At 46.1% G+C, this 72,089-nt stretch overlaps 2 long non-coding RNA genes and 1 pseudogene across 6 annotated transcripts; 1 reads left to right on the forward strand and 2 right to left on the reverse strand.

The window, feature by feature from the left end:
• Positions 1 to 21,050: 21,050 nt before the first annotated feature.
• Positions 21,051 to 25,749, reverse strand: LOC125551730. The gene is made up of 3 exons (XR_007303076.1): positions 25,231 to 25,749; positions 22,232 to 24,939; positions 21,051 to 21,373 (listed from the first exon to the last, which is right to left on the reverse strand). It is a non-coding gene; the product is annotated as an uncharacterized LOC125551730 (long non-coding RNA).
• Positions 25,750 to 27,182: 1,433 nt separating this feature from the next.
• LOC125551731 lies at positions 27,183 to 45,888 on the forward strand (annotated as a pseudogene).
• Positions 45,889 to 53,899: 8,011 nt separating this feature from the next.
• On the reverse strand, positions 53,900 to 57,652 carry LOC125551733. Of its 5 annotated transcripts, none has more exons than XR_007303080.1 (5): positions 57,376 to 57,652; positions 55,572 to 55,728; positions 55,386 to 55,481; positions 55,041 to 55,271; positions 53,900 to 54,356 (listed from the first exon to the last, which is right to left on the reverse strand). It is a non-coding gene; the product is annotated as an uncharacterized LOC125551733 (long non-coding RNA). The 5 variants fall into 5 exon arrangements; XR_007303079.1 differs by having other exon boundaries at positions 55,572 to 55,722; positions 57,332 to 57,652; XR_007303078.1 differs by having other exon boundaries at positions 57,332 to 57,652.
• Positions 57,653 to 72,089: the final 14,437 nt, after the last annotated feature.

The raw sequence follows: 72,089 nt of genomic DNA on the forward strand, positions 1-72,089 counted from the left end.
CCTCATATCTCCATGATCGTAGCTCCGTTTCATGCATACGATATATCCAAATGTTCATTGTGAGATGCTCTTCATTTCATTCCATTGTGGCATTCTTGTTTGAGTTCACCTTGATGCCCTAATAATTGATGCAAGAGTGCTATAAAATGTTTACTGCTGCTACTTATCAGTTTATGGTGATTTGTCATTTTTGTCACATTTGATGTGTGCTTCATATGAGCATGAGATCTACATGTGTTTTGATATACAACATGCCATCTTTACAGTGGAGTTTCTGTTGCATTTTTGTGATCTATGTGGTGACTAGCACAAGCATGCAAACTAGGCTTTGTGATATTGCTGTTTTCAGGGACTTAGGATTTTGCTGTCCTTTTCCTGTTGTTATTTTTATGCCATGTAAACTTGATTCTAAAGTGATATCCATGGTTATTTCGGGTTACTTCAGTAAGGATGTTTTGAACATGTGGTTTTGCTATATCCATCCATTCCCCTGTTTGCAATTATGGAGTGCCCTAGTATGTCTTATTCTTTCTCTACTTCTGCTATAAAATGTTCCTGGCAGAATGTTAACATGTTAATCAATTTTGACATGGTGGTTGCTAGTGATACATGCATGCTATGAACTTGATCTTGCCATGGTTAGCTTCATGAACATGTCATCTTGCTGTTAGTATGCTTATCTTGCCATGCAATACTTTGTGGTGAGTGGTTTGAGCTCGCAAAGTTGCTATCATAAGTCTGTTTATGCCATGCTCTATTTTTCTGCTAAGTCTGAAACTGTTAATAAAAGTTGCTATGTTTACATGGGTGCCATCATATCTTCTGTGCCTTTTTGGCTCATGTTCAGTGAGGGACTTTTGATCTATGCATTTATTAGAATCATGCCATGCCTTGTATTGCTATGATATGTTCTTGTAGCATGATGTTGGCTTGCTCTAAACATGGCTTCCTCATATTATTTTTGACATGTTAGTATTTCCACCAAGTCTGTGAAGCTGATATCTTTTACACTTTTTCCATGCATGTTTGAACCTGCTCTTGTGTGATTTAGCCATAGCTTAGTGTTCATGTTTTGTCAAGCATCTTCTGTACATCACTGCCATATGCTTTGTTGTTATGTTGGAGTTCAGTAGCTTAGTTTCTTGTTGCATTCTATATGGCATCATGATGTTAATCGCAGAATAACACCATTCTTGTTTTGCTTACCATTTGCAAACCGTGCCTCCATTTCCAGTGATCTTTATATCGATTTCGACCGAAATCACCTCATCTTTCCAGCTGCGCACTTGGTTTGCCAAGTTGATGCCTTGATCATTTTTTCTCTTCCGAAGCACACATATTCATTGCATATCATGTCTTGCATATCATGCCATGTATTGAATCATGTTGCTTGTGCATTTCACCATGATTGATTGTTGGTCCTTTTGCTTGTGTTCTCGCTTTGGGTAGAGCCGGGAGACGAGTGCGTGATCGAGGAACCTGTTGAGTATGCTAACGAGGATCAAGCTTTCGACAACTCTGAGAACTTTGCAGGCAAGATGACCATACCCTCGAAATCATTTCTATCTTTGCTTGCTAGTTGCTCGCTCTATTGCTATGTCGCGCTACCTACCACTTGCTATGTCATGCCTCCCATATTGCCATGTCAAGCCTCTAACCCACCTTTCCTAGCAAACTGTTGTTTGGCTATGTTACTGCTTTTGCTCAGCCCCTCTTATAGCGTTGCTAGTTGCAGGTGAAGTTGAAGCTTGTTCCATGTTGGAACATGGATATTGTTGGGATATCATTATTATATCTTATTTCCTTTAATGCATCTATATACTTGGTAAAGGGTGGAAGGCTCGGCCTTATGCCTGGTGTTTTGTTCCACTCTTGCCGCCCTAGTTTCCATCATACCGGTGTTATGTTCCTTGATTTTTCGTTCCTTACGCGGTTGGATGTTATGGGAACCCCTTGACAGTTCGCTTTGAATAAAACTACTCCGGCAAGGCCCAACCTTGGTTTTACCATTTGCCTACCTACCACCATATACCTTTCCCTTGAGTTCTGCAGACTCAAGGGTCATCTTTATTTTAAACCCCCCGGGCCAGTGCTCCTCTAAGTGTTGGTCCGAAACGGGCAGCCTGCGGGGCCACCTCAGGGCAACTTGAGGGTTGGTTTTACTTGTAGCTTGACCTATCTGGTGTGCCCTGAGAACGAGATACGTGGGACTCCTATCGGGATTTGTCGGCACATCGAGCGGCTTTGCTGGTCTTATTTTACCATTGTCGGAAATGTCTTGTAACCGGGATTCCGAGACTGATCGGGTCTTCCTGGGAGAAGTAATATCATTCGTTGACCGTGAGAGCTTGTGATGGGCTAAGTTGGGACACCCCTGCAGGGTATAAACTTTCGAGAGCCGTGCCCGCGGTTATGTGGCAGATGGGAATTTGTTAATATCCGGTTGTAGAGAACTTGACACTTAACTTAATTAAAATGAATCAACAGCGTGTGTAGCCATGATGGTCTCGGCTCGTGTTATGTTTGAACGTAAGTAGTTTTCAGGATCACTGCTTGATCACTATTAGCTTCTCGACCGTGCGTTGCTTCTCTTCTCGCTCTCTTTTGCATAAGTTAGCCACCATATATGCTTAGTGCTTTGTTGCAACTCCACCTCACTACCCTTTCCTACCCTTAAGCTTAAATAGTCTTGATCTCGCGGGTGTGAGATTGTTGAGTCCTCGTGACTCACGGTTACTTCCAAACAGATGCAGGTGCCGATGATGCCAGTGCAGGGGACGCTACCGAACTTAAGTGGGAGTTCGACGAGGATTCGGGACGTTATTATGTTTCCATTCCTGATGATCAGTAGTGGAGCCCAGTTGGGACGATCGGGGATATAGCATTTGGGGTTGTCTTTCTTTATTTTGGTTCCATAATCGGACCTTTGGTTGTACTTTGTATGATGTATGGATTATTAATGTATTGTGTGAAGTGGCGATTGTAAGCCGACTCTTTACCCCTTTCTTATTCAGTACATGGGTCGTGTAAAGATTACCCCTCTTGCGACAGACCTACCATGCGGCTATGCCTCTAAGTCGTGCCCCGACACGTGGGAGATATAGCCGCATTGTGGGTGTTACATTGATGCACTTGAGCATGTGCTTATAGTTCAAATTTGAATTATGCACATTAAATGCCTAGAAAAACAATTAATGCATAAAAATGCCAAACAAACCCGGAATAATTCAAAATTTAAGCACGAAACTCATGTAGTTGCATTTTCACTGTACATAAATGTTCTAGCAATTCAAACACCATCCTTTTCCTCCATAACACCATTTTGTCTTTCAAAACAGAATGAAAAAATCAGGTATACCACAAATAGTTTACTAGAAAGAATCTTGTGGGATGCGATACAAAATATCTTGGCGCACCGTCTTGTCTGGCTTACGTAGGAAGCTTCGTCGTCTACAGTCCACCACCCCCGCATGAACCACACTTGCGCGCCAGTTTCTTGTGGCACCGAGCGAAATTTTTCTGCCACCGTGAAAATATCTATCTCCCCGCCCCCCCCCTCCCCCGAAAAGCCACATTTCCATTGTTCCTCCTTGCTTTCCAGGTTCAAACCTTCACTGCGGCTTACTGGTAGCTCAGCCTCCTCGACGGCGACCCTTTTTCTTGCAGCGCCGCCACCTCGGCGGCTACCCTTCTTCTTGCAACGCCGCCTCCTCGTCGGTGACCCTTCTTCTTGCAGTGCCGCCTCCTCGTCGACGACCCTTCTTCTTGCTGGCGGCCTCCTCGCCACCGACCCTTCTTCTTGCAACGCCGCCTCCTCGTCGGCGACCCTTCTTCTTGCAGTGCCGCCTCCTCATCGACGACCCTTCTTCTTGATGCGTTGCCTCGTCGATATGGTCAGATAATCCAAACCCCACCCACACCATCCTTCGCCTTCCCCGTCCCACATGCCCTGACCGACAACGTGACACCTTCGCCGAAATCATTGTCCCCCTCCTCCAATTAAGCGTCGCTCACAGCCATTTTGCACACAGTATAACGTGGAGCACAATAGCATCTAGTAGCGGAGAAGCAAATCGCGGCCGCACGCACGGACGAGGTCGCTATGGCTGTCATGCGTGCCAACCGCCAGATCTTGGAGGAGCACCTCGTCTTCGAAGCCACCGTCGACACCGCCACGCGGTTGTCTACTTTAAAATATAGTTCGTGCTGTTTTCTCGAGGCCACCGCCAGTGCCTTCTAGTGATTTGTCCTCTGTAATATTAATATGCAATCTGATGTTTAGTTAATAGTTTGGTCCTCTGAAATGTAATGTTCAGTTAACAGTTTGGTCCAACAATTGCTACATTTCGTAGTATTGTTCTCAAGCATTCTTTGTTTTGTTAACTGTCTTATCTTCTAGTACATGTTTCTATTCTGCAATGCCGTGCTCAGTTAACTGTTTTGGTTCATTTGTACTGTTGTCCATTTAACTGTTTGGTTCAATACTGCAATTTGATTTTTATTTCTTTTGGGTACAATTTTGTATTGTTATGCATGTGAAATAAATCGAATTTGACTTTACTCAATACGTATTCTACTAATAGTATGGTGTAACGCCCTCGATGTGGCAATATCTCCTACGTGTCGAAGCACGACTTAGAGGCATAACCGCATTGAAAGCAATGTCGCAAGTAAGGTAATCTTCACAACAACCCATGTAAATATATATAAAAAGGGGAAAGGATACATAGTTGGCTTACACTCGCCACGTCACACAAATACATGAATAACATTACAATCATCCAATACACTCATGGTCCGACTACGGTACCAAAATAAAAGATCAACCCCAACATGCGACACGGTCCCCGATCGCCCCAACTGGGCACCACTACTGATCCTCTGGGAAAGACACATAGTAACAGCGAGAGTCTTCATCGAACTCCCACTTGAGCTCAAGCGCATCATCTGGAACGGTATCATCGGTCCCTGCATCTGATTTGGAAGTAATCTGTGAGTCACGGGGACTCGGCAATCTCGCACCCTCGCGATCAAGACTATTTAAGCTTATAGGTAAGGCAAGGTAATATGTGGAGCTGCAGCAAGCGACTAGCATATATGGTGGCCAACCTATTCGCAAAAGAGAGCGAGAAGAGAAGGCAAAAGCACGGTCGAACAACTATCATCAAGAAGTGATCCTAGAACAACCTACGTCAAGCATTACTCCAACACTGTGTTCACTTCCCGGACTCCGCCGAGAAGAGACCATCACGGTTACACACGCGGTTGATTCATTTTAATTAAGTTAAGTTTCATGTTATCTACAACCGGACAATAACAAATTCCCATCTGCCCATAACCGTGGGCACGGCTTTCAAAAGTTCAAATCCCTGCAGGGGAGTCCCAACTTAGCCCATCACAAGCTCTCACGGTCAACGAAGGATATTCCTCCTCCCGAGACATTCCGATCAGACTCGGCATCCCGGTTTTACAAGACATCCTCGACAATGGTAAAACAAGTCCAGCAACACCGCCCGAATGTGCCGACAAATCCCGATAGGAGCTGCACATATCTCATTCTCAGGGCACACTCGGATAAGCAATCCGTACAACTAAAACCAGCCCTCGAGTTTCCCCGAGGTGGCGCTGCAAAGGGCTCTAGTTTGGACCAACACTCAGAGGAGCACTGGCCCGGGGGGGTTTAAATAAGATGACCCTCGGACTCCGGAAACCCAAGGGGAAAAGAGGCTAGGTGGAAAATGCTAAAACCAAGGTTGGGCATTGCTGGAGGAGTTTTATTCAAGGCGAACTGTCAAGGGGTTCCCATTATCACCCAACCGCGTAAGGAACGCAAAATCCGGGAACATAACACTGATATGACGGAAACTAGGACGGCAAGAGTGAAACAAACCACTAGGCAAAAAGCCGAGCCTTCCACCCTTTACCAAGTATATAGATGCATTAAGATAACAAGATAATATGGTGATATCCCAACAATAAACAATGTTCCAACAAGGAACGATCTCCAATCTTCACCTGCAACTAGCAACGCTATAAGAGGGGCTGAGCAAAGCGGTAACATAGCCAATCAACGGTTTGCTAGGACATGGTGGGTTAGAGGTTTGACATGGCAATTTGGGAGGCATGATAAGCAAGTGGTAGGCATCGTAGCATAGGCATAGCAAAAGAGCGAGCATCTAGCAAGCAAAGATAGAAGTGATTTTGAGGGTATGATCATCTTGCCTGCAAAGTTGTCAGAGTTGACTTGATCCTCGTAAGCAAACTTAACGGGCTCCTCATTAGCGAACTCGTCTCCCGGCTCTACCCAAACAAGACAAACAAGCTAAAGGAACACAATCAACCACGTGCAATGCTCGAACAACATGATGCAAACATGGTATGCTATGCGGGATGCGATATGTGATGCATATGCGAGATTTGACAAGGAATGGTTGAACCTGGCCTCAAATTGGAAATCCAAGAGTGCCACTAGAAAGGTGAGGTGATTTTGGTTGAAATCGATATAAAGATCACCGGAATCGGATGCACGGTATGGAAATGGCAAGCAAAACAAATATGGCACCGGTCTGCGATAATCAGCAAGTAGCCATCTAAATGCATCAAGATAAATATGCTACAGCACTCAAACATGACAACAAAATACATGGCAGGGATCCACTCATGATGCTTGACAAAAGATGAACACTGAGCTACGGCTAATTCATCCATTAATAGGTTCAAACAAGCATGGCAAAAATGCAAACGATAACAGGTTTCAGACTAAGTGAAATTAACACAAGTCTGGAATTCAACATCAGGTAGCACACTTTAGAGCATGAAAACTATATGCTACAGGAACTTAACATGGCAAAGCAAGGCATGACATGAAGCTAATTTAAAAACTGGAGCATGCAAATCTGTTAACGAGTAGGCATGTTTACGAGCTCGATGCACTCACTACAGAGCAAGGCATGACAAACTAAGCATAGAACCATCAAGAACACATGGCATAGAAGCTAGATATGGCAATAACAACAACATAGCATGCACGGATCAATAACAACATCCTCGGCAAAATCGCTAACAAGTCAACAATCTGCCAGGAATCACGAAATAGCAAAAGTAGGGCTCGATTGACTCAAGCTAGGGTGCTCCATAAATTAAAACAAAGACATGGATGGATAGAGCACCACAATGTTAACAAATCATCCTTACTGATCATCCTCAAAAGAGGCACGGATCACTAGGAAACAACATGAACATATGGCATAATGACAAAATCAGGACAAGGACTTAGAGAAATTCTAAGTCCCTGAAATCAGCATTACCGAATACGCTACTTTGCAAGCTTGTGCCAGTCACCACACATATCACAAAAATACATTGTAAGAACCTCTGTAAAGATGGCATGGCATATAACAAAACACATGTAGAGCTCGGGAGCATATCACGCACACATTAATCATGGCAAAAATGACAAATATCTATTTGATGAAACAGAACTGACAATTTAACCACATAGCCCTCTTCCAACAGCATTTCGGGCATCAAGATGAGCTCAAATGAAAATGATGCACTGAGATGAAATGATGTACTCTCTGAGACGAACATTTTGATATGCTACACGCGCAAATCGGAGCCACGGTTGCGGAGATACGATGCGATGAAATATGCATAAAAACTAGGGTTAGGGCAAAAAGTCAACCGAGGTTAGGGTTCCAGATCTGGATCCGGATCGGGCACTGTAGCGGCGCGGAAAAACGATGATCGCCGGAGTTGGAGTCCGAGGTCGTCGGACTTGGAGACGCTCGCCGGCGCGAGGGGATGGCCGGAGCGGGTCGCCGGAGCGGCGAGGGGCGGCGCGGGCGGCGCGGCCGTGGTGGTGGTGCGGCGAAGAGGCGGCGGTGGTGCGGCGGCCGGAGCGGCCTGCGACGTCGATGGCAGGTGGCGGCGCCGGGCGGAGGCTCGCCGGCGCGGGGGAGGAGACGGGGCGGCGCGGTGAGGGGCGCCTCACCTGGGACGAGTGGCGGCGGAGGCGGGCCGCGGGGGCTCACCGCGGGTCGAGCGGGCCGCGTGGCTGCAGGTGGCGGCGCGCCATGTGGCGGCCTGTGGTTGGCGGCGGCGGGGATGTCCGGCGCGGCCCGGACGTTGTCCGGCGCGCAGAGAGGCGGGGAGCTAGGTTAGGGTAGGAAGAGACCCGTGATTTCGGAAGGGGGTCTATTTATAGGCATAGAGGGAGCTAGGAAGCTCCAAATGGAGTGCGGTTTGTGGTCACGCGATCGTGATCGAACGCTCTAGATGATGGAGTGGGTTTAGGTGGGTTTTGGGCCAAATTGGAAGGGTGTTGGGCTGCAACACAAACGAGGCTTTCTCGGTCCCTCGGTTAACCGTTGGAGTATCAAACGAAGTCCAAATGGCACGAAACTTGACAGGCGGTCTACCGGTAGTAAACCAAGGCCGCTTGACAAGTCTCGGTCCAATCTGGAAATGTTTAACTCCCACACACGAAAATAGGTAGAAAGGGGCACCGGAGGAGATAGGAGCGCCGGAATGCAAAACGGACAACGGGAAAAAAGCTCGGATGCATGAGACGAACACGTATGCACATGCAATGCACATGATGACATGATATGAGATGCATGACAAAGGCAACCACACACGGAGACAAAAACCCGAACCCGAGGAAATAAAATAACTTAGCGCCGGAAACGGCAAGAGTTGGGATACATATAAGGTAAATTACATCCGGGGTGTTACAACACTCCACCACTACAAAAGGATCTCGTCCCGAGATCTAGGACTGGAAAAACGCCGGGTACTCAGAACGGAGGTGATCCTCGCGTTCCCAGGTGGCTTCGCGGTCGGAATGGTGTGACCACTTGACTTTGAGGAATTTGATTGACTTATTGCGAGTCTTGCATTCAGTCTCTTCAAGAATAGCAACTGGGTGCTCACGATAAGAAAGGTCTTCTTGGAGATCAATGTCTTCGAAGTTGACGGTGCGGTCAGGGGTCTTGAAGCACTTGCGGAGCTGAGAGACATGGAACACGTCGTGCACATTTGCAAAGTTTTAAGGAAGCTCGATTTGATAAGCGAGATCACCTCTCTTGCTGATGATCTTGAAAGGACCCACGTATCTAGGGGCAAGCTTCCCTTTGATACCGAAGCGACGAGTACATTTCATTGGAGAGACGCGGAGGTAAACATGGTCTCCGATCTCGAAAGCCAAATCATGATGCTTACTATCATAGTAGCTCTTCTGACATGATTGCGCTGCTTTGAGGTTATCACGAATAACTTTGCACATTTCCTCTGCATCTATGATCAAGTCATTTCCAAGAAGTTGACGTTCACCGGTCTCGGACCAGTTAAGAGGAGTACGGCACTTCCTGCCATAGAGAATTTCAAATGGGGCCTTGCCCGAACTTGCTTGAAAATTGTTGTTGTAGGAGAACTCGGCATATGGAAGACAATCTTCCCACTTCATACCGAAAGAGATAACGCAAGCCCTGAGCATATCTTCGAGAATCTAATTGACACGCTCGACTTGGCCGCTAGTTTGAGGATGGAAAGTTGTGCTGAAGCGGATGTTGGTGCCCATGGCCTTCTGAAAAGAATCCCAAAACTTGGATGTAAAGATGCTGCCATGGTCTGAAGAGATCAACTGTGGAATGCCGTGCAGAGAGACAATCCGAGAGGTATACAGCTCCGCCAATTGAGCTGCAGTGATAGACTCTTTGATAGGCAGAAAGTGAGCCACTTTAGTGAGTTTGTCGATGACAACGAATATAGCATCATTGCCACGCTTGGACTTTGGAAACCCAGTCACGAAGTCCATCTCAATGTGGTCAAACTTCCATTCTAGAATGGCAAGAGGTTGGAGGAGACCAGTTGGTCGTTGGTGTTCTGCCTTCACTCTTCTGCAGACATCACATTCATTCACGAACTGAGCAATATCGCGCTTCATTCGAGTCCACCAATAAGCCTGCTTGAGGTCCTGGTACATCTTCATACTCCCAGGGTGGATGGAGAGGAGTGAATTGTGAGCCTCGTTCATAATGACTTTACGAAGGTCACCTTTAGGCACAACAATGCGATCCTCGAAGAAGAGAGTATCCTTGTCATCAAGGCGATAGCACTTGTACTTGGGTTGACTCTTGGCAATCCCAATCTTCACCTTCTTCACCATAGCATCAAGAAGTTGAGCCTCGCGAATCTGATCTTCCAAAGTAGGAGAGACTTGAAGGTTGGCGAGGGAACCTTGAGGAACAACTTGCAGATTGAGTTTGCGGAAAGCTTCACAAAGCTCGGGTTGGTAAGGCTTAAGAATCAGACTGTTGCAGTAAGCCTTCCTGCTCAATGCGTCAGCAATCACATTGGCCTTGCCTGGAGTATATTCGATACTCGGATTATACTCTTGAATCATTTCGACCCAACGAGTCTGCCTGAGGTTGAGATTAGGCTGAGTGAAGATGTACTTGAGACTCTTGTGGTCAGTGAAGATGTCCACTTTTCTTCCCAATAAGAGATGTCTCCAAGTCAAAAGAGCATGCACAACTGCCGCCAACTCAAGGTCATGAGTGGGGTAGTTCTTCTCGTTGGGCTTCAACTGGCGAGAGGTATAAGCCACAACTTTCTTCTCTTGCATCAATACTGCACCAAGACCTTGAAGAGAGGCATCGCAGAAGACCTCGAACGGTTTGGATTCATTAGGAGGAGTCAGAACTGGAGCACTGACTAATTTCTCTTTCAAAGTGTTGAAAGCGATGTCACATTCAGGAGACCAAACTTACTTGACGTGCTTCTGGAGAAGGTTTGAAAGAGGCTTCGCGATCTTTGAAAAGTTCTCAACGAACCTTCGACAGTAGCTTGCGAGACCAAGGAAGCTGCGGAGTTGCTCCACGTTCTGAGGTGGTTCCCCGTTCACAATTGCAGACACCTTCTCAGGATTCACCGGTATGCCCTTGGCAGAGATGATATGCCCAAGATAGAGAACCTCATCGAGCCAAAACTCGCACTTTGAGAACTTGGCGTAGAACTGATGTTCTCTGAGCTTATCCAGCACCAAACGCAAGTGCTTGGCATGATCTTCCTTGTTCTTCGAAAAGACCAGAATATCATCGAGGTAGACCAAGACGAAGTCATTTGTGTAGGCGTTGAAGATAAAGTTCATCATGCGAGAGAAAGTCGGAGGAGCGTTGACAAGGCCAAAAGACATGACATTGTATTCATATGAACCATAGCTTGTTCTGAAAGCTGTCTTGGGGATATCTTGCTCACGGATTCGAATCTGGTGATATCCCATATGGAGATCAAGCTTGGAGAATACTTGAGCACCTTTGAGTTGTTCAAACAGCTCGTTGATGTTGGGAAGTGGGTACTTGCTCTTTGTAGTATTCTTGTTCAATGGACGGTAGTCAACACAAAGTCGGTCCGTTCCATCCTTCTTCTTCACAAAAAGAACTCCACAACCCCATGGAGAAGAACTAGGTCAGATGAGACCCATTCGCTCTTGAATATCGAGTTTCTTCTTCAGCTCCTTCAACTCTTCAGGTCCAAGCTTGTAAGGACGTTTGCAAACCGGTTCCGTGCCAGGCTCAAGATCGATGACGAATTCAACTGGCCGGTGCGGAGGCATTCCTGGAAGCTCTTCTGGAAAGACGTCTTGATATTCGCAAATGACTGGAATTTGAGAGATGGCATCCAGTTCACCCTTCTAATTGAGAGAAAACTGACGGATGGTATTATCCCGAGCGGCAAAGACAATTACATCCTCAGACGAATGAGTCAATTGAATCTGCCTGGCAGCACAATCAAGCTGAGCCTTGTGCTTAGAAAGCCAATCCATTCCGAGAATAAGATCAATATCTGAGTCACCAAGAACATTTGGAGAGGACAAGAACTTATAGTCACCCAATGTGATTGAAACATCCGGAATGCATACTCGAGATGTCATTTGACGGGCCGGAGAGACAATAGCCAATGGTTTCGGCAACACTTGAGTAACAAAATCATGCTTAGATGCAAAAGGTCTCGAGATGAAACAATGCGATGCACCAGTGTTAAAAAGAACTCTTGCAGGAATATCGTTAACAGGAAGGTTACCCATGATGACATCTGACGAGTCCTCTGCCTGAGCTGCATTCACCATGTTGACCTTGGAGTACTTGGGGTTATGCTTGACCACAACTGTACTTGCCGATCTCACAGGAGGAGGAGGAGGGAGACGCCTCTGATTGAAACATTTGTTGGCATAGTGACCCTTCTGTTGGCACTTGTTGCACGTGACCTCTGAAAGCGGACGGTGATACGGAGCACTTGATCTTGGAGCTTGAGATGAAGTCTTGTTCTGAAAGCCAGGGTTGGGTGGGTGGGAAGATCCACTGCCACCTTTGCTCTTCTACTGATAAGGCTGACGGAACGGAGGAGGAGGAAGCCAATACTTCTGCTGCTTAGCCACTTGAGTTGAGGAAGAAGGAGTAGCATCTCTGACTCGCTTCTTTGAAGCATCGCACTTTAGTTGAGCAGTCTCTTGCTTCATTGCCATGTTGTAAAACTCATCGTACCTCTTGGGCTCAAAGAGAACGAGAGCTAGCTGGATTTCTTCTCTGAGACCACCCCTGAACTGGTATATCATGCTCTTCTCGTCAGGGACGTCCTGCTTAGCAAAACGGGCGAGCTTCTGAAACATCTTGTTGTACTCGTAGACAGACATAGAGCCTTGCTTCAGGTTGCGGAATTCCTCACGCTTGCTTTCAACCACGCTCTGAGGAATATGATGAGCTTTGAAGTCTTGACGGAATTCATCCCAGGTAATCACATGGCCTCCTCTGGAATCTTTGTACTGCTGAAACCATTCTGCAGCTTGGTCTTTGAGTTGGAAGGAAGCGAACTTGACAAAGTCCTCAGGCCTGACGTTACTGCACTCGAAATGCTTGCATATGTCCACGAGCCAATCATCAGCGTCTGTTGCCTCAACACAATTGCTGAAGGTCTTTGGCTGGTTAGCAAGGAACTGGTTGAGTGTAGCAAAGTGATTCTGATTGTTGCCTTGGCCTTGTTTTCCTTGATTGCGCTCTTGAAGAAGTTGCATGATCAGCTGCTGTTTGCATTGGTAGCGGCCATCACAGCTTGCCATGCCTCCGGAGGTGGAGGTGGTGGTGGCGGATCAGGATTCGGAGTCGTGCGCGTTGGAGGAGCCATCCTGAAGAGGTTGACATCCATTAGCACATTGACAGACAAATATTGAAGCTGAATCAAACGGGTTGAAATTGCAACATATAGTCTTCACATCCGAACAAAATGAACGAATGCATTCCAATGGAAATGGTCACATATCCATAAATTGAGAAACCAATTAGAATTGAGGTAGAAGAAAAACAACAAGGTACGGAACAAGAACGAATACTCGGTAAGGATCACCCAATCTCAAACCAAATATCCGTGGAAGAAGAACTAGAGCTACAAGAATTCCCACCTATGAAACTCCCGAACCTTTCCGGTTATGCAATCGGGTGTTGGGGATACAAGAGAAGCATAATATCCACCCAATTCTAGCAAATCCTACATCCAGCTGTATCCATCCTTCAACACATAACCGAGAAAAACTTCGGAAATCGTCTACCTCAACCTTCGAAAAGCATCCGTTATACAAGTTATGGCAATACTCCCGAACTCCCGCCCCAGTACTGGGTGGCGTTGAGGTTATCTCACCAACAACTGCATAAAAGAGATTTTCGATGTCGGCGAAACTAAACTCATGTATTCCAGAACTGCAACGATAAAATTGTGACGACAACACCTCGGAGCTCAACTCCCCGGGACACTGCCACAACCCCTAAATGACAGGAGGCACCAAGAACAATGTTCTCGTCACAAATCAATCGGAACAATTCCAAGATACCTGCGTGATCCTAAAAAAATTTAGTGAAATTTGAGAAGAGAAGAGTCAAAACTCTACGTCAGGATGCCTTACCAGAGCGATGAAGGGACTGGGGAGTAAAAAGAATTCCTAAACTCTCCGATATATAATTCCTAAATGACTCAAAACATTTTTCTAGACTCAACAACGCCAGCTATTCGATCAAGCAGGGGGGCTCCTAAGGTCGGGGAAGGCTCTGATTACCAACTTGTAACGCCCTTGATGCAGCTATATCTCCTACGTGTCAAAGCACGACTTAGAGGCATAACCGCATTAAAAGCAATGTCGCAAGTAAGGTAATCTTCACAACAACCCATGTAAATATATATAAAAAGGGGAAATGATACATAGTTGGCTTACACTCGCCACGTCACACAAATACATGAATAACACTACAATCATCCAATACACTCATGGTCCGACTACGGTACCAAAATAAAAGATCAACCCCAACATGCGACACGGTCCCCGATCACCCCAACTGGGCACCACTACTGATCCTCTGGGAAAGACACATAGTAACGGCGAGAGTCTTCATCGAACCCCCACTTGAGCTCAAGCGCATCATCTGGAACGGTATCATCGGTCCCTGCATCTGGTTTGGAAGTAATCTGTGAGTCACGGGGACTCAGCAATCTCGCACCCTCGCGATCAAGACAATTTAAGATTATAGGTAAGGCAAGGTAATATGTGGAGCTGCAGCAAGCGACTAGCATATATGGTGGCTAACCTGTTCGCAAAAGAGAGCGATAAGAGAAGGCAAAAGCATGGTCGAACAACTATGATCAAGAAGTGATCCTAGAACAACCTACGTCAAGCATTACTCCAACACCGTGTTCACTTCCCGGACTCCGCCGAGAAGATACCATCACGGTTACACACGCGGTTGATTCATTTTAATTAAGTTAAGTTTCATGTTATCTACAACTGGACATTAACAAATTCCCATCTGCCCATAACCGCGGGCACGGCTTTCGAAAGTTCAAATCCCTGCAGGGGAGTCCCAACTTAGCCCATCACAAGCTCTCACGGTCAACGAAGGATATTCCTCCCCCGAGACATTCCGATCAGACTCGGCATCCCGGTTTTACAAGACATCCTCGACAATGGTAAAACAAGTCCAGCAACACCGCCCGAATGTGCCAACAAATCCCGATAGGAGCTGCACATATCTCGTTCTCAGGGCACACTCGGATAAGCAATCCATACAACTAAAACCAGCCCTCGAGTTTCCCCGAGGTGGCGCTGCAAGGGGCTCTAGTTTGGACCAACACTCAGAGGAGCACTGGCCCGGGGGGTTTAAATAAGATGACCCTCGGACTCCGGAAACCCAAGGGGAAAAGAGGATAGGTGGAAAATGCTAAAACCAAGGTTGGGCATTGCTGGAGGAGTTTTATTCAAGGCGAACTGTCAAGGGGTTCCCATTATCACCCAACCGCGTAAGGAACGCAAAATCCGGGAACATAACACCGATATGACGGAAACTAGGGCGGCAAGAGTGAAACAAAACACTAGGCAAAAAGCCGAGCCTTCCACCCTTACCAAGTATATAGATGCATTAAGATAACAAGATAATATGGTGATATCCCAACAATAAACAATATTCCAACAAGGAACGATCTCCAATCTTCACCTGCAACTAGCAACGCTATAAGAGGGGCTGAGTAAAGCGGTAACATAGCCAATCAACGGTTTGCTAGGACATGGTGGGTTAGAGGTTTGACATGGCAATTCGGGAGGCATGATAAGCAAGTGGTAGGCATCGTAGCATAGGCATAGAAAAAGAGCGAGCATCTAGCAAGCAAAGATAGAAGTGATTTCGAGGGTATGATCATCTTGCCTGCAAAGTTGTCAGAGTTGACTTGATCCTCGTACGCAAATCAACGGGCTCCTCGTTAGCGAACTCGTCTCCCGGCTCTACCCAAACAAGACAAACAAGCTAAAGGAACACAATTAACCACGTGCAATGCTCGAACAACATGATGCAAACATGGTATGCTATGCGGGATGCGATATGTGATGCATATGCGAGATTTGACAAGGAATGATTGAACCTGGCCTCAACTTGGAAATCCAAGAGTGACACTGGAAAGGTGAGGTGATTTCGGTTGAAATCGATATAAAGATCACCGGAATCGGATGCACGGTTTGGAAATGGCAAGCAAAACAAATATGGCACCGGTCTACGATAATCAGCAAGTAGCCATCTAAATGCATCAAGATAAATATGCTACAGCACTCAAACATGACAACAAAATACATGGCAGGGATCCACTCATGATGCTTGACAAAAGATGAACACTGAGCTACGGCTAATTCATCCATTAATAGGTTCAAACAAGCATGGCAAAAATGCAAACGATAACAGGTTTCAGACTAAGTGAAATTAACACAAGTCTGGAATTCAACATCAGGTAGCACAATTTAGAGCATGAAAACTATATGCTACAGGAACTTAACATGGCAAAGCAAGGCATGACATGAAGCTACTAAAAGCACTTAACAAAAGTCCCTTAGTGACCTTGAGCCAAAAGGGATCAAAAAATACAATTGCAAGCATGCGAACATGGAAAAAACATAAACAGATCACAGACTTAGTTAAAAACTGGAGCGTGCAAATCTGTTAACGAGTAGGCATGTTTACGAGCTCGATGCACTCACTAAAGAGTAAGGCATGACAAACTAAGCATACACCCATCAAGAATAAATGGCATAGAAGCTAGACATGGCAAGAACAACAACATAGCATGCACGGATCAATAACAACATCCTCGGCAAAATCGCTAACAAGTCAACAATCTGCCAGGAATCACGAAATAGCAAAAGTAGAGCTCGATTGACTCAAGTTAGGGTGCTCCGTAAATGCAAACAAAGACATGTATGGATAGAACACCACAATGTTAACAAATCATCCTTACTGATCATCCTCAAAAGAGGCACGGATCACTAGGAAACAACATGAACATATGGCATAATGACAAAATCAGGACAAGGACTTAGAGAAATTCTAAGTCCCTGAAATCAGCATTACCGAATACGCTACTTTGCAAGCTTGTGCTAGTCACCACACATATCACAAAAATACATGGTAAGCACCTCTGTAAAGATGGCATGGCACATAACAAAACACATGTAGAGCTCGGGAGCATATCACGCACACATTAATCATGGCAAAAATGACAAATATCTATTTGATGAAACAGAACTGACAATTTAACCACATAGCCCTCTTCCAACAGCATTTCGGGCATCAAGATGAGCTCAAATGAAAATGATGCAGTGAGATGAAATGATGTACTCTCTGAGATGAACATTTTGATATGCTATACGCGCAAATTGGAGCCACGGTTGCGGAGATACGATGCGGTGAAATATGCATAAAAACTAGGGTTAGGGCAAAAAGTCAACCGAGGTTAGGGTTCCAGATCTGGATCCGGATCGGGCACTGTAGCGGCGCGGAAAAACGATGATCGCCGGAGTTGGAGTCCGAGGTCGTCGGACTTGGAGACGCTCGCCGGCGCGAGGGGATGGCCGGAGCGGGTCGTCGGAGCGGCGAGGGGCGGCGCGGACGGCGCGGCCGCTATGGTGGTGCGGCGAAGAGGCGGCGGTGGTGCGGCGGCCGGAGCGGCCTGCGACGTCGATGGCGGGCGGCGGCGCCGGGCGGAGGCTCGCCGGCGCGGGGGAGGAGACTGGGCGGCACGGTGAGGGGCGCCTTGCCCGGGGCGAGTGGCGGCGGAGGCGGGCCGCAGAGGCTCACCGCGGGCCGAGCGGGCCGCGTGGCTGCGGATGGCGGCGCGCCACATGGCGGTCTGTGGTTGGCGGCGGCGGGGATGTCCGGCGCGGCCCGGACATTGTCCGGCGCGCAGAGAGGCGGGGAGCTAGGTTAGGGTAGGAAGAGACCCGTGATTTCGGAAGGGGATCTATTTATAGGCATAGAGGGAGCTAGGAAGCTCCAAATGGAGTGCGGTTTGCGGCCACGCGATCATGATCGAACGCTCTAGATGATGGAGAGGGTTTAGGTGGGTTTTGGGCCAAATTGGAAGGGTATTGGGCTGCAACACAAACGAGGCTTTCTCGGTCCCTCGGTTAACCGTTGGAGTATCAAACGAAGTCCAAATGGCACGGAACTTGACAGGCGGTCTACCGGTAGTAAACCAAGGCCGCTTGACAAGTCTCGGTCCAATCTAGAAATGTTTAACCCCCACACACGAAAAGAGGTAGAAAGGGGCACCGGAGGAGATAGGAGCGCCGGAATGCAAAACGGACAACGGGAAAAAAGCTCGGATGCATGAGACGAACATGTATGCACATGCAATGCACATTATGACATGATATGAGATGCATGACAAAGGCAACAACACACGGAGACAAAAACCCGAACCCGAGGAAATAAAATAACTTAGCGCCGGAAACGGCAAGAGTTGGGATACATATAAGGTAAATTACATCCGGGGTGTTACATATGGCAACTCTCAGTTAACCTGATCAAGATCTTCCTTATGTGTGTTGTAGGGAAACAATGGGAGACACTGCGGTTTACCATCGAGGGTTGCTCATGCATGGTCCTTTCGCTAACAGCACATTATTATGCGGTTGCAGGAATCATTCTAATATTTAGGTTTCTTACAATTTGGTCTTGCACATGTAGGTCCTGCTGTCAAAGGCTTAGACCCACTGTTTGACCCATTTTGCATATGGGAAAATGAGATGTCCATGAATATCAGTCAAGTCAAGAAACTCAGGAAGATTGTTAGGATGAAGAAACTTGCGACGAATAACAGCAAAATCTTTGTTTGCACAATGAAGAAGACATCAGTCAACTATAGGATGGTACTCACTCTTTTACCTTGTTTTTACCCCTTGCGCCATTTCAAAATTTATAACAGCGATTTATGCATATCTTTGTTTTCAGTACTTTTCAAAGCAGTTCACCGATGATTACCTTTCAAACCACCTGCATGGTCAAGAGGTGAGGAAGGTATTCATTCAACACCCATGGCATAATATTGAAGTCTTCTTGAAGAGGACGAAGGTTGGGCTGGCAATTATCCATAGCCACTGGCCTAAATTTGCAAGGACATTCAACATCACTGAAGGCTCAATATTTGCCTTCCACTTCTGTAGTTTCCCAGATGGGATTCATCTGTCTATTTACCATGTATGATGCTACTTTCCAAAGGTTTTCGATGTTTCATGTGAAACTTGGTGCTATTGTGTAATGGCGTAACTGAGTGCCGAAGCTATCTGATGTAATTCGATTATGAAATCCTGGTTGCCGTTATACAGATATGAAATATCTGGTGTGTTTTATAAGAAATATCAATTTGATTAGTACATGAATTTTCAATAATAGGATAATTACCCTGGTTATTGGGGTTTTCTATTGCAGGCGGTTACTCAGACAGCATCGTGGGCAATGAACGCAAACAACCCACATGGCTTCTAGAAAGTAGGTGTGTTCGATCAACTAACAAACACACACGGTTTTCGGCAAAGAACGGTTTGCCTTAGGCCACCTTGCACAAATGTTTCCACACAAAAAATGTGTGATGTACATATGAACGAAAATGTTTTTCTAGGATTCGCCGTGTGGGATGTACATACGAACAGAAACGATTGGATTTTGATGCCTCGCCAGATCGCACACGAGCTCATTTTGCCCCAGCCTGTGTGCCAGGAGGGCCTATCCCTGACGGTTTCTGGGTCCTATGGGAAGGACCCCCTATCGCCCACACTCACTTGGCGACGGTTCCAAACGCCGTCGCGGAAAGGGGTTAAAAACTATTTGTATAGCAGGTCTCTGCACCAGTGTCTAGTAGAGGCTTACTAGGGACACGGTATTTGTTTATGTATTCACACATGTATTTAGGTTTCCGATCAATACAATTATAGCATGAATAATAAACCTTTATCATGAATAAGAAAATATAAAATAACAACTTTATTATTGCCTCTTGGACATATTTCCTTCAATTCCGATGGTCCTAGGGCACGGGGAAGGGCGCGTACGAGTGCGGTGTGGCACGACGAAGTTGCAGGTGTCGTCAGCGTGTGTCGAGGGTGATGGAGGCGACGACTGGGTGCTCGCCGAAGTACGCGTGCGATGGCGGGGCTTCGTGTGCAAACGAACGGCTCAAAATAGGCATCTATGGACGAAAAAAGGACATGGCCACGAGCTCGCTCACTCCCGGTGATCGCCGGTGTTCGTTGTCAGGCGATGGAACGGCTCCGCCTTTGTCGTTCTTAGGGTTCCGGAGGGCCGTGGGGATGCGATCGATGTCTTGGGGGGCTCCCCGTGACTCCGGGAAGGCGGGGGTCATGTCCACAATTTTGCCGAGCTCAGACTCATCTGCTCCCCATGAACATTGAATTTGAAAAAAAAATAGCAAAATCATTTCAAAAACACTGAATCTTTTGAGCATCCAAGATACTCAGATGCGCTAAGAGTGTGTAAATTTCCATGGTGAAATGACATTTAAAGAGCTCTAGACAAAAAGAAGCAATATCAGTCTCCAAAGTGCCTTTGCCTTTTAACAAAGTTTATTATTTGGGAGTTGATTATTATTATTTTTGTCCAAAGCTCCTCGAATGCCATTTCACCACGAAATTTATACGTTCCTGGCACATTCAAGCCTTTTGGATGTGAATTTTTTTCATATATTTTTGCTACTTTTGTTTGAATTCACTTTACATGGACGGGTGTACGATGAGCCGAGCTTCAGCCGCCCTCATTAGATCTAGATTATCCAATATGTGGGATGATGATGTTATGCCGGGCTTCATTTGATCATCAGCTATTGTAAACGATTTATTACTCACTAGCAAAAATGCCCGTGCGTTGCAACAGGAAAAGAAAAAAATATCACACACTCTCGTTCCCACCCTACTAATGGTGGTCGTGGTGTCCACTTGATCACAAACACATCCGAACGTGGGCAATCCAAAGACAATGAACCCATCCATAAAAATGTAAAGCTAATTTGTAATTCCATAGAGATGGCCCTTGTAGAATCCATACAAAACTCAATCCAACCGACCATTTTATAATGATATGTTCACAAACTTTGGTTGTGCTATTACTGACCATGTTTTGCTTCTATTCTTTCAGGACAGAACGATACAACAAAATGTTTTAGAACGCAAGGGGTCAAAATACTCTGAATCAGATTATACACTCTGAAATATAAATTCAGGCCATATACATTCCGCTTTTGCAGCTAACCTACCAAGTATTACACTTCTAGGACCAAAAAGTTGAAAGTGGAATATCACAACTTAAGTATTGAACTAACCTCTACTTGAAAGCATTGCACGCATTTGTGAATCCAAGCATAGTTATCTGGAGGAAATAATTCAGCAAATACAATATGCGTAGAAAATTCAGAGATCTCATGAGGGGTGAATTGATGCCCAATATATTGAGAAACAATACACATGTTTCAGCATGTAGTTCGATTAACTGAAGCAAATTATCTACAAAGAATAGAAAAGGAAATGAGTACATAATCCGGGGACCAAATTGGTAAACAATACCACAATCTTGAAAAGAAACATCAACATCAGTAAATTTTAGAACACCACAACTACAGTCTTGTGCCACTTGTGGTTGCACCCCATGACATGGCAAGAGAACCACATATAGTGGCGAGCAGTTGGCTTTGCTTGACTGAGCAGCGGCAAACAAAACTTGCAGAATATTTTGTAAGAATTTTGGTAATTTTACTACTCCCTCCGTCCGGAAATACTTGTCATCAAAATGGATGCATCTACAACTAAAATACATCTAGATACATCCATTTCAATGACAAGTATTTCGGACGGAGGGAGTACATAACAATTCTCCTAATTCCTAACAAAAAAAAAACATTACCCAAACAACTGCAGGATTTTTTTTGTCTAAAACCTAGACTTGCAAGAGAAACATCCACAGTTCTACACAAACCAATGCTGATATCATTTGCAGAATTTCCTGAGTTCGTTCTTGCTACTTCTTCACAAGGCAGCCAGTCAATTTGACAATTTTTTCAGTGCTCAAATATTGAAATATATGTTCTTATAGCGAGTATGTTCAGAGGACCGTAGAGAAAAACAGGTTTGTATTAATTGACTTGTTAATTGACTCTCTACAGCCCCTCACAAATTATACACAAACACAATCGTCAAAATCCGGAGCCGACCCTCAAGTAAGCTAGCTAGGTTCTGGGCTTAGTGCTGAAGTGCATAGTACAGTGCTACATCACATTACAGGGAGACGATCATACGACAATCTCAAGAAGAAAGGGAAGGGGGAATAGCAAGGCTGTTTCTGAGGGTGGTCGAGGCATCACATACCTCTGGTGTAGCCACCGTTGGCAATATTGGATGGCTCGACAAACGTTCTGCTACCTCCGGCGAACTCGGTGCTTCCCTAACTATTTTTCTTGGTTGGCTTGCATTGCTTGTCTATACTGTTAGATCAGCAAGTGACGAAGCTCTAACTGCCAGGAAGGCTATCCTTCCCTCTGGAATTCACAACCGAGATATAAATTGTGTGACTGCATATTATGTTATGAATAAAAGAGAAAACACATGATATACAATGTTACAAAAACCGTTTTGGACAATTCTAACTTGTAGATAGCTCAATATGATTTTGCTTTGAAATAAAACTTAAGCATAAATACCCAGAAAAATTAATGAACAAAGTAGCAGACTAAAATATTTACAATAAAAAGGATATATTTGATCATTAATCCTGCTACAAAACATAGATTTTTTTTGTAGCATCAGGCAAAGATTCTTAATGTGAGAAATTTAATCTACAGTAACGACCAGCCACTCAGTTCACACAATTGTACAGTCATTTTATTTAGGGAAACATATGTGTGGATACAAAATAGATAAATAAATGTGTTTAGAAACCTGGAAAATAATTATCCAAACAAACCTATTTTATTATTCTAATGATTCAAAATGAATGGCGTCAAAGATAAAACATATGCTCATGTACATCCAGCCACATCGTCGACCACTATTTATTCACCTTGCAACTAATGTTCATATCAACAAAATGGTTCGTATTTTCAGTTTCAGATGAAGGATATGGAAGAGAAAATGATGCATGTAACAAGCCTTTAGACGTTTCCGAAAACACAAAACTATATGCAAGGTTTTTGAGTCGCCGACTAATCGCCGACTAATCGCCAAGTTGTTGGAGCGAGGTTGGCTTGCGCAGGCGACTTGGCTTGAGGAGCGAGTCGCGCGACTGGTAGGCTAGTCGACGATTAGTCGACGACTAGTCGGGTGACTAGGACCTCAGAGCAGGGCGGCTTGCTTCAGCAAGGCCAAGGGAGGGAAGACTGGGAAGGTGAGGAGGCCAGAGTTCGAGGGAGGGGAGGAGGAGACGAAGCTGGAGAGTGCGCCGCCTGTACGAGGAGAAGCACGGAAGAGACGAAGGAGAAAGGCACATGGGAGCAGATGCACGGTTCAGATTAGAGCATATGGACGGTTGGGATTTTTATCTGGAAGCTAGGGTTACATAATGGGCCTATTGGGCCAGCTCTCTAGCACGAAACAGAGGAGGAGCAAGACACGTGCTCCCATCCCACATCAGAATCGCCGCCTCCATTGCTCCTACGAGCTGCTGCTGCCTTCTCCGAGCTGAATTATACTCCAAGCAGCTGCCTTCCCCCTCCTCCGCCTGCAACAACACCTCTTCCCCCCTCCTCCCCCTCCTCTTCCCCCTCCTCCTCCTCCTCTTAACACCTGGGGCGACTTGGGGCGATTAATCACGACGAGTCGCAGACTAATCGCAGCGAGCCACTAGTCGGAGGCATGGCGACTCGACTTGGCTAGGCGACTCAAAAACCTTGACTATATGTACAATACTTCTTTGTATATAGCTATGACTGAAAAATTAAATGGTCAATGAGAGGGCAAACAAATCACAGGATTTTCTTTTGCATATCATGTCAGTTAGAAATAAACAAAGAATTATAATCAGAAGAAATAAAGAAAGCGCAAAATTTCTCAAGAGCATATGACTACAAAACAATCTAATCCACTTCCACTAAAGTTTTTTTTGGTGCATTTCCTCATCAAAAATTGGCTTTACTAAACGACGGTGCCACCTAACTACCATGTCCATTGAAGGCCCAACTTCAACCAGCTCCATTCTAGGAATATATGGATTTTGTAGTTCTCAACTCCTGCTTCATAAGATCATATATGTGGTAATCATAAGCCCATCCAAAAGATTGTTGAGCCTCTTCTTTGAATGAGAGGCATACACTCCTACTGCAAACACCATTATAACAAAAGAATATGACATCTTTCAGCAGTTATAGCAGACAATAATATTCGCTGGTTAATATACAAAGGAAAATGAAACGATCATTGTAACAGGCACGCAGAAGGCTTCAGATAGGACCTATATTGTGCTACTCAAAGTCAATATCTAGCTCAAAAAGTCAATGCCGAGCTCAGAAAGTCATTTCATTTTTGAGAGCCTCACCGATTTAATCTTTATTTTCTCAAGTGAATAATAATTCCTCATTGTCACTAAGAATGCAATAAGATTTAGGGAGAACTCCAGGGACACCCCTTCTCTCAAATGGCCTGATGTTGTTGCTATTCATGGTGTAATTCACAGAATACTTCAAGGCAAAAAAGTTCTGCCATCACGAAGTTCAAACTGTACATTATTGCCATGCTCAACCTGGAACAAACATTAGAGCACTGGTCTAATGTGGGAGCCTGGGAAAATCACATACGTACTATTTCTAGTTGCTCCACATATATGGTTCGAAAGAAACAATCTTTTCCAATATCAACTAAATTAAGATTTACATGTGGTTATTTGTACAAACCATGGACTACCTTAAGAAGCAGCGCAGACAAAAATTGCAGTTCAGTCTCTATTAGAAAGGCAAGGTAAGCGTGCAGACCTCATGCCGAGACGAGCTGATGTTGCTGGCAGCGAGGAAGGCTCGGCGTCCTCTGACTATGGATGCACGCCGACCAGAATCACGTAGCCACGGCTCCGACCAGAATCACCGTGTCTGTCCCGGATTAGAGAGAGGGAACAACAAATTACAAGCATGGTTTTGGTACGGATTCACAGAAGACCCTAATCAAACATCACGACAGCATACTATTTGGAATTCAGAAATCCATTCAAGTCATGCACCCCAAAGGATGATCCATCAGTATATAGGATAAATCACCCAAGAATGATTACCAACTCAAGCATCATGTTCTAGAAAAAATATTCAGGCACACCATGGTTTCCAATTCAGAAGATGAAGCACAGCAAACAGGCTATTAAGCCCAATTCTAAAAATCAAACATACCTCTATTGAATCTCAGGCTAGCGTAATCCATAGCCTTGCCTGGCAAGCCCGCCGGCCGGTCGCCGGAGCTGCCACCGCTAGCGACCGCCTCCCTGACTCTGCGCCCCCTGCTCCTTCTCCTTTATTCCTTTCTCCCTCATGCCCTGTCTCTCTTTCTATGGATGAGCAGGACGCCGTCGCCACCGGAGCAAGCCGCCGCACCAGCAGCCAGATCGGTCGCTGCCGCCCCCGGATCCGCCCGTATTACTCGCGCCGGCGCCGTGGCCTCGCTTCACCCACCGGCCGCCTGCCCGTTCCGACGAACTCCAGCGCCGCCAACCTTTTCCCCTGCGTCGAGGAGTTGCTCGAACCGCTGCCGTCCGTTGCGTGGCCCGGCAGCCCAGCCAGATCGGCAGCTCGCCCGCGTGGGCTGCGCGGATGGACGGACAGGAAGACCATCCGCAGGTGGCGGCGGTGGCGTCCGTACCCCGGCTCTCCTTCGATGCATACGTGCCCGTGTGTCATGTGTTTTTTTCCAACCCTTGCGTTAGGCCGAATAAAAGTAAGGCCCAAGCCCAGAAACGAACGAAATGTTTTCTCACTTTAAAAGGACCGCGCGTTTAATACATGAAACTACAGGGTTTTTTATCGAAACCGTACTCAACGAAACGTTTTCTGACTTAAAAATGGACCACGGGTTGAATAACTAAAACATCAGGGACTTTTTTGCAAAAATACCAACTACGTACGACCACAGGCAACATCTAGTTTATTATTAAATTAAACTAGTAAAAAATCCCGTGCGTTGCAACGGAAGAGAAAACATAACGCACGCTCTTAACTCAACAACCATCACTCAAGACAACAATAGGTCTGTCTCCTTTATTTTTGCGAGATATCATATTTATGTTGCCGCTTATCCCCCTTCTCACCCTCGTCGGCGATGGCCTCGGTGTTCACACAAAACAACAAAAAACGTGTGTTGAATATGGTTAATCCTAAGACATCTCTCTCTCCCTCTCTCCTCCCCCCCTCTCTCGCTTTCTCTCACTCTCGTTTTCTCTCACTCTCGCAATGAGAAATCTGTTGTTTTTCCCTACGACATTTTTCAGAGGTATGCATGTGTAGTTATCGATATTTTTCTTTTCCTTATATGATTATAGTGGGGTGTTTATTTGCAATCTGGATCGCCGCCGGTATGAAAAAAGGATCTTGCGCTATAAATTATAAGTTTGCTTCCATAACAATATTTTAAAAATATTTAACAGGTAAAATTAACATCATACTTAGATTCCACACATTTTTCTAATAAAATTTCATATATAATATGTTAAAATCGAAGTTACGGTTTAAAAGATACAAATAATTTAGAAAATCATTTGGTATAAGTCAAATATATTCTAAAATAATATTTAAAAATACTTAATTGGTAAAAATAATCTCATATTCATATTCTACATATTTTTTAATCAAATTTCATATATAACGTGTTCAAATCGGAGTTACGGTTTATAAGATATGGATGATTTTAAAAAGCATTTGTTTGACTTAAATATGATCTGCGGATGAATTACCTAAAACATCAGGGGGGTTTTCAAAAAATGTAAAATAACGGTTTGGGTGTGACTTAAACCGGATGGCGGGTTGATTTCAAGAAAAGACGGAGACTTTTGTGTAAAATATAAAAATAACGATTCGTTTTCACTTAAAACAAGACTGCGGATTGAATTCTCTAAAATAGAAGGACTTTTCTAAAAAATACCATGATGGACGAAAGAAAACCAATTTGCTTTATTATTATAGGTAAAGATAAAGATTAGGGAAAGATTCATAAATAAAGTTCTAGTATCTATTTTTATTTTTATTTTGAGTGCATAAAAACAATCAGATGGCCCATCGCCGGCCCAGCCCGGCTAGCAATTTCCTCGTCTACCTTGTCCACACCACACCACCAATCTCCGTGTCGCTGTCGCCGTTCTGTTCTTTCTTTCTCTTGTTCGTGTCTTTAAAGCCCGACTCGCCTCTCTCTCTCCGTCTCTGCCTCCTCTCCGAACCACCACCGCGCCCAGACGGCAGGCCCTCACCGTACTCTACTCCCGGCGGCGTGCAGCTGCTCTCTGCTGGTCGCGCGCTCGGCTCCCGCAACCGCCGCTCAATCCCGAAGCGGCTCTTCCCGTGGGACCTGCAGATTCTGTTGTTTGTCTGGCCGGCGTCGTCCGTTTCCCGGGCGCGACAAGAGAATCGGAGGGCCCGCGTGCTCGGAGCTACGAAGGCTTCGCCACGAGCGCCGCGGCGGAGCCTCGCCTGCATGGAGATTAAGGTTTTCCTCGCTTCCCTGCTCCCTCCTCCAATCTTTACATTTCTTCTCCGCTTAGGATGAAGCCGTTGCTGTTTGGTGGCGCGTCTTGCGTCCTCGTTGCGGTGTCGTGCTTCGGCCGCGGGCGCTTCCCTTCCGTGATCGCAAAGATTTTTAGGTTTGCTTAGCGTGTGTCCGTGCGGACGCGCCTCGTTGGAGAGCTTGGATTTCAGGATTTGGTTAGCGCGGCCCGGGGTTCTCCGCTTCGCTGCTCCATGCCGGGGAGGCCCGTGGCTTTGCTCCCGGCCTTGTGCGGGAGGTTCCCCATGAGTTTGATGGGGTGGCTGGCAGTGTATGTTGGTACTGGGCATGAGATTTGAAGAACGCAAGTGTCGGGGTCTTGGAAGTACGGATTCGCTCGCCATGGTGGCCCAGATTTGGGTGCTGTAAGCCTGTGGCGAGCGATTGAGAGTTACACACCGCCTAGGTTGACGGTAGGTTGTTGTCATTGTTCCCTGCTTGATGCCCGATAAGTAATTGGCAGTGCTACTTATATTGGGTGGTTCAATCTGCGACGACTGCAGTTTTAGTTGGAGAGATTGTTTCTGTATTCACTGAATCAATAGAGTTACAATGTGTATATATATACCCCGCAGGGAGAGAGCAAGTGCTCCTGGAAAAGTGGCACGCATGCCATGAGCGTTGCTAGATCCTAATATCTAGGAGAAGACTCAGTTTACAGACTTAACGTTACACACATACAAGTGACCGTTTAACACACACACACACCCCCACCCCCCCCCTCAGCCGGAACTCCGTTGGGTAGGACGTTCAGGCTGGCACGGAACTCGTGAAACACTTGAGAGCCACACGATCCCGGACGAAATGGAGATCAATCTCAATGTGCTTCGTTCGTTGATGTTGAACTGGGTTGGAGGCGAGGTAGGTGGCGCTGACATTATCACAATAGACCATAGTTGCTCTTGTGGGGGGACACTTGAGATCATGCAAGAGTTGTCGTAGCCAGCAGGACTCAGCAACACAATTTGCGACACCCCTGTACTCAGCTTCGGCACTGGATCTTGAGACAGTGGGTTGGTGCTTCGAAGACCAAGAAATGATGTTGTTGCCAAGAAAAACGCAGAAACCAGAGGTGGACTTGCGAGTATCAGGGCACCCGGCCCAATCAGCGTCTGTATAGGCAATGAGATCATGTGCGGGTGACTTGTAGAGCTGAATACCGTAATGAGAGGTGCCTTGGAGATACCGCAGGATGCGTTTCACTAACTGCATATGAGTGTCGCGTGGCTCATGCATGAACAGGCAAACCTGTTGAACGGCATAGGAGATGTCTGGGCGAGTGAGGGTGAGGTATTGCAGTGCACCGGCCAAGCTGCGGTAGTATGTGGGGTTGGAAAGCGGTGTACCATCGTGGATGGATAATTTGGAGGAGGTGTCAATAGGTGTGGACACAGGTTTGCAATGTAGCATGTTGGCATGGTGAAGGACCTCAAGTGTATACTGTTGTTGGCAGAGGAACAAACCGGAGGAATTGGGAGTAACCTTGATGCCAAGGAAATGATGTAACTCACCAAGGTCCGACATGGAGAATTCCTTCTTGAGAGAGGCGATGATGGAGTGAAGGGTGGCGGCAGTGTTGGCGGTGAGGATGATATCATCCACATAAACCAGAAGGTATGCAATGGTGTGTCCATAGTGGCGGATGAATAACGACGAGTCACTCTTGGAAGCACAAAACCCAATAGACAACAAGAATGCCTTGAACCGAAAAAACCACGTCCGAGGGGCTTGTTTCAAGCCATAGAGAGACTTGTTGAGGAGGCACACATGATCCGGGTGAGAAGAATCAACAAAATCAGCCGGTTGGGAGCAGTAGACAGTCTCCTTTAGATCACCATGTAGAAATGCATTTTTGACGTCCAGTTGGTGAATTGGCCACGAGTGAGAGGTGGCAAGACTGAGTACCACACGGATAGTGGCCGGTTTGACGACCGGACTGAATGTCTCATCATAGTCCACGCCCTCTTGCTGAGTGAACCCCCGGACGGCCCACCGAGCTTTGTAACGAGCCAAAGATCCATCCGTGTGAAACTTATGGCGAAAAATCCACTTCCCTGTAACAATGTTGACACCTGCAGGCTTAGGCACCAAAGACCAAGTGAAGTTATTAATTAAAGCATGATACTCTTCTTGCATAGCTTGCCGCCAATTTGGGTCCTTGAGGGCTGATTTGTACGTTGGAGGGATAGGAGAGAGTGGTGTGGTAGATGCATCAGCAAGAAAGAGGCGGCGAGGCATGCAGTAGCCGCGTTTGGCCCGGGTTGTCATCGTATGGGAATTACTTGGGGGCTGAGCTGGTTGTGCATGGCGTGGTAGTCGTGGCGGAGGGGGAGTGGTTGTGCATGCCTCAGATCCCGAGGAAGGCTGTTGGGGAACGTTGCAGAAAACAAAAATTTTCCTACTCGTTTCACCAAGATCCATCTAGGAGTTCATCTAGCAACGAGCCATCGGATGCATCTACATACCTTTGTAGATGGCGTGCGGAAGCGTTCAAAGAACGGTGATGATGTAGTCGTACACGACGTGATCCAAATTACCGATGACCAAGCGCCGAACGGACGGCACCTCCGCGTTCAACACACGTACGGGGCGGGAGACGTCTCCTCCTTCTTGATCCAGCAAGGGAAGAGGAGAGGTTGATGAAGATCCAGCAGCACGACGGCGTGGTGGTGGATGCAGGGCGTCACAGTAGCAGGGCTTCGCCTATACTACGAGGGAGAGACGTAACGGGGAGAGAGGGAGGCGCCAGGGGCTAAGGTATAAAGTCCCTCCTCTCCCCCACTATATATAGGGGTGCCAGGGGGGCGCCGGCCCTAGTAGATGGATCTACTAGGGGGGCGGCGGCCTAGGGTGGGGGGCTTGCCCCCAAGCAAGGGGCGCCCCCTCTTTAGGGTTTCCCCCAACCCTAGCCGCATGGGCCCTTGGGGTGGCGCCCCAGCCCACTATGGGCTGGGTTCCCTCCCACTTCAGCCCATGGGGCCCCCCGGGATAGGTGGCCCCACCCGATGGACCCCGGGACCCCTTCCGGTGGTCCCGGTACAATACCGGTGACCCCGAAACTTGTCCCGATGGCCGAAAACAGCACTTCCTATATATAATTCTTTACCTCCGACCTAATTCTGGAACTCCTCGTGACGTCCGGGATCTCATCCGGGAGACTCCGAACAACATTCGGTTACTGCATATAACATATCTTCACAACCCTAGCGTCACCGAACCTTAAAGTGTGTAGACCCTACGGGTTCGGGAGACAAGCAGACATGACCGAGACGACTCTCCGGTCAATAACCAACAGCGGGATCTGGATACCCATGTTGGCTCCCACATGCTCCACGATGATCTCATCGGATGAACCACGATGTCGAGGATTCAATCAACCCCGTATGCAATTCCCTTTGTCAATCGATATGTTACTTGCCTGAGATTCGATCGTCGGTATCCCAATACCTCGTTCAATCTCGTTACCGGCAAGTCACTTTACTCGTACCGTAATGCATGATCTTGTGACCAGACACTTGGTCACTTTGAGCTCATTATGATGATGCATTACCGAGTGGGCCCAGTGATACCTCTCCGTCATACGAAGTGACAAATCCCAGTCTTGATCCATGTTAACCCAACAGACACTTTCGGAGATACCCGTAGTCTACCTTTATAGTCACCCAGTTACGTTGTGACGTTTGGTATACCCAAAGCACTCCTACGGTATCCGGGAGTTACACGATCTCATGGTCTAAGGAAAAGATACTTTGACATTGGAAAACTCTAGCAAATGAACTATACGATCTTGTGCTATGTTTAGGATTGGGTCTTGTCCATCACATCATTCTCCTAATGATGTGATCTCGTTATCAATGACATCCAATGTCCATAGTCAGGAAACCATGACTATCTGTTGATCAACGAGCTAGTCAACTAGAGGCTTACTAGGGACATGTTGGTGTCTGCTATTCACCCATGTATTACGATTTCCGGATAACACAATTATAGCATGAATAAAGACAATTATCATGAATAAGGAAATATAATAATAATGCTTTCATTATTGCCTCTAGGGCATATTTCCAACAGTCTCCCACTTGCACTAGAGTCAATAATCTAGTTACATTGTGATGAATCGAACACCCATGGAATTCTGGTGTTGATCATGTTTTGCCCTAGGGAGAGGTTTAGTCAACGGATCTGCTATATTCAGGTCCGTATGTACTTTACAAATCTCTATGTCTCCATCTTGAACATTTTCACGAATGGAGTTGAAGCGACGCTTGATGTGCCTTGTCTTCTTGTGAAACCTGGGCTCCTTGGCAAGTGCAATAGCTCCAGTGTTGTCACAAAAGAGTTTGATTGGCCCCGACGCATTGGGTATGACTCCTAGGTCGGTGATGAACTCCTTCACCCATATTGCTTCATGTGCTGCCTCCGAGGCTGCCATGTACTCCGCTTCACATGTAGATCCCGCCACGACGCTCTGCTTGCAGCTGCACCAGCTCACTGCTCCACCATTCAACATATACACGTATCCGGTTTGTGACTTAGAGTCATCCAGATCTGTGTCGAAGCTAGCGTCGACGTAACCCTTTACGACGAGCTCTTCGTCACCTCCATAAACGAGAAACATTTCCTTAGTCCTTTTCAGGTACTTCAGGATATTCTTGACCGCTGTCCAGTGTTCCTTGCCGGGATTACTTTGGTACCTTCCTACCAAACTTACGGCAAGGTTTACATCAGGTCTGGTACACAGCATGGCATACATAATAGAACCTATGGCTGAGGCATAGGGGATGACACTCATCTCTTGTATTTCTTCTGCCGTGGTCGGACATTGAGCTGAGCTCAATTTCACACCTTGTAATACAGGTAAGAACCCCTTCTTAGAATGATCCATATTGAACTTCTTCAATATCTTATCAAGGTATGTGCTTTGTGAAAGACCTATGAGGCGTCTTGATCTATCTCTATAGATTTTGATGCCTAATATATAAGCAGCTTCTCCAAGGTCCTTCATTGAAAAACTCTTATTCAAGTAGGCCTTGATGCTGTCCAAGAGTTCTATATCATTTCCCATCAATAGTATGTCATCTACATATAATATGAGAAATGCTACAGAGCTCCCACTCACTTTCTTGTAAACGCAGGCTTCTCCATAAGTCTGCGTAAACCCAAACGCTTTGATCATCTCATCAAAGCGAATGTTCCAACTCCGAGATGCTTGCACCAGCCCATAAATCGAGCGTTGGAGCTTGCACACCTTGTCAGCATTCTTAGGATCGACAAAACCTTCCGGCTGCATCATATACAATTCTTCCTTAAGGAAACCATTAAGGAATGTCGTTTTGACGTCCATTTGCCAAATTTCATAATCATAAAATGTGGCAAGTGCTAACATGATTCGGACGGACTTCAGCTTCGCTACCGGTGAGAAAGTCTCATCGTAGTCAACCCCTTGAACTTGTCGATAGCCCTTAGCGACAAGCCTAGCTTTATAGATGGTCACATTACCATCCGCGTCAGTCTTCCTCTTAAAGATCCATTTATTTTCTATGGCTCGCCGTTCAACGGGCAAGTCAGTCAAAGTCCATACTTCGTTTTCATACATGGATCCTATCTCGGATTTCATGGCTTCCAGCCATTTTTCGGAATCCGGGCCCGCTATCGCTTCTTCATAGTTCGAAGGTTCACCGTTGTCTAACAACATGATTTCCAAGACAGGGTTGCCGTACCACTCTGGTGCGGAACGTGTCCTTGTGGACCTTCGAATTTCAGTAGGAGCTTGATCAGAAGTATCTTGATCATTATTATTAACTTCCTCTCTAGTCGGTGCAGGCACCTCAGGAACATTTTCTTGAGTTGCGCCATTTACCGGTTCAAGAGGTAATACTTCATCAAGCTCTACTTTCCTCCCACTTACTTCTTTCGAGAGAAACTCTTTCTCTAGAAAGGATCCATTCTTGGCAACAAAGATCTTGCCTTCGGATCTGAGGTAGAAGGTGTACCCAATAGTTTCTTTTGGGTATCCTATGAAGACGCATTTTTCCGACTTGGGTTCGAGCTTCTCAGGTTGAAGTTTCTTCACATAAGCATCGCATCCCCAAACTTTTAGAAACGACAGCTTAGGTTTCTTCCCAAACCATAATTCATACGGTGTCGTCTCAACGGATTTCGACGGTGCCCTATTTAAAGTGAATGCGGCAGTCTCTAAAGCATAGCCCCAAAAAGATAGCGGTAAATCGGTAAGAGACATCATAGACCGCACCATATCCAATAGAGTGCGATTACGACGTTCGGACACACCGTTACGCTGAGGTGTTCCAGGCGGCGTGAGTTGTGAAACTATTCCACATTTTCTTAAGTGTGTGCCAAATTCGTGACTCAAGTATTCTCCTCCACGATCTGATCGTAGAAACTTGATTTTCCTGTCACGTTGATTCTCAACCTCACTCTGAAATTCCTTGAACTTTTCAAAGGTTTCAGACTTGTGTTTCATTAAGTAGACATACCCATATCTACTCAAGTCATCAGTGAGGGTGAGAACATAACGATAACCACCGCGAGCCTCAACACTCATTGGACCGCACACATCAGTATGTATGATCTCCAATAAGTTGGTTGCTCGCTCCATTGTTCCTGAGAACGGAGTCTTGGTCATTTTACCCATAAGGCATGGTTCGCATGTGTCAAATGATGCATAATCAAGAGACTCCAAAAGTCCATCTGTATGGAGCTTCTTCATGCGTTTGACACCTATGTGACCAAGGCGGCAGTGCCACAAGTATGTGGTACTATCATTATCAACCTTACATCTTTTGGTACTCACACTATGAATATGTGTAGCAATACGCTCGAGATTCATTAAGAATAAACCATTTACCATAGGAGCACGACCATAAAACATATCTCTCATATAAATGGAACAACCATTATTCTCAGATTTAAATGAGTAGCCATCTCGCATTAAACGAGATCCCGATACAATGTTCATGCTCAAAGCTGGCACTAAATAACAGTTATTAAGGTTTAAAACTAATCCCGTAGGTAAATGTAGAGGCAGCGTGCCGACGGCGATCACATCAACCTTGGAACCATTCCCGACGCGCATCGTCACCTCGTCCTTCGCCAGTCTCCGTTTATTCCGCAGCTCCTGCTGTGAGTTACAAATATGAGCAACGGCACCGGTATCAAATACCCAGGAGTCACTACGAGTACTGGTAAGGTACATATCAATTACATGTATATCACATATACCTTTCGTTTTGCCGGCCTTCTTGTCCGCTAAGTACTTGGGGCAGTTCCGTTTCCAGTGACCCTTCCCTTTGCAATAAAAGCACTCTGTCTCAGGCTTGGGTCCATTCTTTGGCTTCTTCCTGGCAGCTTGCTTGCCGGGCGCGGCAACTTCCTTGCCGTCCTTCTTGGAGTTCTTTTTACCCTTGCCTTTCTTGAACTTAGTGGTTTTATTGACCATCAACACTTGATGTTCCTTCTTGACTTCTACCTCCGCTGATTTCAGCATTGAGAACAATTCAGGAATGGTCTTTTGCATCCCCTGCATGTTGAAGTTCATCACAAAGCTCTTGTAGCTAGGTGGAAGCGACTGGAGGATTCTGTCAATGACCGCGTCATCCGGGAGATTAACTCCCAGCTGAGACAAGCGGTTATGTAACCCAGACATGGTGAGTATGTGCTCACTGACAGAACTATTTTCCTCCATCTTACAGCTGAAGAACTTATCGGAGACTTCATATCTCTCGATCCGGGCATGAGCTTGAAAAACCATTTTCAGCTCTTCGAACATCTCATATGCTCCATGTCTCTCAAAACGCTTTTGGAGCCCCGGCTCTAAGCTGTAAAGCATTCCGCACTGAACGAGGGAGTAGTCGTCAACACGTGTCTGCCAAGCGTTCATAACGTCTTGGTTCTGTGGGACGGGTGGATCACCTAGCGGTGCTTGTAGGACATAATCTTTCTTGGCAGCTATGAGGATGATCCTCAGGTTCCGGACCCAGTCCGTATAGTTGCTGCCATCGTCTTTCAGCTTGGTTTTCTCTAGGAACGCGTTGAAGTTGAGGACTACGTGGGCCATTTGATCTACAAGACATAGTGTAAAATATATTTAGACTAAGTTCATGATAATTAAGTTCATCTAATCAAATTATTAATGAACTCCCACTTATATTAGACATCCCTCTAGTCATCTAAGTATTACATGATCCGGGTTAACTAGACCGTATCCGATCATCACGTGAGACGGACTAGTCAATGTCGGTGAACATCTTCATGTTGATCGTATCTTCTATACGACTCATGCTCGACCTTTCGGTCTTCTGTGTTCCGAGGCCATGTCTGTACATGCTAGGCTCGTCAAGTTAACCCTAAGTGTTTTGCATGTGTTCCGAGGCCATGTCTGTACATGCTAGGCTCGTCAACACCCGTTGTATGTGAACGTAAGGATCCATCACACCCGATCATCACGGCGTGCTTAGAAACGACGAACTTTAGCAACGGTGCACAGTTAGGGGAGAACACTTCTTGAAATTGTTATGAGGGATCATCTTATTTACTACCGTCGTTCTAAGTAAACAAGATGCAAAAAACATGATAAACATCACATGCAATCAAATAATAGACGTGACATGATATGGCCAATATCACATAGCTCCTTTGATCTCCATCTTGGGGCTCCATGATCATCTTGTCACCGGCTTGACACCATGATCTCCATCATCATGATCTCCATCATCGTGTCTCCATGAAGTTGCTCGCCAACTATTACTTCTACTACTATGGCTAACGCGTTTAGCAATAAAGTAAAGTAATTTACATGGCGTTTCTCAATGACACGCAGGTCATATAAAAGAATAAAGACAACTCCTATGGCTCCTGCCGGTTGTCATACTCATCGACATGCAAGTCGTGAATCCTATTACAATAGCATGAACATTCTCATACATCACATATAGATCATTCATCATTCATCACAACTTTGGCCATATCATATCACAAACCACTTGCTGCAAAAACAAGTTAGACGTCCTCTAATTGTTGTTGCAAGTTTTACGTGGCTGAATTAGGGTTCTAGCAAGAACGTCTTCTTACCTACGTTAAAGCCACAACGTGATTTGTCAACTTCTATTTACCCTTCATAAGGACCCTGTTCATCGAATCCGCTCCAACTAAAGTGGGAGAGACAGACACCCGCCAGCCACCTTATGCAACTAGTGCATGTTAGTCGGTGGAACCGGTCTCACGTAAGCGTACGTGTAAGGTTGGTCCGGGCCGCTTCATCCCACAATACCGCTGAAGCAAGAAAAGACTAGTAACGGCAAGAAAGTTGACAAATCTACGCCCACAACAAATTGTGTTCTACTCGCGCAAGAAGAACTACGCATAGACCTAGCTCATGATGCCACTGTTGGGGAACGTTGCAGAAAACAAAAATTTCCTACTCGTTTCACCAAGATCCATCTAGGAGTTCATCTAGCAACGAGCATCGGATGCATCTACATACCTTTGTAGATGCGCACGGTGCGGAAGCGTTCAAAGAACGGTGATGATGTAGTTCGTACACGACGTGATCCAAATCACCGATGACCAAGCGCCGAACGGACGGCACCTCCGCGTTCAACACACGTACGGGACGGGAGACGTCTCCTCCTTCTTGATCCAGCAAGGGGGAAGGAGAGGTTGACGAAGATCCAGCAGCACGACGGCGTGGTGGTGGATGCAGGGCGTCACAGTAGCAGGGCTTCGCCTATACTACGAGGAGAGAGACGTAACGGGGAGAGAGGGAGGCGCCAGGGGCTGGTGTATGAAGTCCCTCCTCTCCCCCACTATATATAGGGGTGCCAGGGGGGGCGCCGGCCCTAGTAGATGGCATCTACTAGGGGGGCGGCGGCCTAGGGTGGGGGGGCTTGCCCCCCAAGCAAGGGGGCGCCCCTTAGGGTTTCCCCCAACCCTAGCCGCATGGGCCCTTGGGGTGGCGCCCCAGCCCACTATGGGCTGGGTTCCCTCCCACTTCAGCCCATGGGGCCCCCCCGGGATAGGTGGCCCCACCCGGTGGACCCCCGGGACCCTTCCGGTGGTCCCGGTACAATACCGGTGACCCCGAAACTTGTCCCGATGGCCGAAACAGCACTTCCTATATATAATTCTTTACCTCCGGACCATTCCGGAACTCCTCGTGACGTCCGGGATCTCATCCGGGACTCCGAACAACATTCGGGTTACTGCATATACATATCTTCACAACCCTAGCGTCACCGAACCTTAAGTGTGTAGACCCTACGGGTTCGGGAGACAAGCAGACATGACCGAGACGACTCTCCGGTCAATAACCAACAGCGGGATCTGGATACCCATGTTGGCTCCCACATGCTCCACGATGATCTCATCGGATGAACCACGATGTCGAGGATTCAATCAACCCCGTATACAATTCCCTTTGTCAATCGATATGTTACTTGCCCGAGATTCGATCGTCGGTATCCCAATACCTCGTTCAATCTCGTTACCGGCAAGTCACTTTACTCGTACCGTAATGCATGATCCCGTGACCAGACACTTGGTCACTTTGAGCTCATTATGATGATGCATTACCGAGTGGGCCCAGTGATACCTCTCCGTCATACGGAATGACAAATCCCAGTCTTGATCCATGTCAACCCAACAGACACTTTCGGAGATACCCGTAGTCTACCTTTATAGTCACCCAGTTACGTTGTGACGTTTGGTATACCCAAAGCACTCCTACGGTATCCGGGAGTTACACGATCTCATGGTCTAAGGAAAAGATACTTTGACATTGGAAAACTCTAGCAAACGAACTATACGATCTTGTGCTATGTTTAGGATTGGGTCTTGTCCATCACATCATTCTCCTAATGATGTGATCTCGTTATCAATGACATCCAATGTCCATAGTCAGGAAACCATGACTATCTGTTGATCAACGAGCTAGTCAACTAGAGGCTTACTAGGGACATGTTGGTGTCTGCTATTCACACATGTATTATGATTTCCAGATAACACAATTATAGCATGAATAAAGACAATTATCATGAATAAGGAAATATAATAATAATGCTTTTATTATTGCCTCTAGGGCATATTTCCAACAGATGCGGTGGGGCAGCCGACAGGCGTGGGCGACGAGGCGGCAGGTGAGGCAGAGCCGACAGGCACGGGGGGCGAGGTGGATGCGGCGTGGGTGGTTGGTGGGGAGGGGGCGCAGCAGGCGAGGCAGATCCGGACGAGGAGGTGCGCGCCGCGGAATGGGGAGTGGAGGTGGGGTCGGCAGTGGATTGGCCGCAGGTGGAAGCGGGGGCGCGCGGTTGGTGGGGTGGCGGGGGTGGTGGGGTGTGGGGCCCGTACGAGGTTGTTGGGGGCGGCGGATCCGAGAGATCTGCTAAGGATCGGGTGCAGGCGAGCGGATCGGGTGCGGACGGTGACTCTGGAGCCGGTGCTGTGGGCGGGGTATAAGGAAATGAGTGTTCATCAAAAATGACGTGCCTTGACACAATAATGCACCGTGTGGATAAGTCGTAGCACCTGTAGCCCTTGTGTTCGAGGGGATACCCTAAGAAGATGCACATGGAGTGTGCGCCGGGGTGCCCAAGTCGACGGTGCCACAGATCCGACGTGGAGATGGTGAATGCCGGCGGTGGAGCATGGTTATTGCCGTAGAATGGATATAGGTCACCGTTGCTAACGGAGATCATGAGAACCCTCCGAGTTCGAAGATCCTTCACAAGAAAACCGCAAGGGTAAAATTCAACTGAGCAAGAATTGTCTTTAGTAAAACGACGAACAGAAATTAAGCTAGTGACAACATGAGGAGAAACGAGAACGTCGGTAAGGCAAAAGTCATTGGGAGGAAGAGAGGTGGAGCCAGTAGCCGCGACAGGTAAGTGGTGCCCATTGCCAACCAAGATGCTAGAAGGAACGTGCTTTAAAGAATAACTAGACCGGGTGAGGTTACCTTTATTGCCGGTGACATGAGATGACGCGCCGCTGTCGAAGTACCACTCGGGCACGGGAGCGGAGGGGAAACCACCATTGCTGTAGGCGGCGTTGAGCATGGCCGCGTGTTCCCATGACGAGGGAGGGTGCTGGTGGAACGGAGCGGCGGGCGCCAGCGGGGCGGGGAGGAGCGGATAAGCCTGCGCGTGAGAGCCCGGGCGCGGGTAGGGGATCGCCATCCCGTAGGGCGCGAAGTAGCCGGTGAAGGGCGACGCCAGGGGAGGAGCGGCGTGGCCGCGTCCAGTGTTGTCGCCGCGCCCACGGCCACGGCCACGGCCACGGCCACCACGGTCACCACCGTCGCGGTCACCGCATCCACGGCCAGGGTGCGGGAGCGGCTGGGGAGGAGCGGCCGGAGCACTAGTGGAGGAGCGATCCGTACGATCCGTCGGGGCACGGCCGCTCGTGCTGGAGCCGGCAGCAGAGGCACTGCCACCCGTCAGTGCGAACGCGGAGGCGCTCTCTTCGGCCGCGCGATGCTCCTGGGATTCCTCGGCCAGGACGACCCGAGAGAGGACGGTGTCGAAGGGCAGGTCCTAGTCACCAAGGACTACCCTGATCGTGTCGAGCCGCTTGTCGAGGCCGTGGAGAAATTGGGTGGTGAGATCCACCTCGGTGACGGCGCGGTCGATGTCGGCGAGGGCGTCGGTGAGGAGCTTCATCCGGCGAGCGTACTCGGAGACGGACAGGTCGCCCTGCTTGAGGTTGCGGTACTTGCGGTTGAGGATCATGAAGCGAGCGGCGCGATTGGCAAGGAAGTAGTCGCGGATCTTGTTGCAGAGGGCGAAGGTGGTCGTGGTGCGGACGACGTGATCACACATGGTGTCCGAAAGGGTGGCGTAGATCCAGAGAACGACATGAGCATCGAGCTCGAGGTAGGTGGCGGAAGCATTTGGCGGCGGCGGATGTTCGATGAGGTAGGAGACGCCGTAGCGGACGAGAACCATGAGGAAGAAGGTCTTCCATTTGTGATAGTTGTGATCTGCGGGGTTGAGAAGAAACTTGGTGTGGTTGGTGATATGGTCCTGGAAGATGGGAAGGCGGGGAGCGGGCGCCGGAGGAGCAGGGGGAACGCCGGCGTTGAACAGAGGGGCAAACTGGGTGCCGGCTGCGGGAGTGGTGCCGTTGAGGAGAGAGGGGGAGGTGCCGAAAACGAACGGCGGGGAGGAAGCAGTGGAGGAGGCCGCGGCAGGCGCCGTGGAAGAGGACGAGAGATCGCCGGGGGAGGTGGCAGAGCTCGTGGCGGCGGCGGTGGAGGAGGAGGTCGCGGCCATGGGGCGCCTGGTAACTGATACCAAGTTGGAGAGATTGTTTCTGTATTCACTGAATCAATAGAGTTACAATGTGTATACATATACCCCGAAGGGCGAGAGCAAGTGCTCCTGGAAAAGTGGCACGCAGGCCATGAGCGTTGCTAGATCCTAATATCTAGGAGAAGACTCAGTTTACAGACTTAACGTTGCACACACACAAGTGACCGTTTAACAGTTTTGCTTTTTTTTTAAGCATTCTACAATTGTGAGTCATGTCCTCCTCAGCAGTGGTTATACAATATGATATGCATTGCCTTTATTTGCTTCCAACTTCGTGTTTACACTCTTTTTTTGCCATGTAAATTATAATTTGCTCGCTCACTAGGCTTTGTTGACTTTTGGAGCTTGGAAGGTCACAGTTTGATGGTCCATGTTGTCCTGCTTACAGTTGCATTTTATCTTTAATATCATCGCTGGGAGCTTGCCGTGAACTAGCATTTTGCAAATTATTTTGTGTACCTCTCAAAACTTAACCACTTTTGTGAAAGCATTTCGTCCTCAGTCTTGTGAGGTGGATTTGATGGACGTGGGTTACTTATGGGGCCTAAGTTGAACTCTGGACGTGTGTTACATATTTCCGCCAAAGTTGCTCATCCTGTATGTAGTAAACTATTTCTGCTCAATACTTTCCTGTTGAGTGTGGTGTTCTATCGCTGAAGGTATAATAGTGATGCATCACACGATTAAGCTAGTATACAAGAACTCTAATAGAAGTACCCAGGCCTCAAAAATTTCATGTGTTGAATTTCTTTTGAATAGCTGTTTTCTCTCACCAATGTCCTGAATGAGATCTGTTAACGACGTACCCTTCTGGCTCATATACTTAAAAACAAGCCATTGTAGTTACTAATGTTGATTATATACATGTTTTCTTAATCAATTTAAATATGTGATCTATCTCAACAAATTACTTTTTTTTCTTCTGATTTTGGTAGATGGAGTCACTTGAACTCAAAGACAATGGTGAAAACCAACCATCTTTAGAAGCTTCTATTGCTTCAGATGTGATATATGACAAAGCACCTGTATGTCCACACATTGGAAGTGAATACCAGGCAGAAATCCCCAATCTGTCCACAGAGGTTGAGCGCCATCGGCTCATGACCAGCACACCAGAAAGCATCGTACTTGGTTATGATTACCTTGGTATGATTGGGTTAGCTATACCAATCATGTGGGTACCAAGTGAAGTCCATAAGGAGGACGATTTGCGAAGGCAGCATTCTTCAGAATCCGAAGCAAGAGCTAGCGACCAAGGCGAGGATAGTCAGGTGACCTCAATTTACCCAATCAGAAATAATACAAATGCCCATGATTCAACATACCAGGATCAACATTCAATGCTGCCTGTTAATCAGATAGAATCTTGCATCAATCAAGCACATGATGAGAACTTGGCTCCATTCTCTACTCAAGAAGGTCCAGGTTTTATCAATAAGTCGTTGACCCAGCAAGGGGAAATCGAGCAATTTACTCCATTGCCTGGTTTGCCCAGTTCGCTTTGGAGTGGTACTGAGGCAGAATGTTTTATTCTCGGGCTCTACATTTTCGGCAAAAATCTAAGCCTGTTGAGCAGGTTTCTTGGTAATAAGACCGTTGGGGATGTACTCTCATACTACTATGGAATGTTCTACAAAATAAATGCTTATAAAAGATGGTCGGACTGCAGAAAAGCAAGAACTATGAGATGCATTATTGGGGAACGCGTCTTTACAGGTTGGCGGCAGCAGGAGATTATATCTCGTTTGAAATATGTAATCCTGGAAGGAGTTCATGATTCATTGGTCGAGGTACATTGCAAATGTAGGCCATAGAAATAATTTTGATCTCTTTTGCCTTTAGTTTTCGTTTGCTGGTTAATTAGTGAAAGGGAACAATATGAAATTATCCCCACGATCAGATGAGTTCTGTCAGTTTGACTCTCACTTTGAACACTTTTTTGTGTACATTCTAGCATTCACTATGTCCTTCTGTGGCTAGATTTGTTTTCCTCATTTCTCTTTTAACTTAGATTGTCCGAAGGAACGGTTTGTGCAAAGTCCAATTGATATGTACTACTCAATTTTCTAATTTTGATGTGCAATATTAAAAAAAAATCTCTCACTTGTCTTTGTCACTTTTCTTCTGGTGTATTTTTCTTTTTTTCTCTCTGTTGATGTCGAAGAGTTGTTGCTGGTGCTGCACATATGGTTATTCTTTAAAGATGCCATTGCATGTATGTCTTTGAAGGGAAGTAGGGAACCAATCCATTGAAGTCATCAATTCCGTTTTCCCCAGTTCTCGAGTTTTAAAATCTTCTCTTTTGAGATTATCTCTAGTTCGAGCTTTTGGTTCCACTTGCATTGTTCAAAATAGCACGTTTGATCTAGATTTTTCTTCATTTTATACTACTCCAAATCTCCATAGTTCAGGCAGCTGAGTCTGTTTAGTGCTCTACTTCACTTGTATATCAGTATATCTGACTACTCTGATGCAGTTTATATAGATGGTCAGTTACGATTATGAACCTGAAACCTGAAAACCAAAGCCATTGCAGGTGCTTGGTATTGTTTAATCCATTTGGCTGTCCTGATTTCTTCTTATTTTTCTAGCTTTAATTATGTACTTGGTATTGTTTAATCCGTTATTCCCAGGACAAATAAACGAGTGAAATCGTGTTGATCCAAAGCCAAAAAACAAATCTATTCTTTCATCATCCATTTCCATATGCATTATATTGCTTTGTTTTTACCAGGAATTGTATTGCTTTCGTCTGTTGCAGATTTTCAAATCTTTCAACGCCGGACAAGCATCTTTAGAGGATCTTGTCTTGGCTATAAAATCCTCTGTTGGAACAGAAGCTTTTGTGGAGGCTGTTGGAATTGGTAAAGGGAAGCATGATTTGACTGGATATGTTCTGGACCGATCTAAACCAAACCAAGCTCTTTCTGTTCACCCTGACATGCCTACAGGCAAAGATTGTTCCTTGCTTGCTTCGGAAGATATAATTAAGTTCTTAACAGGTGGTTTCAGAATAAGCAAGACAAGATCTAATGAACTTTTCTGGGAAGCTGTCTGGCCCCGTTTGCTTGCAAGAGGGTGGCGTTCAGAGCAGTCAAAAGATGTCAGAACAACTAAGAATTGCCTTGTGTTTCTTGTGCCAGGTATCAAAAAATTCTCAAGAAGGAAACTCACTAAAGGCACTCATTATTTTGATTCTGTCAGCGATGTTCTTAAGCGAGTTGCGGCGGATCCCGTTCTTCTTGAGGTAGAAGTTGGCGGAGCGGACAATGGTGTTACTGCTGAGCAGTGTGGATATGCTACAGACATGAGTCTGAACCATGATGGTCCTTTGGATGGATATCAGGAGCTTCCAAAGTTCACAATTATCGATACTACCTTGGTCCAAGGGGAAGAGCCCTTCAGAGTCAGAGAGCTGAGGAAATTACCACCTGATGTAAATGTCCATTTTGGTCCTTCACGTCATTCTTATAATACTGTGAGTGTCAGTTCTTCAGAGGAGCAAGATGCGGAAGATCAATCATCAGATGACCAGGCAGATTGTCGACAAGTTACAGCTGATGTGGATGATGCCGAAATAGTTTCAGTATGCCATGCAGGCAAAGAAAACCAAGTCAATTCATTGCAAAACATGTTGGCTGCACCATCCTCGAGTTTTCCAGTCAATGGCCATTCTTCTAATGGCAGTATTGAAAAAACTGATATGACATGCCTCTTTGGTCCCAAAACAAAAACTGAAAGGCTCAAGTATTTAACCCCAGTGTCAAAGCACAGAAGCTTATCCAGCTGTAGCAATGATCAGACCAGTCAGCACAGCTTTTCTTTCTCAAAAGGACATGGTTTAGAGAGAAAGAAAATCAAGCCGCTGTGGACTTCAACAAAACCAACTGCAGCTGATGTCAGTGAAAATTTTCGGACTAAAATAATTGCGAGATATTCCACGAAGGAGAAGCCATGCGAGCAGATAACGGTTGCATCAAACTCTTGTACCACTGACAGATCAAACGAGAAGGTGAATGTGTCCAGTTTAAACGAGGACAAGTCATCTGAGTGCAAGGTCGAGGTGGTTCCTGAAGTTCGTTCAAAGATCAGAACCGCTGAGGCAAGTTACCAAAGGGGCGCAGGTTACTATTTTGGTTAAACCGGAGACATCACTAGATGATAAGACAAGCACGAGGGTATGTGTCGCTTCATCAGACGATCATGGTTACATGAAGGCTGAGGAAGGCCTTGCCATTTCAAACAGCGATTGTGTCCATGATGTTTCAGAGGCAACAGGACAACCTTCTAGCCTGCAACCTGATCTAGCTTCACAGGTGAAGTCTCGGAGGCATGGAACCAGGAACAGACCTCCAAGTGCAAAAGCTTTGGAAGCACTTGCCTTGGGGATCCTTGGAGAAAAGCGTAAGGGTGACCCCAAAAACCCTGGGACAAGCAGCCCCCCAGAGCTCGCAAATCCTTGGTTTGTACGCCTACAAGCAGTGGCACAGACAAGTCCAGCATGGAGGTTGATTTGCAACAGTGAACAGATTGTTACATGTTTCTTGGTGCAAAAAAGGAAAAAGGGCACCATATTGACATTGTGGATGATCAATATCAAGTGGAACATTAGGTCTTCAACTTCAACTAGACTTGACGCGAGTTGTCTGCATCGATCTTCCCTTATGAGGCACCTTGCACTTTGTGATTCGTAACATTTACAATGCAATGGCCAACTGGTGGAGTAGCTTATTAAGTTGTATGCCTATGTAGTCTTTGCAAAACGCAACTTGTACTCAATTTATTATGGATCGGAGGGAGTAGTAGCCAATTTATTACTCCGTCGGTCCCAAAATAAGTATCTCAACTTTGTACTAAGCCTCAGACACTTATTTTAGGACAGAGGAAGTATGTGCTTACATGATATACACTAGACCGTTGTAGGCGCGCGTTGCTACGCCCATCTATTTTGGCACTATAATATTATGATGGATGCAACTATATGTAAATGTAGTAGCTTGATGGTGTGATATAACTAAGGGTAATATTGCAATCATGTATAAGTTATAAGTTGATTATTAGTTTTTGTAGGATTATGTTAGATGGTAAGAAGATTGGTACCAGTTTGATTTTGTGGTTCTAAACAACGGAAGAAGGAGGAAACAAGAGAGGCAAAGAAGAAAATGTATGGATTATTTTTTCAGTAATGTATGGAATACTATAATAACTGCAGTAAATCGGTCATAAAAAATTATTCCAACAAAATCGTAACGATGCCCAGCTGGTGAATATCTTAATTGGCAACTCATGTAGCAGAAGACAACCATATGCCGAAGTATATATGATGTCCGCATTACAGATATAACACAGCTATGCCAACTTCTACTCCTGCTTAGTGAACTTCTGCTTCCAATAGACTGACGGGTGTACCTCCTTCCTACATCCGTCATCATTTTATTTTCAGGTAAGCAAGAGCAGTTTTGTTCCCATGGAACACATCGTACAGAATGCTAATCCTGTACGGATATATTCACATGTAACGCTCATTTGTTAGCGACTCATGTGATGATCGACAACTGCTACCTGGATCCATTGACACCCCATGTAAAAGTGACTATCGAATAGATACAGTGATAAAAAGTATAGAATGTACAAGAAAATTTATATGGTTGGACACTGCTGTGGCATCCAGAAAATTAGAGGTGGTGCAGGCACATTTCTTTCTTTGCAACAACAAAACCTCACAAATTCTAAGCTTCCGGATAGTGTTCAGTGCAGCTGTACAATTCAGTTATGTGTGTCAGCGCCATACAGCGAGCACCTGTAGCTACTATTGCATATGATGAATCTGCATATATCATACATTTCTAGAAAGCTAGGAACATGAGAGAATTAATACACCACTAAGCATTTGAAAGAAATTTCAAAGATAACTGAGCATAGTCATGTTTGAAGCACGGATGCCTTAACATAGCAAGAGATTACAAGGATTAGTGATTACTCTAAGTTAAACTCTGCACTTTAGCAGAGAATACTGCAGCAAACCAACAAGTGATAGCATTACCAATCTGGGCAACTGCCAAATGCGGGGACTGAAACATTATACTCTCAGGCAACAAATCATTGAAGTTCAAAACAGTGTCTCATCTTCCAAATGGTTAGTCCCTAAAACTTCTAATCTAGCAGAACCAGCCAATCTAGCAGAACCGATATCAAATCTGTCAAGATAGAGAACATGCATTAATTTTGTAGTACAGAGAACAGTATCAAAAAGAAAATCTAGCATCATTAGATGAATAATTAGGGGGAATGGGGAGGTATGAACAAGGGACAACAAGAAGAACAGTAAAGATGAATTACCGATCTATATTTCTCCTATGGCTGCCAGAGAAGGTTCTGCGTAAGTGAGGGGAGTGAGGAAGGAGCAGCAGGACGATGGATATTATATGGACCCCCGTGGACGGGAGGAAGAGGTGAATCGACATTGGTAACTGACCTTCAATTATCAGCCAACGGAGAGTGCGCGCATCGATTGACATTTAATAGACCCTGATTTACTTCCTCAATCAATTGACGGCGATTCAACTCCAAACAACAACCGAAGGTTCGCTGTTCCGCCACTGCTCCATTGAATTCCCAGTGACGCGACCTGACGGACGGTTAGATGCACCTGTCACCGCCCAGCGCCCGGCGGAGTCGCTCGGCAAGCCGACCCCCCGATGCGAGCCACCGGCGCCAAGCGTCGGCCGCCACGCGAAAGTTGCCCATGGTGGCCGCAATGCGAAGCGGTTGCTGAAAGAATCGACAAATTTTATTTTTATAAGGTAAACCACGTAGGAAGGATACTAAAAGCCCATTGGGCCGAATTTCACCAGGGACGCCGAAAAAAACGGCCAGAGCAGCGGCCCAGGACGGTTCGTGCTTGATAACAGTGAACTAAGCCTGATTAGTGCGATTCACAACAAATCTGACGATTGAGAATGCCCCAAGTTGATGATCCGACGGCTGAAAACGCTAATGGTCCGAGAGGGCAGGAAAAGTGCTCAGTTGTAATGTATTTAAATGTCCCATCATGCTTTGGTTGATAACTCGTCTTGGTCTCGGCCCAAGATCTCCAAGACCACATATACAACTTATATATTCAGTTTTTTTAGATAAACAGCGTAGCTTTATTAGATACCAAAGGTTCAGGGATACATAAATGATCTGGAGGCGCGAGAAGCCACATATGACGCCCAACATCTAGGGTTGAGCCCATTTTAGCTAATCTATACGACTCCATTACTGCTACGCTGCTCATGGCTAAAGGTCACTACCAGAAAACAGACTTTTCCCCACGGCTAAGAACCCACAGGAAAAAGCCAAATCCCGTCAGGAAAATATTTCCTGACTGTACCCGACAGGAAAATTTCGCCAGGAATAAAACGACAGGGAAATCTTTTAATGCCTGACGGCCAGCCGACAGGAATTATTTTCCTGACGGTTATTCCTGTCGGCTACCCTCAGGAAAATCTTGATGCCGTCAGGTTTATAGGTAGACTTATTGTGACGGCCAGCCTACAGGGAAAATGGCACGCAGGAAAATGAATTATGTTGAGCATGTATTTTTCTTTCTTTAGGATCAATGTTGAGCATGTATCTGACAAATCCATATCCTTCTATAATTACAAATTTATTAGCACATATCAATGGTCCACGTATGATCCCATTAAGTGAAAATCCACATCATATCTTCGTACAAGCATCCAAAACCAGTATATACATAGCACGTATCCATGCATGATTGAACATCTGGTAGATGACATCTGAAAATTTTAATTGCTGTTGTTTTATTTGCTCGACAGCAGTAACATGTCAGTTGTACGCATACATGCCACCGCCACCCAAAACAATAAGACTCATGTTTCTAAGTCCACTGGTTCATGATCTGGAGCATCATCTACACCTTCATAAGTTTCTAAGTCACCTTAGGCTACCACCATGTTCTCAACATCATTGTTGCCTTCGCTGTTGCCATTGCCGACGTGGTCGCCCATAGCACCATCCTCCAAGCTAACAGAGGATAACTCGGTGTTCCCTGCAAAGTCATGTACACAAGTAACGGGAATAATATTGGAAAGAGAAGGAGATGATGACCAACATCTTTCACCATATGAGTTGTTATCCGCTTAACTCTTTCAAGTTTCATCTTTTAGCATATCTATACAATATATCCTACAGCCCCATGAAACATATATTTTATATTTTAAAGTGGCTCCAAAAGATAATCTGGTCCACTTGATGATAATTTAGCTAATCAAGGACTAAAAAAGGATGTTCATTTAGTTTTTCTTTGTAAATCTTAGATATGGCATATGGCAGCAATGCAATCATTAGATGTTATACTACATCTTGGTGCTTTATAAAATAATGGATAGGATTAAACAATACTCACTGGTAGCTTCATGTTCGACCTTGTGCCCACTAGGACGACATTCTTAACGAGGTCCTGCCCTTTTTGCCCTGATGAAAAATGTGCAATCTCAAGATTCCAATCAAGAATAGATGATTTTGTTCAGAACAAGACTAAAGATTTCTGGAAAAGCAGAGTATACTTGTAGCCAGCGGAATAACAGTTTATCTAAAAAGATGACCAAGAAGGCAAGAACTTAAGAGATTGCATAATCCCCTAATTTTAGATATATAGTAAATTCAGCTTCATCTAAACTAACATGATGGGTGAAGATTGTAATTCAAGGAAGTAAAATAAATTAATGGGGTTAGGTAGACGTTGGGCAAACAATGGCTCCAGATTCAATGCACAAGAGCCAAAGACTGGACAAGAAGACCTGAGCTAAATCATGCCCTCAAAGAAGATCCAGCATGCCATACACCCTTGAGTAACTGAGGAATATGACTGCCAGTCTAGATACATGATGGAAGTAACACACAAATCAGATAGATATGCATGTGCATTAATCACCTCATGTTGCTGACCTGCGAGAACTTCATAAAGAAGAGGTATGTACTCCTCATAGTCTTCAGCATCCATGGGCTTGCACCTGAACCAAAACACACACACACGCGCGCGTAAAACAGAGCACGGACACGCACTGACTCACTCTTCGAACAGGGCATATGCGAACAGGTGCCGAGCTCAAGGGATGACATGTTCCAAACAACAAGGTACCTGCGACCAAATATGTGTTCAGGAGAAGATTAGAGGAATGGATTAGTGGCGCTGTGCATATGAGGAGAGACTGAGTTAGCATCAGGGATAGATGGTGTATAGTTTCAAAACAATTTACACTACCTCATCATAAATAAGTAATTTGCCAAATAAATAAGGACAGCAACAAATAATAAGGTAACAACTTGAGAGATAATTGCCACATAAAGGCAAGTATGTATATTTCCAAAGTGTGAGAGGTACCTGAGACAGGTTTTGCCTTGCCCTTCCTTCCACTACAAAGACTTCTAAAGATGAGAAACAAAACCTAAAAGAGAGTGGCACAACTATGCAAATAATTACTTACATTGCTAACTAAAATATGACTAACTTGCTTCTAAAATTGAACGTTTACTGCCAAAATTATTTGTGAAGGGAGGCGATATATAGAAGTTGTACCAGTGTGGCTGCAGCTTCAACAAAGGATCCTTGATATGGCAGATTCAAGCTACAAGAAATCAAGCATGAAAAAAGAGTAAATATTTGACATCTGATTTCAAGACATTATACTACAATTAGCTCATAAAGTTTTTCAAATGTACATAAATACATAAATACCACTGAGAAAGCAGCTATAGGCCTCATCTTTATATGCGGTACATATTCTAAAAGTACATATCTAGCAATGATACAAGAAGCTTTTCAGTTTCTCAATTATATTAGCTAACATCAGTGCTAATAACACAACCAATTGTAGGTCCTAAAATTTTGAGATATGTGAGAGAACAAAACTCTTTCTAGCAAATTGAAAATTGAACAAATCAACATACTGAAAACAGATGCAAAGGGACCCTTATTTTCCCACTCACAAGCCTACTCTTTTCACCAATGAGCCAGCAAAAGAAGGAAATCAAGATCCGGATGCCCTCAGATCTAGATTCTACATAAATTGTATGAACAACTAAAGATCCTGACTTCGTTATTTGGATGACCATGGTTGGACTTACCACAGAAAAATGGATCAACTGGCTTGGACAAAACGGAGAGGAGGAGGCCGCTGCTGTCACGTCAGACGAGGAGGAGCAGGCAGTTTACTGGATGTGCAACAACAGACTTACCCAGATCTGGAGCAGGGAGCACGGGGTACAATCATCGCGTCCAGGGAAGCCGTGTTGGGCGGAGTGGTCCGACGAAGGTGGGATGCAGCAAGGGTCGGAGCTGCAGGCAAGCGACGGTGGAAGTCACAGACATTAAAGGTGGGCGTCGGTGGCGGATGCAGGTTGACCCGGGCGGCGGTGGTGGAGGTGAGAGACGACCAGTAGTGGAGGTCGGGAGAGTGGAGGGCGAGCGGCGCCGGAACGATTTAGGGCGGCGGCGCCGGCCAGGAAGTTTGAGGAGGGCGGCGGCCATGGAGCAGATGTGAGATGGAGAGATGGGACGAAGTGGGGAATTGGTGGTCTAGGGATTCTATTCATCTGGATGGGCCTTTTTTCCTGTAGGCCCATACACACAGGAAAATCGGCGGAAGTTTCATTTGAGGCGCCAAAGCGAAAAAAACGCGGGAGGTAAGAATTTCCGGCACCAGAGCCCGTTTCGCGGTGGTGAAATGGCGGGCTGGGCCTCAGATATTTTTCCTGTGGGCTGGACTCTCAGGAAAATAGTCAATTTTCCTGGGAGCCAAATTTAGCCCGTCAGGAAAATTTATATTCCTGTGGTGGGCTTCGGGCCTCACAGGAAAATTCGTCACCTACAGGAAAAGTACAGTTTCTGGTAGTGGGTGCAAGCCAGAAAAAAGGATCTCGGAGATCTAATTTCCGTGAAAATCATACAGTGAACTCCAAAATTATTTGCCGACTCGATCTCCTTAACTCCCAGACGGTCAGAAGAAACTTGAAGCTTTTCTAATAGATCAACTGTGGCGGCTTTGATCGTTGAAATCAAGCTTTTACTCCAAGGAGACAGAGAGCTTAAAATTGTTGCTATATCTCGTGATCGAAACGTTGTTTGCCATAGACTTGCCCAGTTGGGACGTTCTTCTCCATGTGCAACTGTCTGGTTGCGCTCAGGTTTTAGTCTTGATGAGATTGTAAGCCTATGTGGCCAAACCATTCACTAATATAATTTCTTTTACCCGAAGAAAAAACTTGAAGCTTTTATAATTGGAGATCTTGGACCAGTGCTAGCGCTTCTCCGCAGGCCTAGGCTTCCAACGTTTCGGCCCTTCTACTCATAAAAAGAAAACGGTTCAGGCCTTCAAACACCACTGCTGATGCGCTGCAAGTACATGCCTGACTGCTCTTGTTTGACATAAAATCATAGCACCTTATTTCCCGAATATATGAAAATATACCTGTTGATGAAGAGATGCGTTGATAGGGGACTTTGGAATTTATTCTCGTGAATGGCCCGGCGTCGTGCATACCAGATGGACCACAACGTAACAAGGATCTCAACAAACTTGACGTCGCTTAATGTGTTGCACAAATCAAAAAGCCAGAACTTGGTGTCCGGTGTTTTATTTAGGACAGTAAAACTGAACCAATTTCGAGCCTTCTCAGGTTTCTAGGAATGATTTTGAAAATCTTGGCCGTCAGATCTGATCTATGTCCCGACCTTTATTGAACGTTCTTTTTACTGGGCCGAATGTCCTAAAGGCAGCTGCTCCACAGAAAAAGTCTGAGTCCTCTCATTCACCGGGCCTTTTCTACATGCCCGATTAGCTAAACGACTTCGATCCACGACCACAAGCGAGGATTTGTCGCTACGAGAGAGCGAGAGGGACGAGCCGACGCCGTCATCCTCCAAGAGTAAGGATGGCAATGGGTAGGGTATGGGGCGGGTAGAGCAATATGAAAGTGTGACGAAGACATCAATACCATTGTTACACCCACAGCCCCTACTGCTATACATATTGGACCAATTACTAGAGCTCGCGCACGCCAATTAAATTACCAGGCACTTTCATTTCTTGGTAATGATTCTAATGTTCATGAGAATATGATCCTGCCTAAATTGGATACATTTGTCTTGCTTACAAATGAAGGGCCTAGCCTGGACAAGAAGGATGAACATTGGAGCAAGATCAAGGATGGGGATGATGGCATGCGCAGGGGAACAAGAACGGGGTTACAAGTGATGATTTTAGGACTTTGAAGCCACCATAATGAGTGTATGAAGCCTTGGACGAAATATATGACACTTCATAAATTTTATCTAGAGGCTATGATAGGTGTTGCGTCACCTTATTATTGGGCCAGACCCATGTAATTTCAGTATACTTGAGTATAGGCTGTTTTTAGAGTTCGTATGTGTGGGGAAACAAGAGATAGAGTTGGTTTCGGACCCCTCCAAGGCTCACGAAATTCCCTCCTCTTCCTCCATATATACATCCCTTAGGGTCACTATGACGAGACACAGAATGTCATCGAATAGCTAATAACGTCACAAATTACCCCTAAGTGACGTTTTATGGGCGTCACAAGGATCGTCACGGAATCCCCGTCACAGATTACTCCTAGTGACGGCGCGCGCAAAATAACGTCACTGGATATAGGACCGTCAGTGACGTTCTCTAGAACATCATCAAGTTGTTACTTTTGTGACAATCGATTAATGTCACACGCTACGAGAAAAAATTCCATATTGCACCATATTCAGTGATGTAGGAACGTCACAAATTCATGCCACGTCAACACCCAAGCAGACTATCCCACAGCTAGCATCATTAGTTTCATTATTGGTGAAGATGACACCACATATATTTGATTTATTTTGAATTTAAATTATGACAAATGATTAAATCCACCATAATCCAAATGCATATGACAATAATTATTTAATTCATATGAGATTATATAAATATAAGTTAAGATCCAAATCACATCATAAATTTATGATGTTATATATTTAATCGTCTCAGCCAATTCGTCCTCTTGTGTTTCATAGTAAAAATTAACACTGACTCACGAGTTTGACAGAAGAATAGACAAGTTGAAAAGCAATATTTAGATAAGTAAAGACCACATGTGTTATCCTGATGATTGCAATGTATGATTCAACAACTATCTTTCCATCGCAAAAGGATGGCCTTCATGCACCATTAAGTTTGGATTAGGACTGCTAAGTTGCTTGCTGAGTTGCTTGAGCCCTTAAGAGAAAACCAATCAGGATATCCGTCTCTTGTTGCTTCTTTTGCCAGGCTTCATTCTTCTCTTGCTCGATCTTCTTCACATCTTCCAATTATTCGTGTTGCTTCCTCTACACCTCTTCAAATTCTCTCGCCTGTGCTTCAAGTCTCACCACTAACTCCTCTCAGTGCCTATAAATTGACAAAACATAACAACGTTGCATCTTGATGAGATGAAAACAGACAAGATAAAAAGGTGAGAGTACTACTAAGAAGCTTACAATCTATCAAAATGTGAATGTAAAATAGAGAGGTGCATTATTAAATGTGAAGGCAAACATATGGATGGGCAAATGAAACAGTAAACTGAAGAATAACTTATAATGGTAAAAACATGCATAACTAAGAGATAAATTTCATTTATCATTCTGAAAAGGAGCAAGCATCACCGATAAGATATCAAGTTAGTAACCTAGGCAAGAAGCAACTATGCTTGGACAACAACTTTTAGATCAAACTCAACCAACCTATATCAATCTACTAAAAAGCAAGCATATAAACCAATCAACAAATCATACTAGATTTCAGGATTAGAAACCATGCATTACAATCTTATTCTCATGCCTTTGTGTTGTAGCAGCAAAAACCATGTATTTCTCATTACAATTTTTTTTGTTACTTTGGATTTATTGGATTTGGATCAAACCATATATAAACAGCGAAGCACTCCTCAGTTTGTTACAAGAACTGAAGACAAATGTCTTATTCACAAGTATTTGTGTATGCATTTTCTTACTATCATGAGGGCACTATGCACAGGCAGAAAAGCATGAAAAAAATAAACAACAAGAACACAACAAGAAACAAGACAAGTACCTGTCATTTGCATCTCTCGCCTCTTTATCCTTTTGCTCAATTCTTTCTTCTAGAACTCAGATCCTTGCTGATGAATTAGAGTTCCCAAATCTCCCGGATCTTGATGCATAACTCATGCTGGAAAGGAAGGTGCTATGGGCGTTTTCTTCCTTTAGAACTTCAGCCACAATCATTGAATCAAACACTGGTTGTCACTTCTGATTGTGTTTCCCTTTTCTTTTCCATTGCATTCTATTGTATAAAGGAAAACATTGATGCTCAAGTAAGGCAAAGTTCATATGATGGATACACTCGATCAATATGAGAATCATTTCAAGTCAAAAACAATAAAGGAAGAAATCTTACATAAGCTAGATGTGTCGGCTCGCTCATGCTGTTAGTATGGGTCTCTTTGAAAAACTCAATGGGACTTGGCTCCTGATTATTGTACTTGCCGTTTTCCTATATATGAAAATCTAACATTACCACTCCATATATACTGACAAGATCCGATAGACATAGGACTAGAAGTAAGGTATTTGGAATGCTTACAATTTTGCTGAAAGTGGAAACATAAGACCTAATTAAAGCCAGTGAATGCACACTGATGTACACATTATTCAAGATGTAAGTCCACACGATATATTACCATTGCTTTGGACATAGCAAGAGTGGCTTCCTCTTCATCTCTCAAAGCCCCTTCCTAGAGCTTACATGAATATAATAAAGTAGATAAGTTAGGATGCAAGCACGGGATGCACTAATATCGTGTATAACTAATTGTTAAAGTGAAACTAATGGAAAACATTTACTCTTACTTGCACTATGAGTAAGCATATGGATGGAGGAGTACTTGTAACGTAACTGACTGATTTAGCTATTACAAGTTGGCTTCGCATTGGTGGTAGACAAAAAGAAACTAGATTGTGTAAAACAGTCATAACTCGTAAGCAGGCAGCAGTGCCAACAAGAAGTTCATGTCAGAATGTATAAATACAAAATGAAGATCTCACGCATTGGGATCTAACAAGTAAACAAATCAACATGCATGGTGCAGCTGGGTCACAGTCAGGGAGAAGCAGCCAGCAAGCCAATAAAAACAAGACTAGAATGTTCAGAATAAAAAAAACAGCAAAAATATATGATTACCGGAGCTACTGGCATGGGGTTTAGAAACCAGAAAGTTTACTACTATTTCAGATTAAGGCTCGATGGATGGTGTTGTATGTTTGCAAAATAGGAGCAGGTTGATTTTACCCAACTTAGTATGTCAGCTTAGTATGGCATAGTTTAGAAACCAGAAAGTTTTACTACTATTTCAGAATTAAGGCTCGATGGATGGTGTTGTATGTTTGCAAAGTAAGGAGCAGGTTGATTTTACCCAGCTTAGTATGTCAGAATATAGTAAAAACAACTAAAGTTTACCATGTATCTGCTTTTATCAAGTTCTGGGCGTACTGAAAATGCTTGTGGGCTTCAGACGCTTAACATCATGGGTAGCTAAATTAGGAGAGGCATGTCAAACATTAAGTTTAGTTCTCTTTTGACTAGTACTGTAGACAAAAGTACACTGATACAGAGCTATACATCTCCTTAAGGAGTCAAAATCAAGTGCAGTCTCAGTCTTTATTCAGTTTTGACAGCACTAGTTAAGGACTATTTATGGGACAACAGAACCACAAACATAGAATTCAGTTTCACGTTTTAACATAGATAAAGTGGTTGCATCAAGAAGCTAGTTTATCCTGACATATAGATACAGGGATACAAGGATGCACTGCTTCCTGCTTGTAATTAGTTCTCCTTTTATATGCTGCATACTTTAGTTCATGTGTTTATGTTCATCTGATTATGACACCATACAGCAATCAAGAGCATCTAGTTTTATTCATTACAGCAGGGTACAACCATCAGATGGTTAACATATAATTTTCTTCTGAATGCAAGAGTAGCCATACAAGCACATGGAAGCAAAAGAAATCTCCCAGCTAAGGCCACACATCTCATACCTAACTGAACTTTTCCATAACGGCTAACATTGCTACAGTAGCATATATTCAGGTTCATCCCTTTTGACAATAGCAGGCTATAACAAATGCAAAACCATGGTCACTATTGCGGTTTTGCACACAGACCTATTAATAGGATATCAAGTAAAGTTATCTAGCAGGAGGTTCAGGCTTTTTAACATCGCAGGCTGTAGCAAATCCTAATTGCAGAGAAGGGCGAGGTGATTAGTACTAGTATGCATGAACCCTAATCATTGAACGCCAAGGGGTGGCTGGATGAGGAGGGCGGCATGAGGAAATCACCGAAAAGTCGTCGGTCGCTGGGGAAAAGAGAGCCGGGTGCTCACTGGGCGGGTTGATGCGGTGGGTCCAACCTCGGCGGCGGGGTAGCCTCCTTCAATCTGGCGTCACGGGTCGCTGCAGTTGGGGGAGAAGAGGGCCGGGTGCTCGCGGGGCTGGATGTTTGGGTGGATCCGAGCTCGGCCTGTAGGGTGACCTCCCCCGATCTGCCGCCGCCAGTCGTTCCAATCGGGGCTGTAATCTTGGGGAGAAGAGAGCCGGTTGAATCGGGGCAGAAGAAAGATGCGGGGTAGGCAGTGGCTCTTCGCGGGTGAAAAAGGAGGAATTTGGCTGGGTCCTTGACGAGTGGGGACACAGTGTACATGAGGAATGATTTATTTTCAGTATTTATCTTCCACTCTAATACCATGTAATTCATTTACTTCGAAATAAATATCAAATTATTATTAGAAAAAAGGAAATCTTATATAAACATTATGATTCAGTATTTTCCATGTAGTTTTTTTAGATAATTGTAAATAAATATGCCGAAACTTGTACACAATGGTCTTAAATATGTTTTTCTCGCCCACAAGGATTCCTGCGGCATTGATCCCGACCACAACGGAACTGGTGGTTTGATTTTGATCGGAATCCAACGACAAAGAAATCATTTGTATCTGTTGTAGAACTGGATGGTTCATCATATAGATAAATCATTTAAAAAATTAGATAGAACGAAACAACGTCACCTCACGCGTGCCCCATTCAAGTTGTTTGCCCAACAACTATCTATTTACATATAAGAATAAAAATAAGATTTTCCATCTACTCTCATCTTTCCATTTTAATTTTTTACATAGAGCGAAACGACATTACCTTATGAGCGCCCAATTGAAGTTTTCAACACATCCACTACCTATTTATTCCAGATATAAGAACAAAATAGCTATGTTAAAAATATATGTTTTTTCCATTGCCCGTTCACTCTCTTATTTCCATTTCTATTTTGAGATAAACAACATCAGATCACAAATGCCCCATTAAAGTTTCTTGCCGAGTCACTACCTATTTATATTAGAAAGAACAAAATAACCATCTCAGAAAAAAGAGAAAACAGACCAAGGTTTTCAATTTATATAAAAAATATATATGTCTTGCATGGCTACTACCTACTTATATTTTATTTGCGGGATACTACCTACTTATATTAGATAGAACAAAATAATTACAACGCTAAATAGCCTTTGAAAAATTATGGAGAGTACCACTACCAAAACTAATGCATGGGTCCTACCTCTCAATAACCCTTGGACTAGCTATGGCGGGTCCCACTGCTAGACATTACATGACAAAAAAATGATCACCACACATTCGTAGTATTCGGTGACACTGGCAAATCCGTCATGAAAATACCATACTATCACAGAAATTGGCAGCCAGGTGTGCTCAGAGACCGAGGCAATTAGGTGACGTTTATCGTCACCGATTTGCGGTAATCGGTGACATTGTCCACCATCGTCATGAGGCTTTTCGTCACGGTATGTCAATTTTGTTGTAGTGGGTGTCGTTTAGGCTTTGAGTTTTGTTTAGATTAAAAGTTCGCCATAGCTGCAACTTCGCGTACTTCATTTGTGTTCAACGACCAGACCAAGACGTCACAAAACCCCACTTGATCAATAAAGCTTTCCTATTTTATTCGCAATATCTAGATTGCAATTTCAGTTTTTTTTACTTGTTCTTCGTTTGCTTGCAGGAAATAGACCCTCGTGGTCAGGTTGATCGTGCACCGGCGTGATCAGTAACCTCTCAAAGTTGGTTTAGCGATTGCTAAGGCGCGACGTCCTCACACATTTGTAGTCGAATCGTCAAAGTCTACTTCACCAAAAACGATAGCCACCATCTCATCGAAAGACGGGACACCTTTGCCTCTATCAAATGGTATCAGATTTCCAGGTTGCTCGGTGAGATTTTCAGTTTTTCGTAGTTTAGATACCTACAGTCCACGAAAAAACCACAAAAAATTAGGGTTAGTTCATCATATCCGAACCAGTATGAGCCTTTGCATAGTCTTTTCAACGTTTTGCTTTGTTGAGTTTGCGGTTGCATCATCGTGTCAAGTTGCTGGTCTTAGCGTCTAGTCTTTTAGAGTTTTGAGTTCTGGTCATAAGTTGTCACGCCGCCGCACCATCATCATCGCCCGTGCCATCTACCACCACCACTTCTCCGACACCGCTCAGAATCCATATACCACCACCGATCCGTATCCATATACCACCACCGCTACCATATATCACCACCACTGCCATATACCACCACCGCTGCCATATTCTACCACCATATATCCACCACCAATCTGAGTTCTTTTCATATTAGGTTTGTTTTCGAGATCCATCTATTTTCCAATTCGTGTTTCCTTGCCTGAGTAGGTTTCGAAAAAAGAGTCTAGAGACCCCCAGGCAGCTTTTAGGCCAAAATTTCGGTTGGTGAAAATATTTTTTGCCTATCCTATTTTTAGGCTTTTCTGAGTCTTTCGAGACACGTGACATCATACTGATTTTTTGTCGCACTTTTTGGTCGTCGCTGCCTTGATTTCCAAAAAATAGTCAAAAAAAATTTGTGTCTATCTTGTTATTTTGACTTGGGAAGAGTTTTGAGACACTCGCCGTTATGGTGTTTTTCGGCAAAAAAGGAGCGCAAAAAAAGATCAGAAAAAAATCAAAGTGTGCTTTTCCCCTGTTTCCGTGCAGCGTCGTGATTTTGTTAATGTTCTAGGCTCGCGTCTCTAGCACGGTCTAGCCTAGGACCAGCACAGTACCCTCGTTGAGCATGTATTCAACTTTGCATCTCTGAATTGATTGTTGCTGGCATTTTTGCTTCCATATCATAAGCCTTCCCAACTCCACATTTATCTACATCATGCGTTTGACACCACCTGGCAATCGCTTTGTCCAAGCTTTGGGAGTTTTGGTTACACCGATTGCCGATCACCACCTTCTGCTGGGTAAGAACCGGTAAGGATTTGAGATTTTCTTGACGGCTTTGTGACACACCACCACCACCACCACTTTCTAGTAGTTTGTAGGATCATATTTGTGTGTTTCTATTGCTGCTAACCATGGCAGGACCACAAGACGACGAGATTGACTAGGAGAACATGGAGAACAAGGAGTTGCATGATAAGTTTCAGCAAATGATGAGTGGCCAGGTGGGAGATGTGCTAAGCAGATTTGAAGATGCCATGGAGAAGATACATGGCATGGAGAAGTCGTTCGAAACAAAGCTGGATAACAAGTTTAATGAATTGCTCACGTGTCTTCCACGACCACCACCGGTTGCACCTATCGCACCTCTGCAATGACAACAACAACGTCCCCTTTTGAATCAGTTCGGACGAGCGAAGCATGTTCCTCTTGAGGATGGCCAAACTTCTGGTGCTGCTGTACCTACTGTTGATGCTTCTTTGGCTCCTGCTAGTGCTGTTGCTGGTGCCGAGGAGGAGGATGATTATGCGGGCGATTACGAGGATGAGGTTGATCAAAATCAGAACTACGTGCAACCACCACGACCACCAGGTCGTCCACATGCATATAATCGCAAGGGTAGGGCCGCACCACCACTTCAGGTACGAGATCCTAACCATCTCCCTAAACTAAAATTGAATATTCCACCATTTGAGGATAGATATGTTCCCGATATATATCTTACTTAGGAGTTAGAAACTGAACAACATTTTACATGTTTATAATACCCTGAGGAGAGACGTGTTGCTGCTGCTCTTTGTGCTTTCACTAGTTTTTCTTGTGTGTGGTGGTATGAACATCGTATTATTCGAATAATATTCCAACTACTTGGGCTGCTTTGAAAACTGCTATGTGTACTCGTTGGGTTCCACCATATTATCAACGTGAATTACTTAAAAAATTGCAACGTTTAAGACAAGGAAAAAATCTGTAGAAGAATATTATCAGGAGTTACAAACTGGCATGATTAGATGTGGTATTGTTGAGGATAATGAAGCTATACTTGCACGTTTTATGGGTGGATCAAATAAAGAGATTCAGACCATTCTAGAGTATAAGGAGTATAACAATATCACTCGTTTATTCCATCTTGCTTGCAAAGCTGAACGTGAAGTGCAGGATCGACATGCATTGGCGCGAACTATTTTTTCTGCAGGTCGATCTTCATCATGGACACCACGTACATCCTCTACTCCCACACGTCCTACTGCAGCACCACTAATTTCAGCCGCCAATTCCAACCGAGAAACAAGAAAATAGGCACCACCACCGCCATATGCCAGGAGTACACCTTCTAGGCCTGCCCAGAGCTCTTCTTCATCCATGGCATCAACAGGGCACGCACATGATATTATTTGTCATCGTTGTAAGGGAAGAGGTCATTATGCGAGAGAATGCCAATCTCCGCGTGTTATTATTGCTACTGAGGATGGTGGGTATCAGTCCGCTAGAGACTACGATGAGGAGACTGTTGGGGAACATATTATTTCAAAAAAATTACCTACGATCACACAAGATCTATCTAGGAGATGCATAGCAACGAGAGGGGAGAGTGTGTATACGTACCCTCGTAGACCGAAAGCGGAAGCGTTTAGTAATGCAATTGATGTAGTCGAACGTCTTCATGATCCAACCGATCCAAGTACCGAATGCACGGCACCCCGTGATCAGCACACGTTCAGCTCGGTGACGTCCCTCGTACTCTTGATCCAGCTAAGGCCGAGAGTGATTTCCATTAGCACGATGACGTGATGACGGTGATGATGAAGTTACCGACGCAGGGCTTCGCCTAAGCACTACAACAATATGACCGAGGTGTGTAACTGTGGAGGGGGGCACCGCACACGGCTAAAAGATCAACTTGTGTGTCTATGGGGTGCCCCCCTCCCACGTATATAAAGGGGGAGGGAGTAGGAGGCCGTCCAAGGGGTGGCGCGCCTAAGGGGGGAGTCCTACTCCAAGTAGGATTCAGCCCCCCCTTTCCTATTCCTACAAGGAGAAGGGGGGAAAGAGGAGAGGGAGAGAAGGAAAGCCCCCCCAACCCTAACCCAATTCGGATTGGGCTTGGGGGGCGCGCGCCTCCACCTGGCCGCCACCTCACCTATTCCACTAGGGCCCATGAAGGCCCATTAACCCCCCCGGGGGTTCCGGTAACCCCCCGGTACTCCGAAAAATGCCCCAACCTATCCGAAACCATTCCGGTGTCCAAACATAACATTCCAATATATCAATCTTTATGTCTCAACCATTTTGAGACCCCTCGTCGTGTCCGTGATCTCATCCGGGACTCCGAAAAAACTTCGGTTCATCAAAACACGAAACTCATAATTCAAATCATCATCGAACGTTAAGCGTGCGGACCCTACGGGTTCAAGAACTATGTAGACATGACCGAGACACATCTCTGGTCAATAACCAATATCAGAACCTGGATGCTCATATTGGTTCCTACATATTCTACGAAGATCTTTATCAGTCAAACCGCATAATAACATACGTTGTTCCCTTTGTCATTGGTACGTTACTTGCCTGAGATTCGATCATCGGTATCATCATACCTAGTTCAATCTCATCACCGGCAAGTCTCTTTACTCGCTCCGTAATGCATCACCCCGTGACTAACTCATTAGTCACATTGCTTGCAAGGCTCATACACTACAAAAAAAAAGACACATCCGTGACATTTTTGGCCGAACAAATTTTTTTCTGTCATGCTTATGACACTTCTATGACGAGAATTGTGACAAAACCTTGTATCATCATAGATGTGGTGGGGTCCTACTTCTATGACAAAAAATCATGACAGAAAATGGGCTTTTCGTCCTAGGCGGGCCAGAGACGTAGCTGCATGACATTCTTTGGGCCGTCCATGACGGAGAAAACCATGGTAGAAGCAAGGGCGAGGAAAATATTGGGGGAGTTCCCGGTTATGGTGGGTGGTCGGGGGCCAAGAAATGCATGTTTCTCTCATACGTACGTGCGTGTGTGTGAGGCGTTGGGCTCTAACTGAACCCGAGCGATTGCACTAGCTACGTTACTGAACCCGAGCAATCGATCCCTTGCTGTTAACTGAACCCGAGTGATTCCTTCGCTACTGCTGCTAACTAAAGCCGGTCGATGCTGCCTCTGGATGAACGGTGAGTGTTGTTGGGGGGGGGGGGTTGGGTGAACAGTTCCCGATGGGGGGTTGGATGAACAGGACCCCGTGGTAGTAGAGGCCGTTGCCGCTGGATGAACAGGACCCTGATCGATCGAGCTGGAGGATGAACAAGACCCTGTGGAGGGCTGGTTGAACAATAGCCGGTGGAGGGCTGGTTGAACAGTAGCCGGTGGAGGGCTGGATGAACAGTAGCCAGTGGAGGGGTGGTTGAACAGGCCCCATGGAGAGGGCTGGTTGAACAGTAGCCGGTGGAGGAGCGCGCGGTGGAGGCTGGATGAAAAGGAGCCCATGAATGAACAGTCGCAAGTGGAGGCTGGAGGAGGTCGATGGTGGATGACCAGTAGCCCATGGAGGCAGTCGACAGTGGATATGAACAGTATCCCATGGAGTCCCGTTTTGCGGTACGCCACACCCCTCCCGATGAACAGGACCCCCGTTTCGACCGTAGCGCTCCAACACAAGTCCGTTTCCTCCGTTTCCCGATCAACAGGACCCCATTTCCATCGTAGGAGGTCCAAGAGAAGTCCGTTTCCTCCGTTTTGCGGTACACCAGACCCCTCCCGATGAACAGGATCCTGTTTCAACCGTAGCCAGTCGAACACAAGGCCGTTTCCACCGTTCCGCGGTACGCCAGGTCTCGTTTCCATTGGCTGTTCCGTCCAAGTCGGTTGGCTCCCGATGAGCACGACAACGCATTTCGTTTCGACCCATCCGGTTCTATGTACGTGGTCGTATTTACTTTCTTGCACCCTGTCCATTGTACGTACATGTACATGCTACGTGCGCGCCTATACTATGACACGTGCCCTTCCTTACACGTCCACGGTTCATCACCGCAGCCTGCAGACAGACCGATCGTATGTACGTACACATTCGCGACCAGAATGACAATGCTACATACGCTTCGACCAGGTGGGTCCTGACTGTCAAGCACTTCCTTCCATGCGAACATGTAGCTGGTGGGTCCCAGCAGTCAGGAGGGAAACATTTTTTTCATGAAATACGGTGGCCGTCTGGTGGGTCCCTGCTGTCAGGTGGAGGAATAATTATTTTGCGCGTAATAAGGAGGCACTTCCTTGCTGCTGCCGTGGACCCAGCTGTCAGCCTCTCCATGTACAGTACTCTTTCGATGGAAGTCGTTCCTTGACCACGTTGACCACGCCGCGCCGAGAGCACCAGGGCGGTGGACGATGGCGAGGCCTAGGAAGGGGACGACATGGAGCCGGGGAAGACGCGGTAGTGGATGCCCACGCGGAGGGGAGGACGTGGGTTGACTGCTTCGGCTGCGGTGTGAGGCTGCTGTCGCCGGAGAATAACAGGAGGTGTGGGTGAGTATAGAGGGATGGCATGGCCAGCGGTGGTAGCACAGCCGGACACGGGAGGCAGGAGCAGGCGGCTCGGCCGACGCTTGTTTGGGTGGCTGGAGAAAGAAGACCAGAGGTTGAAGAAGCACTACGGCCGTTGGATGGACATCGTACGGTCACTGGAGCTAGAATCGTTCATATTGACTAAGTTGAGAAAGCCCTCAATCCCCGTCATCTTAGCAGGCCCACAAGTCAGACAACCACTATGGTGGGTCCCAGCTAGCAGGGGGAGTATTCATTTTTTGTGCGTAATAACAAGGCACTTCCTTGCGTCCGAAGATATAGCTGGTGGGTCCGACCTATCAGCGGGGGGAACATTTTTTGCGAAATACAGAGGCCCTTCTGGTGGGTCCCAGCTATCAGGTGGAGGAATCATTATTTTGCACGTAATAAGGAGGCATTTCCTTGTGTGGGCCCCTACTGTCAGCCTCTTTAGATGGCTGTTGTATGTTGACCATGTTGACCTCGCCGCGTCGAGAGCACAAACACAGTGGACGAGGGCGAGGCCCAGGAAGGGAACAACCCGGAGCCGGCGAAGCCACCACAGCGGATGCCCACGCTGAGCGGAGTACGGGCGCTGACTGGTCGGTTGCGGGGTGAGGCTGACGTCTCCAGAAAATAACAGGATGTGCGGGTAGGTAGAGGGATGGCCTGGCGGCAACGCCGCCAACCACGGGAGGAGGGAGCAGGCAGTCCCGCCGGCGCTGGTTTGGGTGGCTGGAGTAGGAAGATCAGATATTGAAGAAGCACGGTGGCCATTGGATGGACATCCAACAGTCACTGCTCTGTGTTGACTAAGTTGTCGGATTTCGGGTTCCGACAGACCCTTGAGGTTCGAACACTGGGGTGCGCGCGGAGATTTCGCCTTCTACCTACATGCACCCCTCTGCCTCGCTAAGATCTAAGCTATGGAAAGAACAGCACAAGAGACACAGGGTTTATACTGGTTCGGGCCACCGTTGTGGTGTAATACCCTACTCCAGTGTGTGGTGTGGTGGATTGCCTCTTGGGCTGATGATGATGAGCAATAAAAGGAAGAACAGCCTCGCGAGGGTCTGTTCTTGGCTGGGGCGACGAACTGCTAGGAGGAGTTCAGTCACCCTTCTCTCTCTCTCTTCTCGATTGCGATCCGATCTTTCCTACCCTGTGGGTGGCTAGTCCTATTTATAGGCAAAGGCCCTGGGCCTCTTCCCAAATATTGAGCGGGAAGGGCGCCAACAATTGGCCACTTTGAAGGGGAACATCTGGTACACTTATCCTGACTAAAGTTGGTCCTCGCCTGCCAAAGGCTCTGGTGGTGACGCTGGCTTGGGCTCCACAATGACTTCCTCCCTGCCGTTGGACTGGTCTTGGTCTCGTTGCACCGAAACGGGTGCCTTTGCTTGATGCTCTCGCCTGCGCTTGCTCCCTTTGCACCAAAGAGGAAAGGAGGACACTGCGCGGCTGGCGCCCGCCTGGCGCCTTTGGTTGTCATGGCTTGCGTCACGGGCACCTCGTGAGGTACCCCGCCTTGATCTCTCCGCCTCCTCACGGGCCAGCCTGATGAGGCCGTGCCTGAGGAAGCTCCGTGTCGTCCGCCTCGCGAGGCTTGGCTGCTCGCGAGGGTCTTGGGTCTGTGTTGATGAAGATGGGCCGTGCTGGCCCCCCCTTTGAGCCACGCTGCAGGCCGCAGGCAGGCAAGTCTGGGGACCCCCGTTCCTAGAACGCCGTCAGTAGCCCCCGGGCCCAAGGCGCGCCCGGACTTGGCCATGCAGGGAGGCGAAAGGGCAAGAGCGAAGCGCCGCGGGCCCTAACAGCCTGCGGCCTTGGGCGCCGCATGGCGGTTGATTGGACGTGGGCATCTCCACTTCCCCACGGCGCCTCGGCAACTGCACGGATTGGACAAGTCCCTGCATGCAAAGTGGATCATGATTACCTGCGATCGTGGAGGTCGGTGGTTGGCCTTCGTCGGCCATAAGTATGGAACGGCGCGTGCCCTTCCAGTCCATCCCTTCTTGCTTCTCCTTCTTCCCGGTCCTTGCTCCGTCTTGCTGCGATGGCTCCGATCCGCCGGTTCTCGACGGCAGAGAAGGGAAAGGCTCCCCGAGAGGAACCAGACCCGCTCCCGCTGAAGAAACGGCTCGCCCTCCGCGGCCGGTACGAGGGGGCCCATCAGGTGGTGTCGAGGCCCTGGTGCGAGCGGCCACCGCCGGGGTTCCCTCTTCCCTTGTACGCCCACATCGAGGGCTCTGAGAGTCGATGCCGATCGCCACGGGCGGCGCCGCCATCGGCGCCGATGGGTCACGAAGGTGTGGGTCGTGCCCCCTGGGGTCCACACCGAGGGCTCCTCCCGAGAGTTCGTGCTCCATGCCGCCATGCCTCCTCAGTCTTGGATTCGCCTTCCTCCCTTCTTCACCTCCATCATCCCACAGGGAGAACTCCTGGAGCTTTGGCTGCAGCACGCCGGCTGCAGCACCCTCGCGACCGAGGCAGAGGTCGCGGTCGTTTCCCCGGGCGAGGTCTTCATGACTCGAGGCTGGAGCGAAATCGCCCGGGTCTGCAGGACAAGAGGTGCCTTCGTGATCCACTTGGAGTACGATGGTGCTTCGGTGATGTTCTTCAAGGTCTTCGATGCGAATGAGCGCTGGCTGGAGTGCTGCCCCAGGAGAGGTGGTCGAGACCCTGCTACGGCGAGGACTGGGCCCGCCGACCGCTCCCTTGGCGGCTCCTCAGGCGGCGGAGGCGGCGGAGGTTCCAGCGACTCCGGCGAGCTCTTCGCGACTCCGGAGACGAGCGACGACAGCTACGAGCCCCCGAGCCGGCGCCGCTCCTGGAGCGGGGTGGGCTCGTCAGGCCGTCGCTGACTCTGATCTGGATGGGGTTGGCGCCGGTGCTTGACGGCCCACTGTTGATGATGGTGTCTTTTGCAGGGGCGCGTGTAGTTAGCATCCTTTTAGGATCTGTTCCCTGCGAGGAATCAAAGACGCGTCCCGTGGGGGCTTGTAAGGTGCCTGTGATCCTGTTTTGTTAATATAACCCTTGTCGTAGAATTGTGCGAGTTGCTCATTCCGTCTTAGCTCAGTTCTCCCTTTCGAACCTCACGAGGGCTTGGTGCTCTGCGCCGACAGGTCCCAGTCCCAAGGCGGCTTCAGCCGTTGCTGGTATGCCAGGTCGCGATGCCGTGGTCAAGGCCAGGAGGTGAGCGACCCGGGGTCCGGTAAGAGCCCCTGAGTCGCGATGCTCAGGAGGTCCCCTTTGGCGCTCAAGCAGCCGTCGTTCGATGAGAAAGGAGAGCAGCGTCGCTAACACGGGATTGCATTAGGTGCAGGGATGGTGCCATGGTAGCTGGTGCTTCCGGGTGGTGACTTATCTCGAGAATCAGGGGCCGCTCTCTGGTGTGTCGCCGGGTCCGTGCATCGGCAGGCGTGAGGTTGCTCGGCGAGGTCCTCGCGTGTCCCTCCCCTCTCGCCTTTGCTCCCCTTTCTGCTCTACGTCCTCGGGTCCCGGCCCTCGAGTGAGTCTCAGCCGTCGCTGGTATGCCAGGTCGCGATGCCATGGACAAGGTGAAAGCACAAGTGCTCCCTAGGTGGTTTTGATAATTGATGACAACATATCTCTTGTTGGACTAACATTTCTATCTAGCATGTTTCAGATAAGTTCAACAATGGAGTGGCATGGACTAAAGGTTGTGGGAACTCCTTCAAGATGCTAAGGACAAAGGATTGGCTAAAGCTTCAAGCTCAAGACTCTTCATTTTACATTTTAGTGATCGAAGATCACATTGAGTCTTTAGGAAAAGCCAATACTATCAAGGAGGGATGAGGTGTTGCTTAATGAGCCTCTTGCTTCATGTGCTTAGTGATATGCTCCAAAACCCTCAACTACTTTCCCATATCCACAAATGACCTAAACCCTAAGCCAAACTCGGTGATACCGATTCTTTCTATCCGGCGCCACCGAGTTTCACTTGTCATAAGCCACTGCCAAACCCTAGCAAATCGGTTCTACCGATAGGGATCTCGGTCTCACCGAGATGGGATTGCAAACTATCTGTTTCCCTTTCGTAACTTTTCGGTCTCACCGAAAGAGCGAATCAGTCCCACCGGGATTGCAATGTAAATTCAGTGTTTCCTTTTTGTAACTTTTCGGTCTCACCGAAAGAGCAAATCGGTCACACCGAGTTTGCCTGACCAACTCTCTGGTTAGCTAATTACCAAAATCGGTCTCACCGAGTTTGTGTAATCCGTCTCACCGAGATTACGTTATGCCCAAACCCTAACCATATCGGTCCTACCGAGTTGCATGTCAGTCCCACCGAAAATCTCTAACGGTCACTAGGTTTACCTTTTCGGTCCGACCGAGTTTGTTGATTCGGTCCCACCGAGATTGGAAAACTGTGTGTAACGGTTGGATTTTGTGTGGAGGCTATATATACCCCTCCACCTCCTCTTCATTCGTGGAGAGAGCCATCAGAACACATACACAATTCCAACTCATATGTTCTGAGAGAGAACCACCTACTCATGTGTTGAGACCAAGATATTCCATTCCTACCATATGAATCTTGATCTCTAGCCTTCCCCAAGTTGCTTTCCACTCAAATATTCTTTCCACAAAATCCAAATCCTATGAGAGAGAGTTGAGTGTTGGGGAGACTATCATTTGAAGCACAAGAGCAAGGAGTTCATCATCAACACACCATTTGTTACTTCTTGGAGAGTGGTGTCTCCTAGATTGGCTAGGTGTCACTTGGGAGCCTCCGACAAGATTGTGGAGTTGAACCAAGGAGTTTGTAAGGGCAAGGAGTTCGCCTACTTCGTGAAGATCTACCGCCAGTGAGGCAAGTCCTTCGTGGGCGATGGCCATGGTGGGATAGACAAGGTTGCTTCTTCGTGGACCCTTTGTGGGTGGTTGCTTCTTCGTGGACCCTTCGTGGGTGGAGCCCTCCGTGGACTCGCGCAACCGTTACCCTTCGTGGGTGGAGCCCTCCGTGGACTCGCGCAACCGTTACCCTTCGTGGGTTGAAGTCTCCATCAACGTGGATGTAGGATAGCACCACCTATCCGAACCACGGGAAAAACATCCGTATCTCCAATTGCGTTTGAATTCTCCAAACCCTTCCCCTTACATTCTTGCAAGTTGCATGCTTTACATTCCGCTGCTTATATACTCTTTGCATGCTTGCTTGATATGTATTGTGTATGTTGAAATTGTGCCTAAAACTCCACTCAAACCAAAAAGGCCTAAAAATTGCAACTTTAGCACTAAGTGTCTAATCACCCCCCTCTAGACACATCTACTTCTAGATCCTACAAGTGGTATCAGAGCTTTGGTCTCCATTGCATTGGTTTAATCACCATTGGAGGAAGATGGATGTGTCTACTTTAGGGAGTCTTAGACATAGAGTGCCTATTCTTGATGGAGAGTATTTTCACGAGTGGAGAAATGAGATGCTTGTAATCTTCAATCAATATCATTTGAACAAGTATATTGCTAGTCCTTGTGCACCTCATATTGATCCTTTGCATCCTACACTAGATGAAGATATTGACATGATTCGCAATCTTAGAACTATTGAGCTCATCATTAGAGGATTGCCCAAAAATTTGATTGCTAGTTTGCCTACTCTTAATTGTGCCTATACTATATGGAAATTTCTTGAGGAACGATTTCCCGATCATTCCTTGAAAACTTTGGATGAAATTCTCCATAAATCTATTGCCTTGAGTGAGATGAACTCTAGTGATCCTAGTTTTGGTAATTGTCTATTTGAACTTACCAATCTTAAGCATGCTAAAGGAGATGTTGGAATCATTAGTGATATCATATTCGAAGCTATAAGAATTCATAAAAGTGACCACTTTGATGATCATTTATCTAATGAATTACCCTCTCTAGGAAATGATGAGTCACAAGATCATGATGAACATGGATACTATGATGATGATGATGATAGTGACTTCGATCTTGATGATGCAATGAGACATTTTGGTCTTATGGCAAATATTCGGGGATATGAATCAGGAGGAAAGGAATGGGTTCTTGATAGTGGATGTACTGATCATATGACCGGAGATGAAGAGATGTTTCATGAGCTTGCTGAAAATGATGGCCCTCGAAAATATGTCACCTTTGGTGATAATTCAAAGGGTAAAGTGGTTGGCCTTGGTAAGGTGGCCATCTCACATGATAGTTCCATTCAAAATGTCATGCTCGTTGAATCTCTCAGCTACAGCTTACTTTCAGTATCTAGACTTGCTGATTTCGGTTTGAATGTCCTATTTACTGAGGTAGATTGCCAAGTATTTCGTCGAGACAATCATAAAATGGTCTTTACCGGTATGCGTAGAGGTGATCTTTACATTGTCGATTTCTCTAAAAAGGCACAACCTAAAACTTGCTTTGTTGCTAAATCCTCAAAAGGTTGGTTGTGGCATAGACGACTAGGTCACGTTGGCATGAGAAACCTTGACAAGCTTATTAAAGGAAATCATATCCTTGGAGTTAACGATGTCATATTTGATAAGGATAGACTTTGCAGTGCTTGTCAAGCAGGTAAACAGGTTGGAGGAAGGCATCCCGTGAAGAACATCATGACCACAAGAAGGCCACTCGAGCTACTTCATATGGATCTTTTTGGTCCCAACGCCTACAAGAGTCTCGGTGGAAATTCTTTTGGTATAGTTATAGTTGATGATTTTTCAAGATTTACGTGGGTGTTCTTTCTTAATGACAAGTCGCAGGTCCAGAAGATCTTCAGAAACTTCGCTAGGAAGGCCCAAAATCAGTTTGACGTGAAGATCAAGAAGGTTCAGAGTGACAACGGAACGGAGTTCAAGAACGCAAATGTGGACACCTTTCTTGACGAAGAAGGGATTTCACACGAGTTCTCGGCTACGTACACACCTCAACAAAATGGAGTTGTTGAGAGGAAGAACCGGACGCTCATCAAAATGGCAAGAACGATGCTTGATGAATACAAGACGCCGAAGCACTTTTGGGAAGAAGCGGTTGAGACAGCTTGTCACGCAACAAATCGCTTATATCTTCACAAGCTACTCGGCAAGACGGCATACGAGCTTCTCACCGGTAACAAACCCCAAGTTGGATACTTTCGAGTATTCGGCTCAAAGTGCTACATTCTTGATAAGCATCGTCGTTCAAAGTTTGCTCCTAAATCTCATGAAGGTTTTCTACTTGGTTATGGCTCAAACTCTCACACTTACCGTGTCTACAACAATTTCACCCGAAAGGTT

Source organism: Triticum urartu, chromosome 4 (genome assembly GCF_003073215.2).
Source record: "Triticum urartu cultivar G1812 chromosome 4, Tu2.1, whole genome shotgun sequence".
Lineage (NCBI taxonomy): Eukaryota > Viridiplantae > Streptophyta > Magnoliopsida > Poales > Poaceae > Triticum > Triticum urartu.